The sequence below is a fragment of the Dipodomys spectabilis genome, unplaced genomic scaffold (assembly GCF_019054845.1).
Source record: "Dipodomys spectabilis isolate Male_0828 unplaced genomic scaffold, ASM1905484v1 ptg000105l, whole genome shotgun sequence".
Lineage (NCBI taxonomy): Eukaryota > Metazoa > Chordata > Mammalia > Rodentia > Heteromyidae > Dipodomys > Dipodomys spectabilis.
The window spans coordinates 634,979-707,067 of record NW_024870782.1 but is presented as its reverse complement, the minus strand read 5'-3'; positions in this window follow the sequence as shown (position 1 = coordinate 707,067).

The window sequence follows — 72,089 nt, the reverse complement described above, 5'->3', positions numbered from 1 at the left end:
CTGTTCCTTGTCAGTTCTTCCTGGTGTTGAGTAGAATACGCACACTGTGTCTGGCATCTTTTTGACTGGACTCTCTCTGTAGGCATGGTGCCTCCGGCCGCTGATGCTCAGATATGTTTCCTTGCCTGGATATTCCATCTCTGGCCAAACTCTCTGTTCTGTGATGGCACACTGGGTGTGATTCTCTAGCCTAGGACTGTTAACTGGAACACTAAATCTGTTGTCTAGTCGAAAGCTTGTTAAGCCTAGACCTTCTGCCATCTTCCACAGAACTCTAGATTATGACTTTTTATTCTCTAACTTGGGACAATGATCTGCTGTCAGTTATTTTCTTCTCTTCTCCTTCTTTTGCCCTTCCACTTACATAATTTTTATTTAAAGAAACATATTTGAACTTGTATTTCTAAATTCTTCAAAATGATCTGAATTTCTTCATACTCCTATCTCAAGGGAATATTTTGTCACTACCATTTTTATCCTATATGATATTGGATATCTTCCTGCCTAATTCAGTGCAAGATATAAATTTCACTCATCCAGATATTTCAACACTTGTACCACCATAAAATCCTTTCTTACGTAGAAATCATGATTTCAGTATTTCTGGGGAGGTGTCATCTGTCATTTTTGAATGACCCTAAGTGATACTTACATGCAAGCATGTTTTAAACCAATATGCCATTCAGTAGATGAACGAATATATATATATATATATATATATATATATATATATATATATATATGTATGTATTCTCTCTCTCTCTCTCTCTATATATATATATATAGATATATATTTCACATTTTGTATATGGTTGAATTCTATGCTTCCAATTCAAAAGGAAATGGAAAGATTTTTTAAAATCCTGCGAAATAAAATAAGCAAGACTCAAAGAAACTATGGAATCTTCCATAGTTTCCCTCATTTGTAATAATAGGAAATGCATAGAATAACACTAGCAGATGAGCAGAATGGTTCAAAAGCTTTGTATATAGACCATACAAGATCATGTTGAGCAAAATGAACAACTAGATATGGAAATAGAGATTTTTCTTTGTGGTTGTTTTTTTTTTTAATGTACTATGTGATTTCTTTTTTCTTTTATGCTTTCCCCTACAGTTTATCCCCTGCTGTATTTGATTTCAGTACTGTGTGTATTGCACATGCATTTATCTTAATTTGACAAGGCAAGATGAACAACATATTGGGGAGAAACGGACAAAGGGAAAACCAATGCAATATCAATACTCACAAGACAACATGTTGGAAATTTACATTCCAACTTGTGAGGGGTTTGGGGGGAAAGGAAAAGTGTGAGAAAAATGAGGTAGTGTGTAAAATTTCGACATGTTATGTATTCACTACCTTACAATTAATCCAACCCCTGTATATATTTCCTTAAAAATAAAATTAAACTAAAAATAAGTTACATAAGGTATAATTTCACTGTATTGCTACAGTAAATATTATTCTATGTGCATTAATTTTTAAAAATGAACACTATTTGGCATCTAATTTGAATTAATTATACCTTTCTTTATCAGAGGTTCATCAACTTGAATGTTATCCAAATATGCAATATTTCCACAATATACCTGCCATAATTTTCAAAAAATTATAAGTTTAGTATTGTCTCATAGTAAAACAGAAAACAGTTTAATTCTCTGGAAACTCCTAACTTTTAAAACTGAATAATTGTTAAAAGGACAGAATATATGTGTTCTTCAAAGTTCTTACAAATACTAACTACTCATTTTCAAATTCTGAACATTCCATATCAGAGCAATTCAAAACAGTACCTATTTGCATGTTATTTAATTCTGCAATAGCTGCAGATTCTAATGGGGTGTTACATAATGAGAAATCAACAGAAAAAAATAGTCACATTCTGCTGGAGGGTATAACTACGAAGTATGTGATGTGTATTAATTAATTCCTCGAGAGTAAACATTTGTCCATCAGAGTAAGCTATTATTTCTGTGACCATCAATCCCAAGCTTTTATGCCATAAAGTCTTCCTAGCCCAACAGTTTCCAATTTGTAAGGTGCACCTTAAAAATCCCGTAATTCACATCATGAATAGCTTATCACTATTGTGAAAAAATACTACACTTGTGCTAATATGATGCCCTTCCTATTGTGGAAAGTACACTACACTAAACTTTGCTGCAACATTTTTCTGATTTCTAGAAATCAGAACAATTGCAAATATTATTTATATTTTTTATCTATCATAGATATTCAGGAAACTAAGATCAGAATATTATGGTTCATGGTTTCCCTTATTTGCAATATCTAGTATAGGTATGAGTCAAGCGGAAAAAGTCAGATAATGTGATGTTAGGAAAACGAAACCTCAAGTATGTATTTTAATGTTTTTGTTTCTTTCATGCATGTGTTTCTAACGCATTTATAAGATTATTTCTTTGTTGCTTTGTATGTCCCTCCCCCACAGTGTAACCCCCGCTTTCACTATATTTGATGTCAGTATAACATGTGGAGGAGATGGGGACAAACAAGTCGTTTAAGGATTCAGGTGGACCTGTTGCAACAATGAGAAGTACAAAATGTCATGTCAAAATCAGCATTACAATGTCGATGGGGGGGGTGGGGGGGTATGATTGGGTGGGAGGGAGGGGGGAGGCTGGGAAGGGAGGTGAAGGGTAAACAAAGGAGGAGGCTGCAATGCTTGGTAAGAAATGTATGCATTATCCTGCCCATGTAATTGTAACCCCTCTGTACAGTATGTTCTCAAATAAAATAAAATAAAATTAAAAAAAAAAAAAGAATATTATGGTTCAGGAAGATTCCTTAGATTCTTATCTCCAATAAACTTCTCAGGAAAAGCCAGACTCAAGTGGCACTGAGGTTGAAGTGGTAGGGCATGAGCCTTGAGCACAAACTGGCTCAAAAAGAGTGGCCAGGCCCAGAGTTCAAACCTGAGGACAAACCAAAAAATAAAAACCAACTCCAACCCTAGCATTTTTCTCATTGTATACAGAAGCATGTAATTAAGGAAATTTCTTCTGGTATTACAAGTAGATAGAAGAACCAAGACCTCACACAATTACTCTCTTCATACCAGGATACACCAAAGCCTCAAAAAATTGCTTGTTCTAAATTTATAAATTAATATCATCCATTTGTTGACAACTCTGTCTAGATTATTCACACATCATTTTATATATGAACTGTTGGAATTATCAATTAACTAAGTTCTAGTTATACCTCACTTGAAAGAATATTTTAGGCAAATAAAATGCCAGATTCATTTGTGAATTTGTCAATTAAAACCTCTATTTAAAAAGAATTTTGTAGTATCCTATAGAATATGAATTTACAAACAAAACCAAAATATTTATTTTAAATCTAAATTCTAATTTAGCAAGGTCTACAAAGTCCTACATTAGATGAACTTTGTATTTTTCCAGGCTTAAACTTTTGTAATCCTTCATTATTTCTTTGAAATCCAACAGAATGGTGCTTACTTTTTCAAATTTCTGATTGGGAATCATGAGCCATTTTGCATCTAGGAATGTTGTGTAATAAAGAGAGCATTTAAAACACAACTGAGGATTATATGTGAGTTGCATTTCAATAGGAAACTTGCCTTCTCAAAACATAATGACAAAATTAGCCCAAACTTCCAACTGTGTATTCCTTTCTTGTTGTTTGGCTTGTTTCATTAGACAAAATTATACTACCTGGTCCAGGGAAGGTATCACTATGTAATCCCCCTCTCTAATCTCCTGTCTTAGTCTGAGTGCTAGAATTTCAGGCTTGTATCAAATTGTCCTGCCATAGTTTGGTGGTTTATTTAATCTAGATACCGACTAGCAATTCTGAACTTCTCCTATGATCTTATCCATTAGACTGATTTTTCACTCTTTATGTACTATTTTCAAAGTGGTTCTATCATTTGACACAGGACATGAACATTTTCAGATGCACCTGCAGGGGTCTTTGATTCATTCTTCCGTGGATCCAATCACTTTAATAATGATTACTTGACTTTCTTATTATCTTTGGTCCCTAGGTAGGTAATATTCTCAAACTTCTTTGAAGAAATTTCACTTGAGGACTTTCTAATATTAATATTTATCACTTGATCTAGTCTTACTCAGGATATATTTTCTATTGTTTTCTAACATTTCTCCATATTCTGAGAGTTGTTTCATTTGTGCAGGTGTGTTTGCACATATATGTGCCTCTGTGTATATGTGTATGTTTGTATGTGTGTATGCAAAACCCTCAGCAACTTTATTCAGCAATCTTGCTCATGACTAGTATTCCATCACTTGAGCTCATGCCTATAATTCTCAGGAGGCTGAGATCTGAGATTTGCAGTTCAAATCCAGTACGAGTAGGAAAGAAAGGTTCTGAGACACTTATCTCCAATAAACCACCAGAAAACTGGAAGTGGGGCTGTGGCTCAAGAGGTAGAGCACTAGTCTTGAGCTTAAGAGTGGAGAGATACTGCCCAGGCCGATTTCAAACCCTGCCACAACCATCAAAAAAAAGATGAAAAGATAAAAGAAAGAAAAAGAAATGAGATCTTGGCCACTAGTTCATTGCTAGTATAATTCCTGCTTTCTCACCATGGACTTTTTTCCAGTTAAGTCCATGCTCTTATATCTAACTTGCTTTGGAACCAGAATAATTCTTCCATTATGCATTTTACAAATTTGCGTGATTAGCAACCATGATTTAGAGACGGAAGTTGAAAGAGAGTGGCCTCATCGTTCATGTTCCTCTTAGTATTAATTATTTCTCTATGTCACTCCCAATAAAGGCCTTGCCTTTATTGGTTCAATGTTGTCTTATTTTCAGAGTATTCTATAGTATATTGAACCATTATACTTAAACACAGAGCTTTTCTTTCTCTTATTATTCCTATTGTTTCTTCTACTGTAAACTTGTGTACACATAGGAAATAATGCACAACACACACACACACAAATAAACTTTTCTGAGAATCTTCTCCCAGTTTAATTTAAGAGCACTTATGAAATTTGAACTTAATGTACTCCTGGATAATGATTTCTTTTATGTTTTTATAGTAAAAATAGTGTACAGAGGGCTTAGAGTTACATAAGTAAGGTAATGAGTACATTTCCTATTGTTACATCCTCTTTTTTTTACTGTGTTATCCGTTCCCTCCCTATCTACCCAATTCCCCCGCCCCTCCCCAAGTTGTAAAGTTTGTTTTCTACATAGTGTCTTGTTTATATCATTGTTACAATAGGTCATCCTGAATCTTTGTTTCCCCACACTAGAAAAATGTATTTGCAAGATGTAGGGCATCAACATCATATCCAGTGAAAACAGGAATTATATCATGGGGGAAGAACATGGAGGAGAAACGAAAAAATCATATAGTACATTTTAGATACATTTTAAAACCATTTCAATAAAGAAAAAAAACAAGTTGTGTCCCTATCTTGGGGTTCATTTTACTTAACATTGTCTTATATGGTCATATGTACATTAATAATGTTTTTATAAGCCATTTAAATTTTATATTTTGTATTTACTAAGTTGTCTCTGAAAGGCGTGTTACCTCATGTCCAAAAATGTCTTTGTGCTAGTTCAATGAAGCCTGAAAACATTCATTTTACCTTGAGCAGTGCCATAGATTGTTATTGGAAATAAGTGGAAGGAACTGTTACTGCAGGTGGAAACTGATCCCAAAAGAGGAATTGAACATAGAGAAATGACAAAGTGGAAGTTAATTCGTGTGTTCCTTTTTGCTATATAAGAAAAGAATCCATTGTCCAAATTCAGAAACATTGAAGTTATACCTTGCATTCTCTCAGACCACAAGGGAATAAAATTAGAATTCAACAAAAAAGCCACCACAGAAATACCTGTATCACATGGAGGTTGAAGAATACACTGCTGAATCACGAGTGGGTTATGGAAGAGATTAGAAAGGAAATTCAAATGTTCATAATATTCAACAAAAATGAACACAGAGATTATCAGCTCCTCTGGGACACAGCAAAGTCAGTACTCAGAGGCAAGTTTATAGCTCTGAGTTCCTTCATCAACAAATTGGAGGGATCTGAAACCAACAATTTAATTAGACATCTGAGCCTCCTTGAAAAATACCAGCAAGATAAACCTCAATACAGTAGATGGAAAGAAATAATTAAAATTAAATCAGACTTACATGAATTAGAATCCAAAAAACCATAGAAAGAATCACAAAACAAAGAATTGGTTCTTCGAAAAAATTAACAAAATTGACAAACCCTTAGCAAATCATAATAGAAAAAGAAAAGAACACACCCAAATAAATAAACTCAGAGAGGAGAAAGGACACAACACCACAGAAACAACCAAGATTCAGAACATTATAAGGGAATACTTCTCAAAATTTTATGCTAATAAATTTGAGAACTTGGCAAAAATAGACCTTTTCCTAGGAAATACTCAGATGCCGAAACTAAACCAAGATGAGTTAAAACATATTAAGGGGCCTGTATCAAGCATTGAAATAGAAACAGAAATAAGATACCTCCCTCCTAAGAAAAGGCCAGGCCCAAATGTTTTAACAACGGAATTCTATAAGGCCTTCAAAGCAGAGCTCACATCAATACTCCTCCAACTCTTCAATGAAATGGAAAGAGAAAGTTCACAACTGAACTCATTCTTTGAAGCCATCAAAACCCTCATCCCAAAACCAGGAAGGGACTCATCAAAGAAAGAGAACTATAGACCAATTTCTTTGATGAATATTGATGCAAAACTTCTCAACAAAATTTTGGCCAATCAACTTCAACAATTCATCCAAAAAATCATACACCACGATCAAACAGGATTCATTTCAGGGATGCAAAACTGGTTCAATATACACAAATCAATTACTATAATTCATCACATCAACAGGAACAAGGATAAGAACCACAAGGTTATCTCCACAGATGCAATAAAAGCATTTGACAAGATCCAACACCCCTTTATGTGAAGGTTCTGGAAAAAACTAGGAATCCATGGAACATTCCTCAACACAATCAAGGCTATATAGGACAAACCTACAGCCAACATTATACTTAATGGTGAAAAACTAAAGCCATTTCCACTTAATTCAGGAAGCAGACAAGGATGTCCACTCTCTCCATTTATCTTCAAACTTGTATTGGAATGCCTAGCTACAGCAATAAGACAAGATGCAAGTATTAGATGGATGCAAACAGGGAAAGAAGAAGTAAAACTCTCCCTCTTTGCAGATGACACGATCTTGTATTTAAAGAATCCCACAGAATCCACTCCAAAATTATTCAAGCTGATTCAAAATTTTAGCAAAGTAGCAGGGTATAAATTTAACCCCGCAAAATCAATGGCTTTTCTGTATGCCAACAATGAGAAAAGTTTGGCTGAAATTAGGAAAGCAACTCCATTCAGAATAGCCCCACAAAAAAAAATACCTAGGAATTAACTTAACCAAAGAAGTGAAGGACCTCTATGATGAAAACTTTAAAAACTTGAAAAAGGAAATCAAAATAGAACTTAGAAAGTGGCAAAAACTCCCATGCTCCTGTATTGGAAAGATCAACATCGTGAAAATGGCAATACTTTCCAAGGCTATCTACAAATTCAATGTGATACCTATCAATATTCCAACCTCATTCTTCAAGGAAACAGAAAAGGCAATCCAAAAATTCATATGGAACAATAAAAGACCCTGAATGTCTAAAACGATCCTTAACAGAAAGAACAGTGCTGGAGGAATATGAATACCAAATTTGAATTCAACTACAAAGCCATAGTAATCGAAACAGCTTGGTACTGGCACAAGAACAGACCTCAGGACCAATGGAATAGAATTGAAATCCCAGAAATGAACCTGCAGAACTATAGCCATCTAAACTTCGATAAGGGAGCTAAAAAATAGAATAGAAGAAAGACATCCTCTTCAGTAAATGGTGCTGTCAAAATTGGTTAAATACTTGTAGAAAATTAAGCTAGATCCTTATATATCACCCTGTACTAAAATCAACTCCAAATGGATCAAAGACCTCAGAGTCAAAGCAGACACCCTGAAAACATTACAAGATGGAATAGGAGAAACACTAGGTCTCCTTGGCCCAGGCCGAAATTTTCTTAATAGAGACCTAGAAACACAACAAATCAAAGAAAGGTTGGACAAATGGGATTTCATGAAATTGCAGAGCTTCTGCCTGGCAAAGGACATAGCTAGCAAGATCAATTGAAAGCCCACAGACTGGGAGAGGATCATTACTAGCCACACAACAGACAATGGTCTCATATCTAAAATATAACTGGAACTCAAAAAATTAAATCCCCAAAAAACAAATCTTCAAAGAAACAACTGCCCAATAAATAAGTTGGCTAAATACTTAAAGAGGAACTTCTCTGAAGAGGAAAGAAGGATTTCCAAAGACATATGAAGAAATGCTCAACCTCCCTAAACATAAAAGAAATTCAAATCAAAACAACATTGAGATATCATCTCACCCCAGTTAGAATGGCTATAATCAAGAACTCTAATAACAACAGATGCTGGAGGGGAGGTGGACAGAGGAAACATTACTGCATTGTTGGTGTGAGTGTAAACTTGTTCAACCACTTTGGAAAGTAGTATGGAGGTTCCTCAAAAGACTCCACATAGAGCTCCCCTATGACCCACCAATCCCACTTTTGGGCATTTACCCAAATGTTCAGAAACAAGGCCACACTAGCGTTACCAGCACGACTATGTTTATTGCAGCCTTATTTACCATAGCTAAGGTATGGAACCAACCCAGATGCCCCTCAGTAGATGAATGGATCAAGAAAATGTGGTATATATACACAATGGAATCCTATGCCTCCATCAGAAAGAGTGACATTGCTCCATTTGTTAGGAAATGGAAAGACTTGGAAAAAATTATATTAAATGAAGTAAGCCATGCCCAAAGAAACATAGGTCCCATGGTTTTCCTTATTTGCAATATCTAGTATATGTCTGAGTCAAACAGAAAAGGTCAGATAAGTAGATGTTAAGGAAATGAACCCTAAGATATGTATTTGAATGTTTTTCTTCTTTCATGTGATTGTTTCTAACACATTTATAAGATGATATCCTTGTTGCTTTGTATGTCCCTTCCCCACGGCATAACGATAACCCCTGCTTTCACTGTATTTGATGTCATTACGATTTGTGGAGGGGAATGGAAAAAAACAAATCATTTAAATATGGATACAGGTTGACCCATTGCAACAATGAGATGTACAAGTCCTTATGTCGAAAACGAACTTTACAACTTTGTTGGTGGGGGGAGGGGGATTGAATGAGTGGGAGAGGGGAGGATGAGAAGGTATGGGAAGGGGAAACCAAGGAGTAGGTTACAATGCTTGATAAAAAATGTACTCATTATCTTGCCCATGTAATTGTAACCCATCTGTACATTATTTTCACTATAAAAATATATATTCATTGTTAGAAAAAAAAGAATCCAAGGCTTGAAGGAAACTCTGTCCCTGAATTTTTTCGAGTATGTTCTTTATTCATATAAAAATTGTCTGTAAACTTCTTGAAAGTATTACAAAAGGAAACATTGGGCTATTTGAAGGCCAGCATAGAACAAAAGGAAATAACGTTCTTTTAAAAGTGTTCTATTGCAAGGAAACAACGACTTGGAGGTTTTAAATTGTCTTATGCATGGATATTTCACTACTGAGATGATTCTGTTGTTGCAGGAGTCACTTATTAATTCCTTTAATCTTGTCCTGAATTCTGGAGTGCAATTAGTATTCCAAAAAAGCAGAATCGAGTGAGTATGATCAGCAAAAGGAGCCTGTTCTCAAACCAGTGCTTTAAAGATGGTCCCTAAGAAATACGTGCGTTTTTTTTTTTTTTTTTTGCTTGTTTGTATGTTTAGTTTGTTCTAGTTCTGGAGCTTGAACTCAGACGCTGGACCATGTCCCTGAACAAATGTCTTCCCTGGCCAACTTCCCCCAAAGCTAGTACTCTACTGCTTGAGCCAAAACTCCACTTCTGGCGTTTTAGGTGTTTAGTTACAGATAAGAATGTGACAGACTTTCCTGCTTGGGTTGGCTTTGAACTGAGAAAGTAAGAAAGCCAAGTGACATCAACTGTATCAAGATTTCTGTTTTGAACCAAGAAATACTAGACAAAATTTATTATAAAGCTAATATTTGACAATTTTTAAAGAAAAGAATATGTCTAACAAAGAAGCCATAACTTAAATAACTCCACAAATGTAGGTGCACTGAATTATTTTGGAAGCATTTTTTCAACTGCTTGGGAAGATAACTACTGACTTCATCAATCCTTTTGGGGAAGCTTAGTGATATTTTCCTGTTGTCACTGGCTTTGTACACATGTATGCTGTACTTCTAAGGGCCTTACATAAAGGAAGTCTTGAAATTCTCAACAATATTTAAATAAGATGCTCCCTATATTTATTTTCACATTTGGGGATCACTAAGTACCAAAGTTTTGTAGAAGGCTAGGGTTAGAAGATGGACATGAAATCTGTCTCCTAATATTATAAAGATAATTTATGCCATTTTGAGTTACAGTTTCTAAAGTAATAAAAAAAATAAGGTAAAACAGTAACAGAAACACAATTTTCTATCTTTCCTAACTTTCCAACAGAAATTAGGGAATCCAGTAAAGTTACAGCAATCCCAGGATTGTATAGGATTTTATAGGATCATTAGATGGTGAAAAAGAAGTTAAAAAAATGGTTCCCCTGGAACAATGGGAAACAAAATCTATACCTACAGATTTTGATATAGCTGTAAAATAGTTTCCACTATGCTATGTCTTTGATATTTTAGGTTTGTTTACACAGCAACTTTCCTCTCTCAGGAAACGACTCTATTCCTACTTAAGGTATTGCAGCTTATAATCCAGCAACAAATAATGCTTCTAAATATAAACAAGCATGATACTAAGAGTAACCAAGGCTACTTCTGTTGCCATAGGTGATAAATAAGAATGCTCTTGGGGAATAGTCAAACAATTTTGAACTTTTTCATAACTTTCCTCTTCTCCAACATGAGAAGTCCTAGTCATTATATGTAAAACATTAATAAAGGATTTTTATATTTTTCATTGTTCACACTAAAGCAAATACACTTTTCCTCCTATCAATCCTGACTTTGAAAGAGTCAGACACTCACAATTATTTTATAGACAAAAGTTTACTGCTTTGGCTTAGTTGTTTTCCTGCCTTTGGGTGTTGCTCTCTATTATTTTGGCAACTATATAGAAAAACAAGAAAAATCCATTATGCTTTTGTTGAATTTTTCAAAGGCAAGCTGTCTTCAAACACCGTTTTCTGTTCCCTTCTTCACTGCTAAATAAAGTTTAATTATTGCTCTTTAAATAACAAAAACATACTTTATTGTATATTCTCATTGAAACCGATGAATACAGGCCATTGCTTTTTAAATTGTTTCCAAGTATTTTCCTTGGCTATTTTCATTATTGCCTTTGTTCCATTCTTCTAGTCAGGAAAACAGTGTTACACAAAAAGATCTTCCTAATATATAGGATGTTAGGCAGAAAAAAATAGATATATAATTAAAGATTTTCATCTCTTAAGAGACTGAAAAGCTCAGAAGACATTTTGCTATTACTGGCATGGTTCTTAAACTAAGTGAAATGCATGTAAATGTGACAGTTATTCCAAACAATAATTATGGCTTATACTTTTCTGCTCCAATGAGATGAGTAATTTTACTGTCAATGAAATCTCTGACAAGGTTGGAGGGCATATTGATTTTAGGGTAGGAAGGTTAATGTTAGAAAGCCAAGGGAGATTCCTAAAACAGCACTGCCTATCAATTATCAGTTAATTATACTTATGGCATATAAGTATATAAATACATAAATATGAGTTGATTGAGAAATTTGTGACTTACACAATTGACTCAATGGTTACCAAAACCAGAAAACGCTTCTCATTTATATAAACTATTATATCTAGTGAGGATTTAAAAATTTTTAGAATTATATTTTAACATTTATGCCAAAATATTTCTTTATTTTTAACAGTTTATTTTTAAATTTTGTCGGTCTTGGGGCTTGAAATCTGGGCCTGGACGTTGTCCCTCAGTTCTTGACCTCACAGCTAGTGTTCTACCACTTGAGCCACTGCCAGTTTTCTGGTGGCTCATTGAAGATAGTCTCAAGAAACCTGCGCCAGTGGCTCACGGCTGTAATCCTAGCTACTCAGGAGGCTGAGATCTGAGGATTGCGGTTCAAAGCCAGCTGGGGCAGGAAAGTCTGTGAAACTCTTGTCTCCGATAAAACCACCAGAAATCCGAAGTGGTGCTGTGGCTCAAGTGGTAGAATGCTCACCTTGAGCTGTAGAGCGTAGGGACAGTGCCCAGGCCCAGAGTTCAAGCCCGACGATCGACAAAAATTAAACAAACAAGTCTCGCAGACTTTCCTGCCTAGGCTGGCTTTGAACCATGATTCTCAGCCCTCAGACTCTTAGTAACTAGGATTACAAGCATCAACCACTTGCCCCTAGCTACAAAATTATTTTTTCCACATTTATGAAGTATGGAGTTGTAATCCCATTCATTTATATGTTGTGTAATGATCAAGCTATATCATATCCATTAGTTTCTATATGTAACATTTCTTTTTAGTGAGACTGCTCGAAAAGTTATCTTTTGGCTGTGATGAAATATCTATTCTTAACTATAATCACTTTGCTCCTTATGGTATAAAATTAATATATTTACTTTTAGGATTGGAAGTCTGCTAATTAAACTCATAGAAAACATGAATTGTTAGGTGAGAGAAGTTCATGGTTCCATTACTTGTTTTAGGAAAACAATTACACCTTTTGTTTTCAATTATATTTCTGTGGGAATGTGAGCTATTCATTGATTTAACTGTTAAATTTGATAACTGTTACATTATATCAAGTTGATTCCAACTTGTATTTGAAAATTGCACATTTAACACAAATATGTTTCCACTTTCTTCTACCACATAACTAAAATAACAGTAAAGCAAAGCTTGGTGTTAGTGGCTCATGTGTAGAATCCTAGAAACTCAGGAGGCTAAAACCTGAAGATTTTGGTTTAATGTCAGTCTAAACAGACAAAAATGTGAAAACTTATCTCCAATTGTCCAGCAAGAAGGAGAATATGAGGATGTGGGTCAAAGGATAGAGTGTGATCAGCCATGAGCAAAAAGTACAAGGAAGACAATTAAACATTGAGTTCAAGCCCTAAAAATGGCATAGACACACAAGACAACAATAAAAACTACTATGAACATCAATAATGAAGACAAAGTAGTAGAAAAGATCATGAGAAATATTGCATAAACAGCTGGAAGACAGAAATCATTTGACAGAATTTTGATTCAGGAGAGGGAAAAATCACAGTCTCATTTGTACAATCTCATTGTACTCATTTGTGTTGAAACCTGGCTACTGGGTAACATGAAAGAGTAGATTGGATTACCTGACATAGCAGACATTGCCTGTGACTGACTATGTACCATCCCATTGTGCAAAAATCTAAAATTGTGCTTGCTATTTTAAATAAAACCTTATATTAGATGCTGTCTGGTCCACACAGACTTGGGTCCTTATTTTGAGGCTTCAGACATATGTGAGCCTTTTGTTAATAACCGGTCCTGTTGTACCCTTTCCTTTGTGCACCTATACCTTACAAATCTGGCAACAACCCAAGGCTTTGAACTAGACACCACAACCTTAATCTCTCCCTTTGTCCATCTACAAATCTTTTCACATGCTATCTCTGTCTTAGTATTAGTTGTTTTCTTACTAATCCCCACCAGAAAACTCTTATATTCATGTAAACTCACTATAAATATACTAGTTCAAAAAGGGATTAACGGTTTACCATTGGCTGAGGCTCTCATCTGTAGGTTTGCTCTCTAATAAATGTGCTACAATATCTCTTTATTTTTCATCTCTTTTGAGTCTGACAAATGATTGATTCGGTTTGATGTAATCCCATTTATCCAGCCTTACTTTGGAAGTTTTGACCTGTCCCAAGGAGCCCTCGTGTTTCCCCTAACTCTTCCTGTAAAATTCTAAGGTATCTGGACTTACATTTAGGGCTTCAATCCATTTGGAATCGATTCTGGTGCAGGAGGATATATAAGGATCTAACTTCAGTTTTCTGTGTACAGACAATTCCATCAGCACAAGTTTTTGAAGAATTTGTCTTTCTTCCATCCTGTGGTTCTGGCTCCCTTATCAAAGATTATGTGTCTATAGGAGTGGATTCATTTCTGGGTCTTCACTTCTGTTCTATTGAGGAAATCTGTGCTTCTGTTGGAAAGAATGGCATTACCACATTCCTGAGGAAATTGAGTTCTCTGTAAATGGAAAAGCAAAATTCTAAGTTTAGAAGATAAAATTGAGGAAAGTTTTGAACACATAAACTATAATATATAGAGGAAAATGTGGCAGAGAAAAGATAAGATGAAAAGTAGAGTAGCTATCAATTGAAGAACTTATAAACAATTACCAAAACTATACAAAAGAGAGCTGGGGTAAAGCTCAGTTGGAGGACTAGACTAATATATACAAAGCCATGGGTTCAATCTCCAAGAAGATCTAATAATAAGTTAATAAATAGTAATAATAAAATAATTACTTGAAATAAATGCTTTCATATTAGAGAGGCCTGAATCTGAAAACAGTAAACAAAATACCCTCAATTCTTGAATCCAATGATGTGAAACTACAAGAATGAAGAGGAAATAGTTTTCCTTTTCTCTCATTTCTTTTCCTTTCATGTTTTCTTCTTTTCTTTTTTCCTTTGCCACTACTGGTGCTTGAAGTTTCTAAGGCTCTGATCACTTCATATTATTTTTCAGATGAGGTATTACTTTTTGGCCAAGCCTTGCTTGAGCAATAATCTCTTACCTATGGCTTCTACAAACGAGAGATAACAGGGAAATTACCCTATATCTTGCTTTCTTTTTTGTACTTTGTCACGAATTTTTTTGGTTAGAACCGGCCCTCGATATCAGTCTTCTAAATCTCTGCCGTCTAATTGGCATGGCATAGTTCATCTAAAGCTTGGATCCATAATATTTTTCATTGTAAACATTCAATATTGATTTCTGTTTTCTAGATATAATTAAATTCTATTGAGGTTAGTATGGATCTTTATGATGTTATAAGAAGAACATAGAGAAATCCCTTGAATAGTTTTTCAGTTTCTTAAAATATTTATAGTATGACATTAAAAGTAGGACATTAATATTTCACAAGTACCTTATGCAGACTTCAATCTTTTTATTTTGTGCACGCAATAAGTTCAATATAATTTTATCAATTCTATATGAATAGTTACAGACACGTTTCTTTACACATTTCTTTACCAAAAATAAGTCTGTCTCATGCTTCCCTTCTATAATTAAACCCACTATTTCTCTTGGTCCCATCCCAAACCTGTTTCATCCTGGAAACCAAAACACTTTTTTTCTCCGACTTCTAGATCATGCAATAAATAAGCTTTTAGGATTGCCTTCAAATCTATGGTAGATTATTCAATGTTTTTGTGTGCCTTAATATTGTATTGTATTCACTCGATTAGCCTTTTGGTTCTGTTATTACAGAATGTAGCACAATTTGTTTCCCATTCACCTGAAGAAAGCCTGAATTGATTTCCATTTCTTTAACTAGAGGAAATAATGCTGCTATAATCCTCTGTGTTTTGGCCTTTGGGTTAATGTAACGGTTTATTTCTATGAGACAAAGCTTGAAGAGCTCAATTCCTGTGATATACTCTAGGTGGTTTGCATATTTCATATTCTAGGAACCTGTCAACATGTTTTCAGAAGTGGCTTTACCATTTGAGATTCCTGCCAGCATCCAGTTTCTCTGTTTCTTGATAGCAGTTAGTATGGTCAATATTGTATTATGTGCAGTAATTCTCATACATGTTTTATGATGTCCTTTTTGTTTTAATGTGCGTTTATTTGATGACTGATGATGCCTTTCTTGGGCTTATTTTTCACAAGATGTAATTTGCTAGTTTCTAATTGATGTTCTTCTTAACAAATTTTTTGAGAATTCTATGTAGAGTCTAATTTGAGGCATTCTTCAGGTATAGGATTTGCAAATATTTTATCCTTGAATATGGGTACACTTCATCAACATTATCTTCATCATCATTATCATCATCATTATCATCATCTGGTGGGTCTTCGTCCATCCCACGAAACACAGAAGGGGTCCGAGGAAAGGTAAGTGTGGCCGCTCGCCTGTTACCCAGCCTCCCTCAGCCCGGGAAACAATCAGATCCAGGAGGGAGTGAAGTCAAGCAGGAAGAAACTCCTTTATTAACACAGAGGAGCCCTTTTTAAAGCAAAAAAGAGCAGGTGGCATGGCAAGGGAGGAAGAGGAACCAATCACTGTCAAGGTCACACCCTATCATGAACCTAAGCTTCCACGGGCTGGTTACCCACTGAACGTAAAGCAAATTTGGCTCTTACCAGTCAACTCCCTCTCAGTACCATCTTTGCTGCCCATGTGCCCTACAATCATCATCATCATCATCATCATCATCATCATCATCATCATAATCATCATCACCATCATCATCATCACTACTATTATTACTACTGTTAGTTTTGTACATGTAGGTATGGTCCTGGGACATGAACACAGAGTCTGTAAGATTAGTTGCAATTCGTTAACAATTTACCATTTCAGTCATGCCTCACTTCTGGCTTTTTTGCTGATTAATCAGAGATAAGGTTTTCAGGGACTTTATTTTGTGGGCTGCCATCAAACAGCAATACTCACATCACAGCTTACCAAGTAGTTAGGTTGAGATACATGAGTCCCATGCTCTCAACTTCTATTCACTAGTTGCATATGAGTTTTCACAGACTAAATTATGTTATACTTTTTTGAATTCTACTATATTAAGTTTTCCTTTCCTATAATTTTAATGCCAAATTTAAGTACGCTTCATCTCCAAAATTGTCAAGGCATCTTCTCTTATACATTTACATCACTCTTTTTGTTTTATATGCCACCTTCAAAGAATGCTTGAAGTGAATATTTGAATAAATTGTTAAGTCAATGTTCACTTTTTAATTCTCCCCAATATTGTCTAACCTATCACCACTTATTTAAAAGAATGTCACTCCACAAGTGTTTGGTTTTACACTCTTATTAAATATTCCTTGATAGTAATTATGTGGCTCTAATCTGGTGCCCTACAGACACATTGAGCTATATAATCTTTCCTCTACAAATATAACAATTTTACAGTAACAGCTTTAATATTGGACAGAGAAATATATTCCAGTTTATTTTCCTTTGTCAATGAGTCAAAGAGTGATGGTCAGGTGTTTTTAGGAATTTTCATATACTTATAACTAAAGCTGTGAAGCTAGGCACTGTTAGCTCACACTTATTGCATTAGCTGGATAGGAGGCTGAGATCTGAGGTTTTTGCGGTTCAAGGCAGCTGGAACATGAATGTCTGTGAGACTCTTATCCCCAATTAACCACCAGAAAACCAGAAGTGGCACAGTCGCTCAAAGGGTAGAGCACTCACTTTGAGCTGAAGAGCTGAGGAACAGTGCCCAGGCCCAGATTTCAAACCCCATGTATAAGCCCCAAAAAGGGGGGGGGTGAGGACAATTAATATCTTTGCTCAATTTTATCCTCCAATCCATAAAAAGTATATGTCTCCATTTACTTAGATTTTTGCTTTTATATTCAGCATTGCATAATGTTCAATGAGGGTGAGTCAACAACACTTTAATACATTTTGACGATGTGTGAAGATGGCACAAAGAAATTCACAGAGAACAGTTGAAAAATAAGGGGTAATGGGAACGGAGAAAGACAGAAATGGGTTAAACAGGCCCTTGATCAATATGTGAGTGTGTAAAATATTTTAATAAGATTTCTTTGTACAACTAATATACACCAATTAATAAATATCTTCCAAAGGCATTGATATTCGAGTATGTCATAAAGGATAAATACAGATGTTGTGGTGAATTGAAAGATAGATGAGAAAATACATACTTATAGTAATTGTGTAAATTAAGAAATTTGGTCAACATTCTGAGGGCTCATGGCTCATTATAATAGAAGGCCCTTGGTATCTAAGATAAGACTAAAATGTTAAACTTGAGCCTATCTTTAAGACTGCTTAATGCTATTGCCTTTTTAGTAAGTATTCTCTTTATTGTTGTTGTTGTTGCTGGTGGTGGTTGTGGGTCTTGAACTCTGGGCCTGGGCGCTGTCCCTCATCTATTCGGCTCAAGGCTAGATCTCTACCACTTAAGCCATAGCGCCACTTCGTTTTTCTGGTGGTTTATTGGAGATACGAGTCTCATGGACTTTTTCTGCTCAAGCTGGCTACAATTATAAAATGAGCCACCTGCACTGGGCTTGAATCAGTATTCTTAGAACAAAGAAAAATACAAGTGATTTGGAACCAAGCTGTAGAAGACTGCCTTTTTGGCTTCAGAAGAGATCTGGCTGGTATCTTATGAGTAGATAGATTTAGGAAAAATTGAACATATAAGTCCACATGGAAGGCTACAAAACATTTTAGTGAAGTTCCAAAAATGATAAGGACATGAATTACAATAACTAGCTTGGTAATAAGGGACATGTTTGGGAGTTCTGTCTCTATTGTTACTGTTGTAAATGTACAATATCATTTTATTCATTTTTGTTGTTGTTGTGTCCTTAGTATGTTCTTTCCCCTATGGAATATCCCCTGTTGTCACTGTACTCAATTTTGATACCTTCCATCTTGTATATGCATGTCTAATCTGGGGAGGGTAAAGGGAATTACAAAATGCTGAAATAAGGACACAGGATGACCCATTGCAACACAGATACCAATAAGACTATATTGGAAATGAACCTTACCACTTCATGCTGCGAAGAGTGGGGAGAAAGGAATGTGAGAGCTGGGGGAGGGAAGGGATAGTGGTACTACAACAAGAAAGGAAAGTGGTAATAATGATCAACAAATAATGTACTCATTGCCTTACTCATGTAACTGTAACCCTTCGGTACAACATTTTAACAATAAAATAAAATAAAGTATAGTCAATAAAGGACAAGTTTGGCAAATAAAGTACAATGCTAACTTACAGACAAATGAAAATAATAATAACCATTTATGTCTATATACATGTATATACACATCCATATATTCATATATATGTATACATATATAGGTATTTGTGTATGTACACATATAAGTATGAATATATGCATATGTACATAGTGTGTATACATATACATTTATTTAAAGAGACTTGAATAAGAAATATATTAATGCCTATGAAAAACTTTAACCATCCTGTCTATGAAAAGCTTTAACTATCCTGAATATGTTATCAAAAATCCAAATACATATTTTTATAATAATATACCAAAATCCAAAGAATATATGGAAAAATCATACCATACCTATACATTGCATACATATAGAGATTAGTGGAAATAGAAAAACAATAGAATATCAGTGCAAACCAATATGTAGAAATTGGAATCCTTATATATTGGTGCTTGGCACTTAAAGTGACAGAGTCAGTTTGTTAAACATATTGGCAATCTAAGATACTACACATAGAGTTACCTCTATGATCCAGCATTTTGAATCATAATTTTATATACAAAATATATTTCAACATATGTCTAATGAAACACATGTACAATTATATACATAAGAAAACCTTTTATAATAACATATAATAAAATATTGAAATGCCCATTGAGGGCATTATAGAATTATACACACACATACAAATCAATATGGTATATCCCTGGGAAAAATTTATATGGACTTGGTTTGGAAACAAATTTTACTTGGGAGGAATGGATAAAATAGAATTCAATTTCTAATTACATGAGCTTTTTAAAATGGACACAGCCGTGGTGGTAGACTATGAAGTAATGGTTGGTCAAGTGAAGGGTAGGTTGAAATGATGACAGGAAGTGATTAATAATAGATATTGGAGTATTTTGAGAGGGTAGTGATGATAAAATATTCTAGAACTGAAGGTGATATTCATACTCCAAATCTTTAATCATTGTACTTTATCGAAGAATTACATATTGCATTTGCATTAACCTTAAGAAAAATTTTAGAATTGTAATGGGTGAATATGAGTGATAATTTAAAATTTAAAAATCACAGAATTCTATAATGCACACGTATAATATATTGATGAATAAGACTATCAATAAAATATGATCTGTGATATATCCTCTGAGTGACTGTATATGACATTGCAAGTCAGTGAATACAAAATTATGTAAATTGAGGAATGAGATAGGACTGAAAAGAATGAGGGATAATGATCATCAAGATGCATTGTATTGAAACTTCTCTGAAGAAGAAAGAAGGATGCCCAATAGACACATGAAGAAATGCTCAACCTCCCTAGCCATAAAAGAAATGAAAATCAAAACAACATTGAGATACCACTTCACACCAGTTAGAATGGCTATAATCAAGAACTCTAACAACAACAGATGCTGGAGGGGATGTGGACAGAAGGGAACCTTACTTCATTGTTGGTGGGAGTGTAAACTTGTTCAACCACTTTGGAAAACAGTATGGAGGTTCTTGAAAAGACTTCACGTAGACCTCCCCTATGACCCAGCAATCCCACTTTGGGGCATTTGCCCAAATGTTTACAAACAAGACCACACTAAAGCTAACAGCACAACTATGTTTATTGCAACATTATTTACAATAGCTAAGATATGGAACCAACCCAGATGCCCCTCAGTAAATGAATGGATCAAGAAAATGTGGTATATATACACAATGGAATTCTATGCCTCCATCAGAAAGAATGACATTTCTCCATTTGTTAGGAAATGGAAAAGCTTGGAAAAAGTTATATTAAGTGAAGTAAGCCAAGCCCAAAGAAACATAGGTCCCATGGTTTCCCTAATTTTCAATATCTAGTATATGTGTGAGTCAAGCAGGAAAGGTCAGATAATGTGATGTTAGGAAAATGATCCCTTAGATATGTATTTAAATGTTTTTTTTTCTTTCATGCATTTGTTTCTAACTCATTTATAAGATTATTTCTTTGTAGCTTTGTATCCCTTCCCCACAGTATAACCCCTGCTTTCACTATATTTGATGTTGGTATAATTTGTGGAGGAGATGGGGAAAACCAAGTCGCTTAAGGATACAAGTAGACTCGATGCAACTATGAGAAGTACAAGTTGTCATGTCAAAAACGAACTTTACAACTTTGATGGGGGGCGGGGATTAGGTGGGGGGACGGGGGGAGGCTGGGAAGGGATGTGAAGGGTAAACAAAGGAGGAGGCTGCAATGCTTGATAAGAAATGTACTCATAATCTTGCCCATGTAATTGTAACCCCTCTGTAGAGTTTGTTAACAAAAAATAAAAATTAAAAAACAGATGCATTGTATTGAGCTGGCAATGTGGCTTAGTGGTAGTCTTAGGGGAATAATGTGAAGCCCTGTGTTTGATTCCTCAGTTCTACATTAACGGAAAAAGCTGGAATTGGCACTGTGACAGAAGTCGTAAAGTGCCAGTGTGAGGAAAAGAAGTTCTTGGACATTGCCAAGGCCCTGAGTTCAAGCCCCAGGACTGGTCAAAAAGAAAAAGATGCATTTTATTAAGATAGGCACTAACGGCTCATTCCTGTAATCCTAGATATTCAAGAGGCTGAGGAATGAGGTTTGAAGCCAGCCCAGGTAGGAAAGTCTGTGAGATTCTTATCCCCAATTAAATGTCAGAAAAATCTGAAAGTCCTGCTGTGCCTCAAGTGATAGAGTTCTAGTGTGCATCGAAAGGAGGTCATGCACAGCGCCCAGACCCAGAGTTCAAACCTCAGGAGAGAAGAAAGAAAACAAAATAATTCACTAAAAACTGTTCATAAACTGCATGGTCAAACAGCAACTCCCATGCTACTACTTAAAGTCAATGAAAAATATGACTAAAATAGAATACAAGTCATTTCGTAGACCAAACATAGATAGAATACAAAGGTTGTTTACAGGGACAAAGTAAATTTTATCTCTTAGGTAGAGTTGAAATTTGTTCTTCAGTCTTCTTAAATCATTTATGAAATTGACAATACTGCCAATTATAGGTCAATTTCCTTGAGGAACAGATTGAATTCTGTTGTCTTTTCATAGCAAACCATAGAGGTGAATTTTTTGCCTCTTGTTGAAATATATCTGATATTTTAAAGTAGATTTGTCCTAATATAATATTAATTTGATCAATCATTTCATTAGGGTGATGTTAGTCAGATTGTTTTCCAGTAAATCCTATCCCTTATAATAAATGAGAGCATGCTGTGTCAGTCTCCTATTAATATGACAAAATATTTTATAAAATTAATTAATAAGGGGGAAAGATTAATCTTGGCATCTGATTTTACACATTTCAGTTTATGTTTCTTATCCTCATTGCTTGGGTTTGGTGGTGGCACAGAACCCAATGTCAGGAACATGTGATTGAGCATGTGTATTCATGGAAGACAGAAAGTAAAGAAGAGGAGGAATAAGAGTGGGAGAGAGAGAAAGAGGAGGAGGGGAAGAGGGAGAGGGAGAAGGAAAAGGAGAAGGAGACAGAGAAGGAAAAGAAGGAAGAGGAGGAAAGGACTTTGATCTTAACATCTTCTTTGATCACAAGTTCTCAGTGACCATACCTCTACAACTGAGCCCACTTGAAAAGGTTCACCACCTATTTATGGCAACATAATGAAAGCTAATTATTAATCCCAATCCTATATGATTTCAGATTTAATTTCTAGAATGGTGGGTAAATATGTCTATACAAGTGTGATAACTTCTGTTCCTAAATATTTGCTTGAATTAATCAGATAAACTATTTGGCATGGAGTTGGTTTGGTTATACCACTGTAGGAGAGATGAATGAAATATTTTAAACGCAAATACATTTTATTTAACAGATAAAGAAGCTTCAAGAGATTTCATTTTGTGACCTTCAAAAATAACTATTTCATTCAACTTATAGTGACTTGAACTTTTCATAATTTTATGGCATATCCATTGACGTATTTTGTCGCCTATAGCAAGGTTCATTTTTTCTAGTGAAGGAAAAATGAATGCTATCACGGTCATTTATTTCTTAATTATTCTATAGAGAGTTGGTATAATATGAATTTCCTGCCATTCAATAATAAGTTATATTCAAGTCTATAGGAATAATTGGAAAAGTCATGGAATATCTTGCTTGAGTTAGCTCATATTAAGATTGATTCAATTTCTCAAAATCACTGTTGACATAAAATACATGAAATTCAATTTTTCTCTGAAATGACTTGGTACTCCAACCTGAGAAATACATGACCATTAACTATGATTTCTGTATACTCAAAAATGTATGAATCTGCATTTTCATGTCAAAAAATTAGGGTAAAATGTAGAGAAAATCATGTAACTCCTGTAGATAATAATCAAAGTTAATGACAAATTGCTTCATTCATCCTGACAGAGCCTATTGATTTTATCTTACATTAGAAATTTGATTAATAATCCCTTTGTCGCTTTTGAATAATAGAGTATTTCAATTTGCCCAGATTCTGTCATTTAAACCTTCAAGTGTATATTTTTTTCATAAAAATGAAAAGTATTTTTCCACAGTGCAGGTTCAGATTTAACAACTAAATAAATATCTAAATGTTAATTTATTAAATTGAGCCTCTAGAATTCAAATCATAAATTTATTTTATTCTTAGATATATTATATCTATGCTGAATATGAGTGTCTCAAGCTTGTAATCCTTACTACTCAGGAAGCTGGGGTCCAAAACCAGCTTTGGCAAGAAAGTTTGTGAGACACATCTCAATCACACACACACACACACACACACACACACACACACACACACACACACACACACACAGCTAGAAGTGGAGTTGTGGATCAAACGTTAGGACACTATCCTTGAGTGAAAAAAACTAAGGCATAGACCTTGAGTTCAAATCACAAGAATAACACCCACCCACATGCACACACATGCACATTATGTCTAAATTCTTATTTTAGTTTGAAGAAATAAACAATATCATGAATAGTAATATTTGTTTCATATCCTGCAACTTTTGTGAAGTGGTTTTGAGTACAATTTGCTTTAAGATATAACATGTCATTAAAATTAATATTAATCTAGTTAATATTTATAATTGCATATAAAACATTGGTATTTTATGTATACACTTAAGAAATATTATGAGTAAAAGAAAGAAAGGAAGAATAGAAGAAAAGAAAGAAAGAAAGAGAAAGAAAGAAAGAAAGGAGGAAAGAAGGAAAGAAAAAAGAAGAGAGTAAAAGAGAGAGGTAGGGATGGAGGGAAGGAGGAAGGAAGGAAAGACGGAAGGAAGGAAGGAAGGAAGGAAGGAAGGAAGGAAGTGACAAAAACACTTTAATTTATAAAATCTGTTATTTAGCCCAACATAAACTTCATGTAAGTTAACCCTTTTGTAAACAAGGTTCCAATTGTCACTTCTCTGCATGTTCTCCATGCATGAATGAAACCAACAAAGGAAGGATCAGATATAACCAGACGAATCTGTTTGCATCTCTAGTAAATATGTAAACAAATCTTTTTCTCATTTTCTATACATCATCAAATAAGTATTTGCAAACTATTTACATTGTTATAAATATTCTGAAAATTGATGTAACCAAAGGATGTCAATATATTATATAATGTGAACACTAGAATTTATGATATTAATGTTACAGTCTTCATATTATATTAATTATAAAAATTATATGTTTTACCAGAGAAATTAGCATCCTCTAATTTTGGTGTCTGTGGGAGTCTTAATAGCAGACAGCAATTAAAATCTAAGGAGATATGTATTTCTGAAAGCAGTTAACTCATTGGAGATTGTTCAAATATATCAGAAGGGCCTTAGAAAGGCTGAACATGTTTACATGATTACCTATGATGTGATTCAACAACGTTAAAACAATCATACTTCACTTTGTCATCACTACAATTATTCCCATTGTAAGTAGAATCATTCACATAATTTACACGATATATGTTTGTCCTTAAGTTATTATTTTCTATGACATAATATCCAAATGATACACTTCACTGAGTTAAAGAAAAAGTTGCAAAATGTATTGGACACTCTAACTTCTTCCAATTACACATATTGAAATTCTATTCCACTTTCTGGTGACATTAGAATCAGCCTTTCAGAGATGACCCTGCAATAATGATCCTGATAAAAGAAGCCCAATATAACTAGTCTGCCATGTGAATGTCCAGCAAACAGATTATAATTAACCAGAAAGTAGACCGCCATAAGACAAAGATTTGCTTTGAATAACCATTTTTATAATCAATGTTCAAGCTTCTAGAGTACGGGTAATATAGTCCTGATGTTTTTAATGCACTTATTTGAAATATTTTCTTAGAACAGCCCAATAGCGGACAAAAAGCAAAGTGGAATTGATTTAAATTTCAAATTTTTGAAAAAAAACTATTCATAATGTTTTATTATTTGACCTTTATTCTCCAAACATCCAGGTTGCAAATATTATTAAATGAGAATTGAATTGAGGTTCAATGCTCTATTCAACTACCATAATTAACCTTTTGAATGTTTTTATTATCTTTACGTATTTGTACAAAGGAGTTGCCATTCACTGAAACAGTGTATGGATACAGTGCATCTTGATTAATGTCACCCCTTCCCACATTCTCATCCACCCCTCCCATTCAACCCAGTCCTTACTTAACTCAATATTATGTTATGTATCGAATTACTTGCCATGTAACAAAACATTTTATGTATACAATACACCTGGAATTGTATTACCACTTCAACATCTTCACCCCCATTTCACACTACACATTGCTTTGTATATATCAATTCTGGGAAGTATACAATGGATTCTTGCCTGTATTCTATAGTTTTCAATTTCCTACCCCTCTCACCTTACCCCGCACTGTCCTCTCTTGTAGTACACATTGACTGGTATTTATTTTGTTGGGTTTTGACTTAATCTTTTAAGAGAAATATATTATTTTCACTTTCCATGGACTCTGACACTTCAGATAATTAATTTACCTCCTTGCATATCATCCAGTGTATTTACTTTTACATTAATAGGCACCTTCTGTCTACCAAACATAAAGAAAATCATACAACCTAACTTTCTCTGGGTCCAGTTAATTTTACTTAATATGACTATTTCTAAGTCTTTCATTTTCCTTAAGAATGGTGCAATAGGGCCTGGGAAGGTGGCTCAGTGGTAGAGCGCTTGCCTTGCATGCATGAGGCCCTGGGTTCGATTTCTCAGCACAACCTAAGCAAAAAGAAAGAATCCGGAAGTGGCACTGTGGCTCTAGTGGTAGAGAACTAGCATTGCATGCATGAGGCCCTGGGTTCGATTTCTCAGCACCACCTAAGCAAAAAGAAAGAATCCGGAAGTGGCACTGTGGCTCTAGTGGTAGAGCACTAGCCTTGAGGTGAAGAGCTGAGGGACAGCACTAGAGCCCCAGAGCTCAGGCCCCACGACTGGATCCCCCGCCCCCCAAAAAAGAATGGTGCAATATGATTCTTTCTGATTGATTAATAAAATTTGATTATGTATGTATATATACATACATACTTGTAAATAGAGATCAATGAAATTATATATATATAATTCATATACACGAGCACACAATTCTTGATCGCTTTTGTCAGTGAGAGGCATCTGGGCTGATTCCATATGTTGGCTACAGAAAATAATGCAACAATGAACATGATTGTGCTGGCAGCTTCAGTGTGGCCTTGTTTCTGCTCTGTTGGATAAATGCCCATAAGTGGAATTGCTGGATCACAGGGAGCTCTCTATTCAGTTTTGTGAGCAACCTCCATCGTGTTTTCCATAGTCGTTGAACAAGATTACATTTCCACCAACAATGAAATAGAGTTTCCTTTGGACCACATCCCTATCAGTATCTGTGATTGTTCGTTTTTTCATAATGACATTGTAACAGGGGTGAAAAGAATCTCAGTGTTGTTTGGAATTGCATTTCTTTCATGGAGACAGGTATGTCTATTTGTCATTGTTACTTTTCTTCTAAGAAGTTCTCTTTAAGTCATTATCCCATATATTAATTGGGCTCTTGTTTATTTGAGGGTTTATTTGATCTGTAAATATGGGTTAGTTATGTAAATCCTTGTCTAATGCTTAGTTAGTAAAAATCTTCTTCCTTTCTGTTCTCTTTCTATATACCCTGCTAACTTTTTCCTTTGCCATGAAGAAACTCTTTAGTATAATGCAACTCTATTCACCCAGAAAAAAAATGATATTACACCATTCATAAGGAAATGGAAAGACTTGGAACAAACCTATATTAAGGGAAGAAAGTAATACTCAAAGAAATATAGGTTGCCCGATTTCCCTCAATTCTTGTATTAGAATGTGCCTCTAATTCTACACCTTGACACACTTGGATGATAAAAGAGAAAATATTACATTTGGATATGATAAATTACATGGGATTCTAAACATTTATACAGTGAGATCAAAGGAGGATGCACTTTGGAGAGGATCACAAAGGCTCAATAGCTATATGAATATTATCATATAATATAATGTTCATCAAATTGATCTCCAAGAAATGATAATGAGAGTTTTTTTATTATTTTGCTTTTTCCATCTGAATTCGGATGCTGTAATTTTGTTTTAATTTCTGCACCTTTGGTCTTATATGTAAGTTTAGAAAGGACAAGGGGAAACACAGAAATGTTGGGAAAGGGTGAACAAATGTGGCAGTTCCACACAATAGACATTACCTTGTAAATGAACTATACAATTTATGGGGGAGGGAGGTTGAAAGAGAAAAACTGGGAGAACATGAGGGAAGAGGTGACACTGTTGAAAAAGAAATGTGCTCTTCATCTGACATGTAATTGGATTCCTTCTGTACATCATCTTTACAAATTAAAAATGGACCTCATAAACAGGCGAGAATAGTTATATTAATATTAGATAAGATTGGCTTTAAATTAAAATTGGTATAAAAGTAAAAAGAGACTAAAAAGAACATTAAATGTTGGTAAAGGAAAGTCTGAATCAGGTGGATATAACAATGCTAAATATCAATGCCCTGAATCCTAGATCTCTCAAGTTCATCAGACAAATACTACTTGCCATAAAAATATGCATACATCCAATCACATTGTTGGTTGCTTGAACACATCATTCTTACCTCTGGACAGGCCATCCAGGTCAAAATCTCGAAAAAAAATCACAACCAAATACCTAGTTTGATAAGCTATACCTAACAGCCCATGGAACGTTTTCCAAAATAGATCATATCTTAGATCAGAAAGAAAATCTGTGAAAATTCAAAAATAAAAATGAAATTACCGGGGCTGGGAAGGTGGCTCAGTGGTAGAGCACTTGCCTTGCATGCTCGAGGCTCTGGGTTCAATTCCTCAGCACCACATAAGCAGAAAGAAAAAAGCCGGAAGTGGCGCTGTGGCTCAAGTGGTATAGCGCTAGCCGTGAGCTGAAGAGCTGATGGACAGCACCCAGGCCCAGAGTTCAGGCCCCACGACCGGACCAAAAAAAAAAAAAAAATGAAATTACCTCTTGTATCCTGTCAGACCACAATGGGACCAAATTAGATCTCAACATCAAAAGGCATCACAAAAAGTTCTGAAACACAGAGACTGAATAACACATTGCTAAATCATCAGTGAGTCACTGAAGACATATGGAGGGAAGTTCCAAAGTTTATGGAATTCAGTGGAAGTGAACAGACAAAATACTACCTCCTCTGGGACACAAGAACACAGGCAATACTCAGGAAAATTTATAGCTTTGAGTATGTACATCAACAAATTAGAACAATTTTAAATCAGCACTAATAATGCACCACTATGTCCTTGAAAAACAGGAACAAGCCAATTCAAAAACTGGTAGATAGAAATTATACAAATTAGATTAAAGAAATAAATGAATCAGAGCCTCAGAAAAACATACAATCATAATTGACTTTTATCTACTAGTACCTCAAAAATTCGCACAATAAATGTAAATGTAGCTATTTTCAGAGATAGACTCAACCAGCTCAAACCAGTGAACAAAACATACTTGTAAGATTCTAAGGAACAATGTTTTGTTTGCCTTTTTAAAATAAATTTACTCTGTTATTAAGTTGATTTATAGAGTTATTACAATTACATGAGTAAGGTAATGAGTACATTTCCTTTTATGAAATGTCTTCAATTCCCTCATATTTTCCCATTCCCTCCCTTCTTTCCCCACCCATGTGTTAAACAGTCCACTTCTATCAATGTTCAAGGAAATCCACTGCTTCATTTTTTCACCCTTTCCCTAAAGCTCTTTGCCCACCCACACCTTCCTGAAGACGTAGAATGAATATACCATGCATAAGGTAAAGAAGACAGAAACATCACAAACTATAAATTAACAACAACATACACTAACCAAAAAATGGAGTATTCTGTTTCCATACCTCATAGTTTGTTTCAGGATGTTTATCATGTTATATAAATGTAATTGTTTTTATCATAAAGTCAATTCAGGGATTAAGGTGTGATAAACTTATAATTTTCTTTCTATTTAGTAATGCTTTTATTTTACATTAATGTTGTAAGTAACACAATTCAAATCCTAGTGAAACTTGAAGGTTCAGATTTAAAGTTAAATATTCAAAAGGTCTAATAATTCCATTTTGGCAACCAAATTGAAAAACAGGCATGGTTTATCCTCAGGAATGTCATTATTTCATATGCAAAAAGTAATTTTACCTACATTTTCTCTTATATGATAACATATTATCTGTTATTCAGAGAGATACAAAAAGATTTTTAATTATGATATGAAAAATGCATCGAAATGTATGAATGAAATCAGGGAGTAGATGGCTCAGAGCAGGGTGATTCTGTTAAATATTCTCATTATTTTGAATGATGTGGTGTTTTTGTATGTGTGGAATAATGAATGTTTTTAATGTCTGGACAAGAAAATTTGATTAATAGATCATTATCTAATACCCAATGTCTAGAACCTAACCTGAGTCAGAGTGGTAAGTGTGTGTGTGTGTGTGTGTGTGTGTGTGTGTGTGTGTGTGTGTGTGTGTGTGTGAGTGTGTGGTTGTGTGTATGTGTGTGGGTGTGGGTGTCTGTCTGTCTGCTTGCAAGTCTGGACTTAGAAGGAAGTATCTCATTTCCCTGAAGGTATGTACTTAATTCTATTAGGTGTACTCCATTAATGACAGCAGATAAAGTTAATTAACATTTTGTGCCATATATTTATGGACCTATGACTGCATGGACAAAATAAAAATTATGTTTGTGGTATGAGTTTTGTAAAAGATCAGCTGAAATTATAAACATTTGGAATCTTGAGAAAGATATCAATGGCAATCATTTCAGTGTAGATAAATTATGACAACACTTGCAGTGATAGGTAATCTTATATCAAAATTTAATATTTATTGATTTTCCATAGCTACACTATTCTATAAATTTGTAGGAAAACAAGTTAAATTAAGGAATCATAAAAGTAATGTGATTATTTATTGCGAAGAGTTCTACAGTTAGACCCTGATTGTAAGTGCTAGGATCAATAGAAAAAAAAACACAATATACAACATGGAGTTAGGTATTTTATAATGAAGCACATTTTAATATACTCTACATTGTTAGAAAGACTAGAACTTTGGGTTAGCTTTATAACCTACCATAAGAAGTGATATTGCCATTTATTAAGCAAAAAGGCTTACTCAGATTTACAAGATTGAATGGTTCAGTGTATGTTCAGCTAGTTTTATTGCTTTGGGGGCCAGTGACAAGACAATGTCAAGGAGGGGAGTATGTCAAAGACAAATGATTTTTACCTAGAATGATTAAAAGATAAAAGAAGAAAGAAGATGGGAGTCTATTTTCTAATGGGTTTCACTCTGAAGAACTTAATATCCAGAAGAACTATTCAGGTATGCTCCACAGTCTGGGAGGAATTGGAATGTCATTTTTCTTTAACACATAGGTCTTTCTGGGGCATTCTAAAATCAACTGGCAACATCTTCACCAATGATAATAACTTGTCCAGGGGTGGAAGCCACTAGATATTTCTATAAATTCTAATCAGATCTCAACAGACTAAATATTTTATGGAATTCCTATTAAAATATTTTCTTGCAGACTGACTGGGTCTTCATAATGTGTATCTGTGTGTTTATATGTGTGTTTGAATAAACTAATAAAACAATGTGGCATATAAAAGTATTAGTATGGCCTTTGGTTTTTCTTCTCATATTATGAAAGCCTGTCACAATTCCCAATCAAATCCCATCCAAGATTCAAACATTAATGCTGTCCCAAAATTTCTGTCCCAAAATTTCTTTATGCTAACCTAAGTATATGCATCTCATTTCAGATGACCATGGTATAGGAAAATTTTAAGTCTTCCAATTACGTTATCACCAAGGAAACAACGTACAATATTTCTTTTAAAAATACGTAGATTGTAGAACATGTTAACCAGAAAATTGAAGGAGTATACATTATAGGATTTAATTTAAATATTTAGTCACATAAATGGATATTCTTTATCCCCAACTCAGAGCCTTTTTAAACTACATAATTGCTCAACTCATCTATTACCATCTTCCATGAAGTCAGTCCTTGCTGTAAACAAACCAGATGTGGTGAACAAATTAACATATGCACCATTGTAACATGCTGCTCTTCTAAAGCATGGAAGTGAAAGTGCATTTAATGCCTGTGAAGAGCTGGTTCTAAGGATTATGAAAAGTGATTACTTTGCACCATAAATAAAAAAATCCACAGATGTTTCCAGTTGTGTTTTGTTGTTGGCATTTATGAGATATATTTTGGAAAGCACATTGAATGAAAGCAGGCTATTTTGTAAAACTTTGCTGGCTGACTCTTTTATTGAAATGTTTCAAATGAGAAGACAGACAATAGGGTGGGTAAGATGTAGTATGCAGCTTTAAATACAGACAAGAAAAACAAAGAATGGGAATTTTTTTTTCCTTAACAAATGCTTTCTGGTTATATTGTGCTATACACTATAATGATGAAATAATCATTTCTATGGAAAAGTAAGGAGAAAACACTGTCACCTGTTGAATTTCTTTTTAAAGTGAATCTAAAATGTCAAGGTCAAAGAAATTTAAATGCCATAATAAAATATTATCAAGTATTACTTTTTTTTGATAAAAAGTTAAAACAAACTGACAGACTGTTAGTCCATTTACATTTATAAGTTTCCTGCTCTATATTTCCTATTGTTCCTCTTTTTTGGGTGGTGATATATATATTTTTTAGAATGGCAACCTGGTCTTAACCATTACCTACATTATGCTGTCATATAATCAGAGAGTTTTTGGTTTTTTTTTGTTGTCTTGTTTTTTTGGTCGGTCATGGGGCTTGACTGGGCTTCGGCGCTTGTCCTACACTCTACAGCTCAAGGTGAGCACTCTACCGCGGCAGCTGCTGGCAAGTGCTCAGAGCTGTCTCCTTGCCTGTATTTTCTCTGTATGGCCTAACTCTGTGTCCTGTGAAGGCACACTTGGTGTCATTCTCTGTCTTAGGACTGTTCACTGGAACTCTAAAAATGCTTTCGATGTGAGAGCTTGTTTAGCCTCTAGCTTCTCCTCTGCCATCTTCCTGGAACTCTCGGGGATTTAATTTTTTGAGTTCCAAGTATATTTTAGGTATGAGACCCTTGTCCATTGTATGGTTAGTGAAGATCTTCTCCTAATCCGTGGGCTTTCTATTGATCTTGCTAGCTATGTCCTTTGCCATGCAGAAGTTCTGCAACTTCATGCAATCCCATTTGTCCAACCTTTCTTTGATTTGTTATGTTTCTGGGTCTCTATTAAGGAAATTTCAGCCTGGGTCAAAGAGACTTAGGGTTTCTCCTATTCCATCCTGCAATGTTTTCAGAGTGTCTGCTTTGACTCCGAGGTCTATGATGTATTTGGAGTTGATTCTAGTGCAGGGTGATATATAAGGATCTAGCTTTAGTTTTCTACTTGGAAAAAATTATATTAAGTGAAGTAAGCCAAGCCCAAAGTAACATTTGTCCCATGGTTTCCCTTATTTGCAATATTTAGTATATGTCTGAGTCAAGCAGAAAGGGTCAGATAAGGTGATGTTAGGGAAATGAACTCAAAGATATGTATTTAAGGTTTTTTTTCTTTCATGCTATTGTTTCTAATGCATTTCTAAGGTTATTTCTTTGTTGCTTTGTATGTTCCTTACCCACAGTATAACCCCTGCTTTCACTGTATTTGATGTTGGTATAATTTGTGGAGGGGAAGGGGAAAAACAAGTCGTTTAAATAAGGATACAGGTGGACCCATTGCAACAGAGAAGTACAAGTTGTCATGTCAAAAACGAACTTTATAACTTTGGTGGGGGGTGGAGTATTGGGTGGGGGCCCCGGGGGAGTCTGGGAAGGGATGGGAAGGGGAAACAAAGGAGGAGGCTACAATTCTTGATAAGAAATATACTCATTATCTTGCCCATGTAATTGTAACCCCTCTGTACAGTATTTTCACAATAAAAAGTAAATAAAAATTAAAAAAAAGAATAAATAAACTACAACTGCTGAAGTTTTCAATAGTCAATGTATTACATTTTATGTGCTTAATATTTTCCTGAAATTATTACCTTTGGATTATATATCCCTAACAAACTCTTTTTTATGATTTTTATATGATTTATATAGATTCCTTATGTGATTCTTATGTGACTTCTTAGAGATCCATAAATAAAACAGCTCAGAACAGGAAAAAAGTAGGTAAGAAGTCATAAATAATACTATTATGGTGCTCTTAATGGCTAAGTGTAAAGAATATGTAACAAAACTGTTGGAAGATTCATTTGTTGTTGTTTTTTTTTTTTTTTTTTGCTATTCTCTCCCATTTCTTTGTAGAAAGGTTCTCACTATAAAGTGCCAAGTGGTCTGGACCCTTCAAGGCTTGTCTCAGTGACATAAATGATGGGATTAGGGATGTGTGCTCCCATGGCTGGCTTTTAGGAAGTTCACAATATAGCAATAAATATACACATAAAGAAACTTTTGTGAGTGATGTGTATTCACTTCCTCAATACCCTCAATGTCAAAACGTCAAGTTACTATCAACTGGCATCACTAACACCTCCATAAATCAAATGCAAACTAAAAGCTCTACTTCAAAAACCAACATCTAAGGCAGTGTTGGAAATAAAGAAGATACATAATACATCTAAAGGAGTGAGTTCTTTAACACTGGGTATGAGCAGTGATAGTTGAATTTTTAACTAGGCTTGAAAAGTTCGGGTGTCCACTAACTATGTCACTAGAGTTGCAGAGTTGACCTTGGTATCAAGATTGGAGGTAAAATTCAAAGGCAGCTAAATTGCTGGAGTACTGTAGCTCGATACAGTGTGACCCTTCCTGATAATGGTAAACAGAGAGTAGAAGGTAAGTCAGTAAAATGTATAGGAAGGATTCTCCACTGAGAATAATTTCAGGGGGTGATCATTACTCTTGCGTTGTAAATGAATAGCCCATCATTCTACTTTAAGCTGTAGCATATTTCTGATTGGAGGACAATTATAACATACCACTGTGCCATGAGTGCTGAGCAGTGTAGGTGTATATTACTCTAATATATGTAAAACTCCTTACAGGTATGGAATGGCCTGACCTTAACACTTCATTCTGTGTTGCTGAGTTTCATGGAGAAATCTTCATAATTAGGCAATTCACACTCATCTAAGTCTGAATCAGGCAACTGAGATAAGAAATTAGGGTCATCACTTCAGTGACATGGTCTGTGACCTGTGAAATAAATAACATTATTTCACAATGCATGTGTTTCTGAAAATGCATGTAATACCAAATACCAAATATACAAAAGGGACAATTATCCATCTCATATTATCAGAAGTAAAGATACTCCTGAATTGTACTTACTTGCTAGAGGATCACAGGGTCACTGCTAACGTTTGGTACCTTTCCAGGTGCTCAATCTTCTTCAATCTTTTTTGAAGAAGTGTTTTTCCATATTTTTTTTGAGATGTTTAGAAAATCAGTACTGTCACTAACCGCAACCATGGGACAGGAAAGATGATGGGATACCTGGCCATAGAACTGAGAAATCACAGGAAGTGATAGGAAAGAAGACACCAGAGGACCCAAAGCCTCATTGCCAGCTTCTGGATCACCAAATCCTGCTTAACATGTTTATATTCCTTCTATTACAAGGGGGGCGGGTGAGTGGTCAGTGTGTCCACAAACTAAGGCATTAATCTAGCTTTGGTTACAACTATTAACATGAGGTATTGTTTGTATACATAGTGATAATTGAATCCCTTATTGTTAGGGAGCAGAAGGGAGCAATAGTCATTAAATCCATAACACAGACATCCATTTTGTCTCCAAAGTCTTAATCTTTTAGTGTACAACAGCTCAAATTTAAATACTCTTGAGGTAATAGCTCATACCCCTGTCTTCCCTTGACTAACCTTTGAGAGCAGAGCTCTCAGCCTTTTGATTGCTGTTTTTGAGACAATATTGTCCATTATGACCAAGTGAGATATTTTAAACTTTTTATTTGTGGTCCTTAATGGTGGTGCTGGGGAATCAACTTCTTGGCTTCATGTGTCTTAGTCTACTGTGTGCTTCTGAGCCTGATATGACCTATGGTTTTATTTTCAATCAACTGGAATAAAGAAAAATTTCCCTAGGAAGGAATTAACACTTGGTTACTTTCTCCAGTATCTCTCACACACATAAAAGTTGTATAATTCTACACTGACAGAAAACGGTGTTCTTATATTATTAGTAGTAACTTCTTATTTTTAGTAGCTCCACTCTTCACAAACTCTTGCTCATTTGCTATCCCTCCTTCCCATAAAACTTGACTAGATCAACTGGAAACCCCCTACTAGTCAGCCTCTTCCTTAAAAAGCTCAACCTTAACTAACCTATCCCCTGGTAGCCCTGCTAAAAATTTTCAAAGGCCTGACTGCAACCATACTCCTTCCTGAAAGCCCTCCTCTGCCTTATGGAAATCCCTCTTCCACTCCACCCCATCCTGGAATCCCTGCTCTGCAGCACCAGAAACCAGGCCACATCCATATCTCCTTCTATTTCCCACCTTGTTGCAATAGAACCCCGCCTACACCAGGCTTCTCCCTCAAATCCCCACCTCATCCACCAGATGAGGTCCGCCCCTACCTACTCTAGTCCCTCATAGTCGCACTGTTCCCATATCCTAGTACCTCCAAACTTCTCCCTTCCCTTTTATACCCCACCCCCAACCAGCCTTCTCACTCCAGCCCCCCAGGTTTCATCAGAAACTCTGCCCATAACTAGCCTACTTGTAAGAGGCTTAACCTCTCAAACACAGCACTGAACCTACCTCTTCCCACAAAGCCCATCATGCTATACCAAAAACCCTTCACCTTCCTATAACGGCCCTTGAAGCCCTGCCTTCCTTGGCCAGGAGCTTTTCACATAGCCCATCTCCTGCCTGGAAAGACATCCCTGCTCCACCACAAGTCTCCCTACCTCCCATATCTACTCTTTCAATGCCCTGCCTTGCTCTCCAGATAAACCCGCCCCCTATGGCTCCTCCCTCAGTTCCACATCCTACTCCACCAGATACTCTGCCCACAATTATTCTACACTATTATAGCTCTTCCACTCCTTCTCAAAGCCCCTCCTCCAACTAGCCCCATGGCTCTAAACCCTGCCTTGCTCCTGAAAAATCCCACTAGAAAACCCCCAACACACTATGCCATTTCTGGACACCCACATTGCTCCACTGGAAGCCACTGTTCCAGTTGGCCTCCTTCTGGAAGCCTAGAAAACCTCAACCACACTCTCCCATCTCTCGACACCCACATTGCTTCACTGGAAACCACTGCACCAGTTAGCCTCCCTCTGGAAGCCTCACTATACGCAAATGTAAATCCCAGTCCCTCCATAGTCCTTTTTGGAAGGTTGTTTTCCCCTGCTGGAAATCCTGTCCATAGTCCTTGTCCTGCATTACAACACTGAAATACCCATCCAACCTTACTCCTCATTTCCAAGTGGTGACTGGATACACCAGAAACCCCATCCTAACTAGTCTAGTGCACTGGATCTTATCACTGCTCTCACAAAGCCCTGGTCCTGAAAAACGCATCCATACATTGTGACTACATCCTGCTCTGCTGGAAACCCCACCTTCACCCTAACACACTTGCCAAAGGCCTGCCATTCTCCGTGAGAAACCCCGCCCCTTACTAGCCTATGTCTTTCTAGTACCACCCTGCCCTCTCAAAACCACACCCTGAAAAGCCGCTCCCTCATAGCTCCGCATTCCTGCTCCAGAATCCCTACCTTCTGTCAACCTCTTGCCTCCATTCCCTGCCCTGCCTTAGGGGAAACCTCACCCAATATATCCCACAAGGGCTCACAGTGTTCCACCAGATCTCCTCCTCTAAGTAACCTCTTCCTTTGTAGCCTTGTTCTTCCTTCTCAAAGCCCTGCCCCAAACAGCCTCCTTCCTAGTGACCCCACTTTTTTCCACTGAAAACCTGTCTGCCTGCCAGCCTCCATCCTAAATCCCACCTACTCCACGAGACCCCTCCCCTAACAAGTCAAGTCCTTCCTGTTTCCTCCTTGATGTCTCAAAGCCCTACACAGCCTGGCCTTCACCCTCAAAGCCCTGTCCTGTTCCACCATACAGGTTGTGCGAATACCAACTCCTCCCTTAAACCATACAGATCTCCACCAGAAACCCCATACTACCTCATCCATGAAGGTCTCATCTAGCAACTTTTATTACAAATGTGATTTTGAACATATCTGGGGAAATAAAAGTTCCAGCCTCCAGCTGGGCTCAGTCACAGAGAAGGATTTGTGCCTGGTTTTGACTTTTCAGCTAGTCCTGACAATGTAAAGTGCTCTTGACTAAAACTGGATAAAAATCAGGCCAGTTTAATTTCAGGTGACTTCCCCCTCCCCCCCAGCCTTCCTCCAAGAGAAGGGATTCAAAAGACCAAATTTTGAAATGCCTTGCTAAATAAGCAAGCCCTGGGAAAATGAAGTTCAACCAAGTTACTTAGATTAAAATAAATACTGTCTTAAATTTTTCTTTCAAAACTTTAAAATGTACATATAACTGATTTTGGTTTTTGGGTGCTTAAAAATCTGAGTGTGTTTTGTATGTATTTGTGAACATGTTCATGATAGAAATTGTCAGCATGCTGTAACAATTGGCTGAGTTTAAAGTTCAAAAGGTTATAAGATTTGATCATTACCAAAAAATTTTTAAAGCATTTTCACATTGTTTGAAATGGCTTAACGATTCTTTAAGTTAAACATTAGAAAATCTGGTACTTTAGAATGCATAAGGCTTTTTACACTGTAATCAATATATCTGGCTTAGCAAAAAGGAGAAATTTTGAAGCCAACAGAAGACCTATCTTTTGGAGGGAAGGGTGAACAGGCAGAAGTGCAGTTCAGCTGGTCATGCATGGTGGAACAGGCCATGGGAGGAGTCCACTCATGGTGAAAGAGGGCAAACTGGCACAAACGCAGTTCAACTAACCCTAAAGAGTAGGATTGGGTGTGTACCCATTCCACTGGAAGGGCCAAGTGGCCCATATTTATTCTGCCCCTTTTCCCTGCAGATAGACACTGGAAACCTAATGGTAAAAATGAGTGATGTGAAGATCTGATTAACATTGCTAAAACTGCCCCATGGATGTGTTAAAATTCATGTGTATCTGTTTTAAAACAAGCAGCTAAAGGTGAGTTTAAGAGGTTTTTCAAAATGCAACTAAAAACTAAAGTATAGAATATTAAAACAGAGATGAATGGGAGGCTTACAAATTAAGAATCGATTTCTGTATATAAAGTTTAAAAGTATAATTGTTCTATACATTTGCCTCAAAGTACAAAAAGGGAAAATTAGGATTACCAAAGTTATTGCTTAATTCCTATTTCAGTTTGGTCTCATAGGTTTTTTGTTGTTGCTGTTGTTTTGTTTTTTTTTTTTTTTTGTTTTTGTTTTTGCTTTTTTTGTAACCGTTCCCAGCAGATCCACAAAAAGGAGTGAGGATTCTTGTAAGTTTGTCAGATGTAACTTTGGCTCTTAATAAGTTTCAGGTAAGAATATGCTTAAAAGCTACTTCTATGTTGACTGCCTTGTTGCTTTTTTTTTAATGTGAAAAACATTTTTTTTAATTTATTTTTTGTGAACACACTGTACAGAGGGGTTACAATTACATGGGCAGGTTAATGCGTACATTTCTTATCAAGCATTGCAGCCTCCTCCTTTGTTTACCCTTCACATCCCTTCCCAGCTTCCCCTCCACCCCCCCACCCAATCCTCCCCTGCCTTGTTGCTTTTAATTGGAGTAAAATGGCCTTTTATGAGACTCATTGATCTGAAAACTGGTTCGAATCCAGCCTGGGCAGATAAATGTCCCTGTGAGAATGTCACCTCTACTCAGCCAGCAGAAGGCAGAAAGAGCAAGCAGAACTGCTTTTGGATTCAGTGTGGCAGAGTGCTAGCCTTGAGCTGTAGAGCTGAGGGACAGCACCCAGGCCCCAAGTTCAAGTCTAGCAACAAACTAAGGGAATTGCCAATGAGGCATTGTTCCCAGTGTGGAGAAGACACTCTTTGGACGAAAGTAATGGAGGAGCATCCAGAGACCATAAGCCACTGCTTAGATGGCAGAAATAATGTCAGATCCTTGCATCATTTCTGCATGGCCCTTCAAAAATTGGTCAGAGCCAGGAGGTCATGGGAAGATAGTTTGTAAGCATGCCTAATGTCTATGACTGTAAGGGACAGGAACTTGTCAGTCATCTGTGATAGTAGTAAAAAGCTAAGGTTTTAAAATGTGGAGGATAGTTTAAATCCCAACCCCTGTATGTGCCAAAAGCTCTAATTGGCGGTAAATTTTTGAGCTGACACCAGCTACATGAAATTCATCTGCTCAGGAAAAGTTTGTAAACCTGAGAGTGTGTGTCTATTGATATCTGTCTGAAGGCCTGCATAGGTATCTCAGATATTGCTAGGATTACTATAGATCAGGTTCTTAAGCCATCCATAAAGATCCTTTTGCAAACCAGAAGGATAAATAAGCTCCACTGCTGTAGCCAGAAAAAAGGTCTGTGCATTTTGTCAAAAGTAAAAATATTATTCTTAATGACATTTAACCCTGGTAAACTCTTTGTAAAATAGGCTAAGTTTATAGGTTCCTGGCTAGGTAGGATCAACACTCCTGAGTCAGCTTGAAGAAGTGATAGAAGATGAATCTTTGCCCATCATCCCCTTTTAAGAACAAGGGAAAATATTCACTTTTTAAAAAAATGTGGCAAAATAGACAGAAGGAAAGGCATGGGAAATAATAGTACAGGTCTGAGCCCTCTATATCTGCTTAGAAAATTCTAGCCTTATTAAAAGAACTATTTGTTTAAAAAGTTATCATCTTGGTAAATTGTCCTGGGCTATTGTATAAATTGTCTTAAAAACTAGTGGGTTCACAGCCTGCCAAGTGTATGCAATGTATCCTTACCAGTCAATGTAGGAATTTGCAGTCCAACATTAGGTGTGACAATCCCTTGGAGCCACTGAGAGACACTGCTACTGCTACTGCTGCTACTGCTGCACACCCTAATGGGTAAAGTTCAACAACAGCCTGACACTTACCTGGAGGAAATCTACATCAAGACCCAGACCACCTCCACCATGGTAAAAGTAGACTGCACTCCTGACTGATTCCATCACCTGAAAATGCTTCCCGGTTGAAAGCTGCTACAACTAAGATCGTGTGGGACATTCTCTTGGTAATATGCAGTAACCCTTTATACTCCCACAGTAGATATTGGGAACGAGAATATCACTGGCTTGCCTTAGGCACTACAGGGTCACAGCCTAGTTTGGTTCTGGTATGGTAATAACCTGCTTCCTCCTGGGTGTGTTTTAAAGATAAACGAGAGATTTTTTTAATCAATGGAGTTAGTAGGAGGAATGAGTCCCAGTCCTAATCTTAGCCTTAAAATCTAGTAAGCTTGGGCTGGGAAGGTGGCTCAGTGGTAGAGTGCTTGCCTTGCATGCCTCAAGTCCTTGGACTGATTCCTCAGCACCACATAAGCAAAAAGAAAAAAGCCAAAACTGGCACTGTGACTCAAGTGGTAGAGCACTAGTCTTGAGCCTTGAACTGAGGGACAGTGCCCAGGCCCAGAGTTGAGGCCCTATGAACGGACCCCCCCCCCCAAAAAAAAATCTAGCAAACTTTTCATCCTACTGTGCCTTGAGGCTTTCTGAGATAACTTGGTTCCACAAGTCAAAGGAAAAATGGGCGGTTTTAAACTCTCACCACAAAAAAGCTCAAGGAATTGTAAAGAAGAGGAGGGTAGTACAGTAAGCCTTAGGAAAGGAACTGGGGGAAAATTGGTATCCTCAGGATGAGAAAGGATTTAAAAAGTACGGATTGTCTTAAAATATTTGTAAAGAAGACAAACCTCAGAAAGTTTAAGTATGTAACAAATGGTATGAGTATGTCTTAAAATTGGAGCTTATGAGTATAGCTGGTATAAAATTAAGTTAGCTGTTATATACAGAGTCAAGATTGTTAGAAGAAAATGTCAGAGCCTTTGGTACTGTTAATTTTGTTACTCACAATCGGACCTTGTAGACTGGTGTCCTTTGTAAAAGAGAGGATCAGCACAGTCCATCTATTAGTTCTGAGATCCAAATACCAAACTGTAAATATAGAACACTGTGCCAATTAGGGGAACATGATTGGTCCCTGATGCTCTAGAAGAGGAGGGAATGAAGAGCCAAAGTAACTCCAACTTGAGATTAACCCCACCATCTTTTGCTAGGCTGCCCTCAGAGTAAGCCCAAGAGAGAGGAAAAAAACACAGGTTGCCACCAACCCTGCCCACCCTTAAGAAAGCAGAACAGTTGCCCAAGTGTTCCAGGAACAGAACATACCAACAGTTCAGAAAAAAGGCAGTATGTTTAGGGTGGGCTCAAACCAATCATGTAACTGCTTGTGTGGAAATTCCCTAAACTTATTTGTTCAATATTATAAAAGTTGTGTTGATTCTGTGCTTGGGGACTCTTACTGTCACGGGTTACCAGTGCGTGGAGGACCAAGCTTGAGCTTGCAAATAAATGACTTTTGCTGTTTGCATTGGTCGTAGTATCTGATGGTCTTTTGGGAGTCCCAAGTCCGTACAACAAGCTTGATATAAAATGTCTCTGCCCAGAGATTTGAATGATGGCATTTATAGTTTAAATGATTTAGGGTAATTATTAACATCTAACACATGCTGAGGTTTTTATTTATACCTCACTTTCACCCTTTCTTTCTTCCTCCCTTTCTTTCTTTTCTTTTCCTTTCTCTTTCTTTCTTTTCTTTTCTTTCTTTCTTTCTTTCTTCCTTCCTTCCTTTCTCTCTTTTTTTCTTTGTTTCTTTCTTTCCTTCTTTCTTTGTTTCTTTCTTTCCCTTCCTTCCTTCATTTTGTCCTTCTTTCCTTATTTCCTTCCTTCTGTCCTTCCTTCTTTTCTTCCTTATCTCCTTCCTTGCTTGATACCTTGCTTCCTTGCTTCCTTCCTTGCTTCTTTCCTTCCTTCCTTCCTTCCTTCCTTCCTTCCTTCCTTCCTTCCTTCCTTCCTTCCTTCCTTTCTTCCTTTCTTCATTCCCTTCTCTCCTCCTTCTCTCCTTCTCCTTCTCTGCTTTCTTTTCTTTCTCTTTCTTTTTCTTTCTTTCTTTCTTTCTTCCCTTTTCTTTTCTCTTTTATGAAATGAGTATGAATTTAGATATTTTGTTTGTTGAACAAGTATTATACCATTAGAACAATCCTTTTTTAATTTAGTTACTTTGCTCATAGGTTATCAATTTTGGTGAAGGCTGAACAGAGGCTAAGTTGCTCAACTATTTCTGCCAAGTAACTGGGATCACAAATGCATTCCAACTTGCCAGGCTTTAAGATAATATGAGAATCATATTACTTTCCTGGCACACTGGTTCTGAAGTGTGATCATCTCAAATTCTACCCCTTTAGTTCGTGATGTGAGCTCCAATAGCTTGCCCTCAGTATAGATTATCTAAATGAATGATTGAAGTAATTTCACTTTAATCTTTTTTTTTGCCAGTTCAGGGACTGTTATAATTTTATTTCTATACAATTTTTGTGTATATGTGCACATTACTATTAAAATGTTGCTTTCCCTCACTTTTTTCCTTTTTTATTTTTGTTGGTCATGGGGCTTGAACTCCAGGCCTGAGTGCTCTCCCTAAGTTCTTTAGATCAATGCTAGCACTTTACCACTTGAGCCACAGTGCCACTTCCAGTTTTCTGGTGTTTAATTGGAGGCAAGAGTGTCACAGATTTCCTGCAAGGGCTAGCTTTGAACTACCATCTTCAGATCTCAGCTCTTGCATAGCTAGGATTACCGGCATGAACCACTGGCTCCCAGCTAAAATGTAACTTATTTTAAGTTCTATGATTTAGTTGAGGGAGTAGCATGAGTGTGTAGAAAGGAAACTTTCAAGTCATTTCTCTAAATAATTTCAGAGTTTCATTTTCATAATATTTATTGGAGTGATTAATAACAGAAGCTCCCAAATAACAGAATGATCCTTCATTTTCTCCTTCTCATAGGTATTATTGAAAGATGAGTGAAATCTAAGTGTAAGGCCATATGTACGTGAAATTATAAAATATATATATATATATATATATTTATGTATATATCAGCAATATCTGTCCAGTGAACTGTATGGTTATGTAATTTCATCATGTCAAGTTCATCAAAAGGATGGACTTCCATAAACCTTAACTACCTTGCAACACCACTGCACATGCAAACTTAAGTGTTCACAATTGTAAGCCAGACCTGTGTTTTACCAAAACTTTGTATATAGTGTGTTATTTTTTTCATTTAGGCTTGACACAAAATGTGATTGCCCTAGAAATAAATGATGGCATTATAACTACAATAAGTTAGTGTAAATCTTTACATTGAACACATGTTCAGTATGAGTTGCACTTTCTTTCCTTTTCTTATTTTATCTTTAGGAAATTGATTTCAGTTTTGATGTAGTGCTTGCCAGACAGGTACTCCACCACTGGAGTCACTCCACCAATCCTTTCTTGTTTAAGTTACATCACTCATAGAGTAGCAATTTTTGCACCCAGCCCCAAAAGCAGGGACCATGATTTCTTTCCAATATACCTACCTAGTAGGTTGATATGGGTGATACTTTCCTTCCTAGACTGATTCAGAACTGTGATCCTCTCAAATTTCTACCCCTTTAGTTAATAGTGTGTGCTCCAGTTCTGCCTACCTTTAGAGGATATGAGAGAAATAAATGATTACAGGTAATTTGAGTGAATCATTGGCTTATAGGTGATTTGATATTAAAATGTAGGGTAAGTTTGAAAGTATAATCAAGTAGTCAGATATTTTGCTAAGAAAATTTTGCTTCACATTAAAAAATATCTCGACCAGAATTCAGGACTTAGTTTGCTGTCTGTCAACTTGTATGTCATTTGGTAAAATAAACTTAATGTATTCCATGCATGGTAAAGATCTTTGAATGGTCTGATGTGCTGGTTCACATCTATAATCATGGTTAGCAATCAGAAATAAATAGATCACAATTTGAATATAGCCTAACCAAAAAGTTAGGAAGTCTCAATCTCAACAAACTAGTGGATCATGTTGAATCATGCCATTAATCTCAACACCACAAGAGGCTAAGTCTCTGCCCAGTACCTGTGTCACTTAGGTAACTGGCTTACTTGGAGGCAGTCACCTGTCCTGATGCAGAAACTAGGCTGAGATTTAACCAAGAGGGGGAGGAGTCTCCTCCACATTCCCAGGTTGGACCTCCAGAATGCAGTGAATGTGCAGGCTTTCCTCCTCCAAATGGCTTCAGATGCCATGATGCTGAGTGCTCATTATTTGATTCCAGTGACCTGTGGTAGAGGTGTAAGGTAACAGTAAATTAAATTTCACATTTGCCAATTGAGCTGTTCTTCACAGCCTGTGAGTTCAACTCACCAAGTGTCCATTTTTTGAGAGTTGAGAATACTGAGGTAGGGGAGAGAGGGAGGGTGAGTGAAAGAGAGGAGTGATAGATAGAGGGAGAGAGAACAGAAAGGAAGGAAGGAAGGTAGGCAGGAAGAAAGAAAGAAGGAAAGAAAGAAAGAAAAGAAGGAAGGAAGGAAGGAAGGAAGGTAAGAAGGAAGGAAGGAAAGACAGACAGAGAGAAAGATAGAAAGAAAGAAAGTAAAAAAGAAAAAAGAAAGAAAGGAAGGAAGGAAGGAAGAATAAAGGAAAGAACGATAAGTGATTGAGAATGAACGGTTTAGAGTCAGGAGTTACATGGCAGAGGTGCTACCTGTATTTGGTATTAGGTCTGCCCAAGCCATGCAGACCCTATGCAGACCCTTCCACTCTTCTTGGCTAAGTTTCCATCCTTTATGTGTTACCTAGGTATCTGGCATGCCTGGAGGCAGACACCTCCCCCTCCTACTAAGTCACAACCTGGTCAGCCTCTGGTCACACTTTCCATTTGACCAGAGGAGATTCCCAGGCCCTGAGCTCACATCCAGTGTGGCCAGAATTTTCCCCGACCAGGCCATATCTCAACCAGGTCCTTGGCCTAGATATGTCCTGGCCCAAGGTTGGGTCAACCCCCTTATTTCACATGCCTCTCCATCATATATGGCATGGGCAGCAGTTCAGTAAATAAACTACTTTACCTGACTGAATAACATGTGGTGATCTCTTCATTGGCTACCTCATGAAACTTACCTAATTAATACACCTTACACTTCAGAGTTTCTAGTTATGAATTCATGGATATTTTTCTGACACATGTGAGATCATTATCTACAAAACATATGTACTAACTATCATTTGACAGTATAATTCTGCCTGGAATCTTTTTATTCAATTTTTTAATTTTGAAAATAATATACAGAGGAGTTGCAATTACTTTTGCAAGATAAAGAGTACATGTCTTATTAAGCAGTGGTGCCTCCTCCTTTTTTCTCCTTTTCATCCCTTCCCATCTCCCACTTCCTCCTCCAAAGGTGTAAAGTTCGTTTTTTGACATAATGTGTTGTACATCTCATTGTTGCTATGGATCCACCTGTATCCTTATTTACATAATTTGTTTTTTCCCTTCCACTCCACAAACACTACCAACATCTGAATTTTTAATAGCAGCCTAATTAACCTTAAAGTCTATTTTGTTTTCTTTGCTTTGTTTTGTTTTTAGCATAAAGTAATCAAAGATTTGGTGGGACACTCTGAAAAGATCTCTGCCTTCATATTTTCTTTCTTTTTTTCTTTTAATCAAGTTGTTTATTATTGAATTGCAGCAGTTCTTTGTATGTTCTAGATGTTAATATATATAACAAATAGTAGTTAATCTAATACATAAATGGATTAACTATTATATACAACAGTTACCCTGGCTGAAACAAATCCTACTTTTTTTGTCAGTTGTGGGGCTTGAACTCTAGGCCTGTGCACTATCCCTCAGCTCTTCAGCTCAAGGCGAACACTCTACCACTTGAGCCACAGCACCACTTCCAGTTTTCTGAATGGTTTATTGGAGATAAGAGTCTCATGGAGTTTCTTTCTTGGGCTGGCTTTGACCGTGATCCTCAGATCTCAGCCACCTGAGTAGCTAGGATTACAGGTGTGAGCCACTGACGCCAGGCACAAATCCCACTTTTAACAGGTGAAATTTTTGTTACTGTCTTATAGAGGACATTTTAGATTAATAATAATCAAGAACCTTTATTGATCTTTATTTTTATTTTTGTTGTGTGTTTGACTTCACCATAAAGATAATGCTGACATCTTACAGTAGATTAAGAAGAGTTTTCTACTTTGCAACACTGGGAGAGTTTGTGGAGTTAGGTGCTAATTCTTTTTTGCATGTTTGGTAGATTTTACCATATGGTCCATGGTTTTTCCTTATTGAGAGGTGCTTGGTTACTAAGCCCACCATACTAGTGAAAGCACCATTCACATTTTCTCTATCTTCCTGATTCAGTCTTGGCAAAGAGTACTACTGCTCTAATAGTATTCCTTGAAAATGATGATTACAGTCATAATTGCCACTCATTGAGCACCATTAATAGACAAGCCATAGTGTTTAGTACTTTCCTTGAATTGTTTTATTCAATCTTTAAATCTTCTTATGATTTTGATCCCTGATAATATCTTCTCCTGCTTAAAAAATCTCCAGTGGCTCCCCATTTCTCTCAGAGTAACCCAGGTTTTCACAGTGGTCCATGGGTCCTATGTATAGCATCCGCAATGACTTATCCGGACTTGCCTCCTACTTTTTCCTGATGGATATAGTAGAATCAGTGGGATTAAGCATGTGTTCCATATCTACTCTTTTTTTTTTTTATTGTAAAGCTACTATACAGAGGGTTACAGTTACATGAGTGAGGTTATGAGTACACTTCCTCTTGAACATTGTTACCCCCCTCCATTGTTTTCCCCCTACCATCCCCTCCCTCCCTCCCTTCCCCGAGGTTCTTTTTTTTTTTTTGATTGTGATTAAATGATTACATAATTTCAAAGTCACAAGTTCATTCTAACTTCCCTGGAGCAAATTGTCTACCACAGTCTGTAATATATAACAGTGTTCACATGTTATATACCATATTTGTGATCAGCAGCATGGGGATATTTAGTAGTGGTTCAACCAGATGAGCGGGAGTTCTTTGTTTCTTAAGTCCTGTTAGTTTTATCGTATCACCTAACCTTTTGGATTTAGCATCCACTTATCAGGGAGACCATGTACCGTTTGTCTCTTCGTTCTTGGCTTACCTCGCTCAACATGATTCCTTCTAGCTCCATCCATTTCCCTGCAAATGCCATTATTTTGTCATTTCTAATGGCTGCATAATATTCCATTGTGTATAGATACCACAATTTTTGGATCCATTCATCTGTGGTGAGGCATCTAGGTTGTTTCCATATCCTGGCTATTGCGAACAGTGCTGCAATAAACATGGAGGTGCATGTGTCCTTGTATATTGGTTCCTGTTGTTCAGGGTAGATGCCTAGAAGTGGTATGACTGGGTCGTAAGGGAGGTCAATCTTTAGCTTTCTAAGGACCCTCCAGACTGCTTTCCAAAGTGGTTGTATAAGTGTACATTCCCACCAGCAGTGTAACAGGGTTCCTCTTTCTCCACATCCCCTCCAGCATTTGTCGTTGGCTGATTTGTGGATGTGGGACATTCTGACTGGGGTAAGGTGGTATCTCAGGGTTGTCTTTATTTGCATTTCCTTCACCACCAGGGATGATGAACATTTCCTCATGTGTTTCTTTGCCATTTTTATTTCTTCATTTGAGAAGTCCCTCTTTAGTTCCCTTGCCCATTTAGTAATTGGTTTGTTAGGTTTGGGAGGGATTAGTTTCTTGAGTTCCCTGTATATACAGGATGTTAACCCCTTGTCTGATATATTGCTGGTAAATATTTTTTCCCAATTAGTTGGTTGTCTTTCTAGCTTAGTTGCGATAGATTTAGCTGTGCAGAAGCTTTTTATTTTAAGGTAGTCCCATTTGTCGAGTCTCTCTCCAACTTTCCTGTGCCTATTAGTTCAAGTGTCTCTCCTACTCTGTCCTGTAGTAGTTTCAGAGATTCAGGTTTAATGTTAAGGTCTTTAATCCATTTTGAGTTGATGTTGGTGCATGGTGATAGGCTGGGGTCCACTTTTAGTTTTCTGCATGTGGCAGCCCAGTTTTCCCAGCACCAGCAGTTGAAGAGGCTGTGTTTCTTCCATTGTATGTCTTTGGCTCCTTTGGCGAATATCAGCTGGCTGTAGGCCTGTGGATTTATATCTGGATCTTCTATTCTGTTCCATTGGTCTTCGGGTCTGTTTTTGTGCCAGTACCATGCTGTCTTTGTGATTATAGCTCTGTAGTAGAGTTTGAAGTTCGGCATGGATAGCCCTCCCATATTGTCTTTATCCCCTAGAATTGTTTTGGCTATTCTAGGTCTTTTGTTGTTCCATATAAATTTTTGGACTGTTTTCTGTATTTCAGTGATGTACGTCATTGGGATTTTAATAGGAATTGCATTGAATTTGTATATTAGTTTTGGAAGTATCACCATCTTTACTATATTAAGTCGGCCTATCCAGGAGCATGGGAGGTCTTTCCATTTCCTAGTGTCTTCTGCAATTTCTTTCTTTAACTTTTTATAGTTCTCATTAAATAGTTCTTTTACATCTCTGGTTAGGTTAATTCCTAAATATTTTATTTTTTGGGAGGTTATTGTGAATGGGGTTGCTCCCTTTATTTCCCTCTCTTCCTGTGCATTATCAGTGTATAGGAAGGCAACTGATTTTTGTGGGTTTATTTTGTATCCTGCTATTTTGCCGAAGTGACTTATGATTTCTAAAAGTTTGGGGATGGAGTTTTTGGGATCGTGGAGGTTCATGTCGTCTGCAAAAAGGGATAGTTTAACTTCTTCTTTCCCTATGCGGATCCCTTTAATGTCTTTTTCTTGCCTTATTGCCCTGGCTAAGGGTTCTAGGACTATGTTGAAGAGGAGTGGAGACAGTGGACATCCTTGCCTTGTTCCTGTTTTTAGGAGGATTGGTTGTAGCTTTTCCCCATTAAGTATAATATTGGCTATCGGTCTGTCATAAATGGCTTTTATTGTTTTTAGAAATGTTCCTTCTATTCCTATTTTCTCCAGAGCTTTTAGCATGAATGAATGTTGAATTTTATCAAAGGCCTTTTCTGCATCTGTGGTGATAATCATGTGATTCTTGACCTTCGCTCTGTTGATATGCTGGATTACATTTATTGACTTACGTATGTTAAACCATCCCTGTGTCTCTGGGATGAAGCCTACCTGATCATAGTGTATTATTTTTTTAATGTGTTTCTGGATTCTGTTAGCTAGAATCTTGTTAAGGATCTTTGCATCTGTGTTCATCAAGGAGATTGGCCTGTAATTCTCCTTTTTGGTTGGGTCTTTGCCTGGTTTGGGGATGAGTGTGATATTGGCTTCGTAGAATGAGTTTGGGATAGCTCCCTCCTTCTCTGTTTCTCTGAAGAACATGAGGAGTATGGGTATTAGTTCTTCTTTAAAGGTCTTATAGAATTCTGCTGTGAATCCATCTGGTCCTGGGCTTTTTTTTGTTGGAAGACTTTTGATAGCTTCCTGTATCTCATTATAGGATATTGGCTTATTTAATTGGTTAACTTCTTCTTTGCTCAGTTTGGGTAACTTGTATTTCTCTAAAAATGCATCCATTTCCGCCAGATTTTCTTCCTTTAGAGAGTATAGCTTTTGAAAGTAGTCTGTTAGAATTGTTTGGATATCTTGGGTACGTGTTGTGATGTTTCCCCTGGCATCCCTAATCCTATTAATATGGGTTTCCTCTCTTCTTTTTTTAATTAATCTTGCCAACGGGCCATCAATTTTGTTTATTTTTTCAAAGAACCAGCTTTTTATTTGGTTTATTTTGGTTATGGTTTTCTGATTTTCTAATTGGTTAATCTCTGCTCTCAATTTGGTTATCTCGCTTCGTCTAGTAGCTTTAGGTCCCATTTTTTCTTGTTTTTTCTAGCTGTTTTAGTTGCAACATGAGATTATTTACTTGGTCTGTCTCCATTCTCTTGATGTGGGCACTGAGGGCAATAAATTTGCCCCTCAGGACTGCTTTTGCTGTGTCCCACAAGTTTCTTTGTGAGGTGTTTTCATTTTCATTGAGTTGTAGGAAATGCTTTATTTCTTCTCTGATCTCTTCTGTTACCCAGGCCTTGTTAAGGAGTGTGCTGTTCAATTTCCATGTATTAGAGAAATTTCTGCGGTATGGTTTGTTATTGAGAGCTAGCTTGATTCCACTGTGATCAGATAGGATACAGGGGATTATGTCGATCCCTTTGTATTTGCTTAAGTTCCTTGCATGAACTATGATATGGTCTATTTTGGAGAAAGTTCCATGAGCTGCTGAGAAGAATGTGTACTGTGTTGTTTTAGGGTGAAATACTCGGTAGATGTCAGTTAATTCCGCTTGAAGTATGGCCTCACTTAATTCGGTAGCTTCTTTGCCAATCCTCTGGTTGGTAGACCTGTCCTTTGGTGAGAGTGGCGTGTTAAAGTCTCCTAGTATTATCGTATTGGGATCTATTTTATTCTGTAAGTTTGAGAGCATTTGTTTAACATATCTGGGTGCACCGATATTTGGGGCATATAAGTTGATGATGGTTATATCCTCCTCTTGGATTGTTCCCTTTATTAATATGTAGTGTCCGTCCTTGTCTTTCTGTACTGATTTTAATGAAAAGTTTATTTTGTCAGATATCAGGATAGCTACACCTGCTTTCTTATTGGGGGCATTTGATTGGTAGATCCTTTTCCACCCCTTCACTCTGAGTTTGTTTGTATGTTTGGCTGAGAGGTGGGTCTCCTGAAGGCAACAGATGGATGGGTCTTGTTTTCTGATCCAGTCCTCAGTTCGTTTTCTTTTAATTGGCGAATTCAGCCCATTTATATTAAGAGAAAGTATAGAGAGATGCATTGTTGTCCCTGCCATTCTGTTTTCCTAAGTTTTTCTTTTTTCCTTTCCTCCTGTGCTTGCTCAGTTAGACTTTGAGTAATGCCTGTTTGGGGCAGGTCACAGTTCCTGGTTGCTTTCTTCAGGTTGTGTCCCCCCTCTTAGAATTCTTTGTAATGCTGGCTTAATGTTTATGTATTCATTTAGTTTTTCTTTGCTATTAAAAGTTTTCAGTTCTCCATCGAATGTGAATGCTAGCTTTGCCGGGTATATCAGTCTGGGTTGGCAGTTATTGGCTCTCAGGGCTCGTATGGTGCTTTCCCAGGCTTTTCTTGCATTCATTGTTTGTGTGGAGAGATCTGCAGTGATTCTAATTTTTTTCCCGTTGTAGTATAGCTCCTTCTTCATTTTTGCTGCATGCAGGATTGTTTCCTTATTATTCAGATCCATCATTGTTACTATAATGCTCCTAGAAGTGTTTCTCCTGGGATCTTGCTTGTTGGGTGTTCGATAAGCTTTTGTGATGTAGTTAAGATGGTCGTTTTTGAGGTGGGGAAAATTTTCATTGACTATCTTGTTAAATAGGTGTTGCATTCCCTTGCTCTGGAATTCCTCACCTTCGTCCACTCCGATTATGCGAAGGTTAAATTTTTTAGCATTATCTGCTTGCTCTTGAATTTCCCTTTGGTTTAATTTGAGTGATTTTTCCATATCTGTCACTTTTTGGTCCAGTTGGTGTATTCTGTCTTCTGTATCTGACACTCTACCTTCCATTTCATTCACTCTGTTGACCATGGCTTCTATTGTGGTTTGCATGATGGAAATGGATCCCTTTATGGATTCAATGTTGGTTCTCAGAGTACTGATCTCACCTATCAATGAGGTGAGATCAGTATGCATTACCTCTAATTTGGCGTTTATCTCACTTCTTACTGAGGTTTGTGCAGCTTCTATTTTTGCATCCAACTTTTGTTTGATGTCCTGTATATCTTTTGATAGTTCATCCTTGTGCTCTTTCAATTTCTGATCCATTTCTCACTTTATTTCTTGAGTCATTGCCTCCAGCAACCCTTGGATGTAGTTTTTGTCTTCCATTCCTGCTTTGCTCCCACTGGGGCTCTCCCCTGCGTGGCTGCTGGCTTTTGAGGTGAGCTTGCTGTCCTGGGTAGTGGTAAACCTTGTGATTTTTCTCTGTGATTTTCGCATCGGGGTTCAGGAGACTGCTCTTCAATCTTGTTTTGGTGTGTCTGTCTTTGCTTGGTTCTGATTCTGTATTGGTAGAGAGAGTCTGTGCCTGATCTGGATTCTGTTGGGAGCCTATTTCCAGCTGCTATTCTGACTTACTTAGGATTCTCAGCTCTCTGCTGTAGCAATTCCCGCCTTTGGAAGGGTTGAGCAGCCTAGACTGCTTGTGTTTGCTCCTGCGGGTGCTCTTGGGAAGATCAGATGCTCTGGATGCACTCTCCCAAATACTGGAGTCTGCTATGGGCTCTTGATGTGTTTTTGTTTGTTTGTTTTGGGCTGGTTGTGGGCTTGAACTCTAGGTTTGGGTGCTGTCCCTCAGCTCTTCAGCTCAAGGCTGGCACCCTACCATTTGAGTCACAGCCCCACTTCTGACCCTTTTTGCTTTGTTCAGGTGCCGGTCCCCAGGCCTGGTTCTGGCCCCAGCCTGGAGCGCGCTCGTTAGGCCTGTGCTAATGTGTATACCACCCAGGTTATGCAGCCTGGAGGACACAGTTCAAATTTCTTCTACTGTTGGTAGTCTTGACCCAGGGCGCTGTTCCTGGCTTGGGCATTTAAGCTCCCTTCCAGGGGCGCTCTTGCTCTGGCCTGGCCAGCAGAGTGTGCTCCACCGGCTGGTGGAGCTCTCGAACAGTTCCCAGTTTTAGTGGGTCCTGTGGTCCGGGTGTTGGGGTAGGGAGTCTAGGTCAGGGTCTGGGGATTCCCTCCAGCTCTGGTCTCCCTTGAGGGATTCACTGTCCCCTGTTGGGTACTCACCCTGTAGGTCGTCAGTTGTTGTTGCAATCCAAGTTCAGTTGGGGTGGTTGCGGGCTGGGTTGGGCGGCCCCCCGCCGGGTTGCTGCGATGGCGATTGGGCGGGTGGTCTGCCGACAGGTCCCTTTGTCGCGCTGCTGGTGCCTGGCGGCTTTGGCGGGATGGAGCCTCTCTGCTCCGATGGAGAGTGATGGGTGGGGGTGGGATCCTCGTGGAGACTCCCGGCTGTTAGGTTTCTCTGTTCCTGGCGATCCGCTGTTCTGCAATCCGGTACCTGGTGATCTGCAAGCCGCCCCCTGTGTCTCTGTGGCTCCGGCAGCCCCCGCCGGGCCGGCTGGCCGGCGGCTTGGCGCACTGCTGCGGCCAGTAAAGGTTGGGGGAGGGGTCTTCGCTCTTCTCTGTTCTGAAATTCTTCTTTTCCTCTCTTTCTTTTTTTGTTATTTTCCACCTCTGGTTTTTCTCTGAGTGTTCGTCTTTTTGTTGTTGTCGGTCTCTTGGGGAGATTAAACGTTGGAACTCGAACTCTCTTTTTGGTTGGAGAGAGCTGTGGCGTTTCCCTACTGCCCCGTCGCCATCTTCGATCAGCATCTGCCTTCATATTTTCTAATCACCCTGGGCTACAACCTGTGTGCTACCAGGTCAGATGATGGGACTTTGAAATACTAGAAAGCAGATGCACATCAAAAGGTCCATAGCTTTGGGATTTCTCAGATTTTTTTTTTAAATGTAATTGTTACTCAGGTGTGTAGAGTGTGTTTACAATATCACAATTCATGTAATGTGTACATTTGCTTTGTAGATAATGCCATCCTTTCCTGAGCTTTCTCCCAGTTTCTGTTTGTTTTGTTGCTGTTGTTTGTTTTTGTTTTTGTGCCTAACCTTCAGCTTCAACTCAGGATTGGTTGCTGCACCTGAGTTTTTGTAATCAAGGCTACTCTACCTCTGGAGTCCCAGCTTCCTTTATGACTTTTTGGTTGTTAATTGGAGAGAAGAGTCACAGATTTTCTCACTCCTGCTGTCTTTGAACTGTGATCATTAGCCTCCTGAGTAGCTGGGTTTAGAGGCCTGAGTCCCCTGTGTCCAGCTACTAACATGTTGGTTTCATGCTTCCCTAGTTGTGTTACAATTTTCCTCTACTTTTGGCACTAATACTACATATTGCCTGGCTCAAATCTGAATTGGTGGAACATGCTTGTATTTTGAGGAAGGCAGGAATAGGAAACTATAGGCCATAGGGACGTATAAGCTAAACAAATCATTTGGAACATGGCATAAAGACAAGTAATTTATTGCCAGTTGACTGCGTCCTGTCAGGGCTGGGAAGGTGGCTCAGTGTTAGAGCGCTTGCCTTGCATGCCTGAGGCCCTGGGTTCGATTCCCCAGCACCACATAAGCAAAAAAAAGCTGGAAGTGACGCTGTGGCTCAAGTGGTAGAGCACTAGCCTTGAGCTGAAGAGCTGAGAGACATCGCCCAGGCCCAGAGTTCAGGCCTCACAAAAAAACAAAACAAAGACTGCGTCCTGTCTTTACTGTTTAATTTTGCATGGCCTGGAATGATGTTAGACACATCCAAATAGCCATTGGTAGAAATAAGGTTTCTCATCGTGTTCTAAAAACAAAACAAAAAGCCACCAAAAAATATTATGTATGAGTCCAATTTCCTCGAATTAGAGACCAATCTGCTCGAGTTTATGAAAAAATGTCCTTTATTCAACTGCTGCTACTTTTTCTAACTACAAATATAATGAAATCTGTAGTAGTCTGTGGAATTGTATACCACAGCTGTCATTTTAATTTACAAAAAATTCAGACTTTAAAATGTTTATTTATTCTTTGACAGTTGTGGGTCTTGGACTCAAGGCCTGGGCACTGTCCTTGAGACTCTGTGCTCAAGTTACTTAGAATTCCACCAATTGAGCCACAGAGTCACTTCTGTTTTTTGAGTTGTTAATTGGAGATAAGAGTCTTATGGGGACTTTTCTTCCTGGGCTGGCTTTGAACTGCGATCCTTAGAAATCAGCCTTATGACTAACTGGGATTACAAGCATGAGAGACTGGCACCTGGCTTCAAATAGTCATTTTTAAAATGAACTGCTTGGTGCCTCTGGCTCACATATATAATCCTAGCTATAGTTAGGATTATAGTTATGAGAAACAAACACTAGTTAAGTATTGTTCATGACGGTTTGTATTGCCATGTTTTAATATTTTTGTTACTTTTACTACAATGCTCTTATTTTTATTTTCACCTAGGTGGGTGTGATAAGTGCTAGCCCGTGTTGTACTTTCTTTGGTTGAGATGGAGCTATGTGGACGATCTTTCCTAGAATGGCATGGATTTGAAATCCTCCTGTTCTCAGCTCCCCATGGGCCAGGGATGATAGAAGTATTCCATCACGCATAGCCAGGGGTTGGGGAGCATTGCAGGTAACTCTACACTGGTCTGGAACTGATGTCCCAAATACCTACCTTTACAGGCAAAACAATGTTATATTCCATTTCACTTTGAATAGCTTATGTATATACTTAGAGAGTACAATGATTACACACTACATGTTAAATATCTAAAGTAGTCAATATAATTAGCAGGTTTATCTCCTAAAACATTCAAGCTAATGTATTTTGGTAACCTCCTGACTCTGCTAGCTATTTTGCAATGTTTCATAAACACAAACACAGTGACAATGTGTAGAATATTGGAAGTTGATAGGGTTAGAGACAAGTTAGACTATGTGTAGTACATATATATTTATCTATTGTTCCTCTGAAGAATATTTTCATATATTCACCATGACAATACCACCATATATTCACCATGACAATAATTTTCCTGCAGTGTAGAATTTCCCATTTCATAATCTGCCATCTTCATCTTTTTACATCTTTTTACATTATAAGTATGCATGTTTTCCTGTTTATTATAATGATTTGAAATTATTATATGATGGAATTAAAAATTTGTAGAGTCTACTGAAATTATCTCATTTTGTTTGGATTTGTGATGCTAAATCATTAAGACCATGGTTTTCTGAAATGTATGCTAACAGACTAGATCATTAAATTATATTCTAATTACATCTTTTTATTGTATTTTATATAGGGTTCTACTGTTGTTGTTTTATGATATAGAATGTTGTGAAGCTAGACTGAAACTTTGAACCCCATTTCTTCCATTAACACTGTTTTATAACCTGGTTATGGATGCTGATAAGTGTAATTCTAAATAATCAGGCGTTTGAGACCTGAGATTTAGTTCAGACAGCCTGAACATGAAATTTTATGAGTCTCTCCTCTCCAGTTCACTGCAGAATTCTTGCAGTGGAACTGTGGCACAATTGGTAGATCACTACAGTCACCAGAAAGATACTCAGGCTTGTCATATAGCCCCTGAATTCAAGACCTAAAACATAGATATGCACAACATAACCTCACATACACACACACACACACACACACACACACACACACACAAACACCAACACACATGTACACACACAGATGCTCTGGCAATGTTGTATCTTAAATACTTATCCAGAGATTGGGCAACAGCCCACTCATTTGTGAAGGTTTTTTTCCTGATTATTTTAAGGAGGAGGATAGTTTATGGGACAAAGATGACAAGATTTAGTGAGGAATTCTTTATAAACGACTAGCTTATTATAAAAAAAAACAGGAGCAACGTTTTGATATTTAAAGCTTACATTCGTTCAACTATAGTATTTTTCTATAATAATCACTGAATTATCAGAAGATAATGCAGCACCTCTTCCCTCCCCCCTTCCCTTCTGTCATAAAATATGAAAAAATTTTCAAAAATACTCTCTTATCTTACAAGCATGTACATCTCTAAAAATGTCTGACAATATGTGTAAGGTTTATTTTTCAATACTTGTATGATTTTCCCACCTCTAAGTACTTACCTTTTTTCCAGATGACAGCACACTGGGGATTCAAGGGTAAACAAGTTTAGGAAACAAACAACCAACAAAGTCCTAGGATGTAGATGTCAGAAATAGATGCAAGAAGTACATGGCAGTCTGAGAGGGCCCTGAGAGGCAAAATGATTTCTGCAGTATGAGAGGAAAAGTGACAAATAAGGCATGGATCTGATCTAGGAAGTGTTCCTTGAGGTTGAGAGCATGGTGATTCCCAGGCCTAGCTGAGGATGTCGGGATTTGAAAATGTTCACATGTGTATAGAATGATGTGGGAGGGGAGATTTCAGTCTCCAGTATGTCTATGGGACGATCTTATGTGAGCAAGCAGCTTAGATCATTGGGCTCTGAGAGATGACACTCTCTACCTCACAATGGAATAGAATATGGAACTCTGAGAGTCAGGCGACAGTAACTGACAGTCAGCTCATGCCAGCTCAAGTGGCCTGTGGCTCAGGATCAAGAAAGATGTTCCTGTGTTGTTTTCAAAGTTCAAGAGACTCAGGTCTTAGGCATGAGAGATGTGAGTGCCTCACACAATGCTGCAGACATTGGATCAGTGAAAAAATACGAATCCATATTCTCAGGCCTTTTTATAAGAAGAAACCAAGGAAATCAGAAGGCAACTTAGGCCAGGTATAACTATGACAGCCCACAGTACAACCTTCTTCTTGTATGCTTTTATATATGTATAATGAGAAAATATTTACTGTGTACTTTTCAGTCCACTCTATTACTCATTTTGAAGTATACTCCCAATTCCATGTGTCAAAAATCCATTCTTTTTACCACCTCAGTGTGACAATGAGTCAGCCCAAACCCTGAATGTGCCTTATAATATAGGGAGTTTGGACTCAGGCTTGTTGGAAATGCTGGTAATGGACCTCATCCCTGATTACAAGAAAGGTGATCTTTTCTATGTTAAAAACATCCTTCACCACTATAGAGTAGGAGACAATGGAGCAGTTGCTGGATATTGTTTAAAAATTGAGTGCTCCTCCCTCAAACAGAGCTGATGAAACACCCTGGCAGATGATTGGAATACTTGGTACCTCTCTGAGACTGTTTCACTGGGGTCTGATCACAGGAGCTTGTCTTGAGACAAAGAAGTTCACTCCATGGCTAACTCCTTAGGACTGGTCTGCCAGAACATTTCATTTGCCTCAGAAGCTAGGGGAGCCTTAGCAGTTTGTTTGCTGAGAGACTAGGATTAAAGGAATGAGCCAGTGGCACCCAACGTCCACCCTCACCTAGGAAACCACTATCTTGGAGGCTTTTGAATGAATATAGACAGAAGAAAGAATGCAACTTGAGCTTGAATTCGGGGCCTGAGTGCTGTCCTGTTTGTAGCACTCTGCTATTTGAGCCCCACGTCCAGGTCTGACCTTTGGCCGGTTAATTGAAGTATCTTTAGAATTTTACAAATTAGACTGTTTCAAACTGTGATCCTCAGATCTGACTCTCCTGGTTAGTAGGATTAGAGGCATGAGCCATTGTGCATTTATTTGGACAGATGCTTATAAGCAGTCTCACAGAATTTCCTTGAAATTGTGTAGACATATCTCCAGTTTTTTTCTGTCATGTTTACATTACTCTGTGGGATTTAACTAGGACCATGTGTGTCCTGTTAGTTCAGAACAAGGAGAAGCACAGAGTTGTTCTCCTTCTCTCCTCCCATTAGTACAGATCCTTCTACCGTAACTGGGAGGAAGATGAACAAGATGAAAAAGAAAGTGGACGTTGGGACAAAGAGAAGTTCTGTCCTTGAAAAATTGGTATCTTTGAGCTTTTTGATTCAAAGTCTACATTCTTCTTTGCACACCAGTTGTGGTTTTCACCAGGGGGTTGAGGCTTAGCATTTCAGTGGATAGCAGATTACACATGGATGTGGTTGCTGTTTTGGACTCTCATGGATGACAAAGAGGTCTGTGCATAACAAGTCAGATTCAGTGGGGAAACAAATTTCTCCCCTATCACAAGGAGAATTTTAGAGTATTGTTTTTCAGAAATTGTGAGGAGCAGCCTGCTTGCAAGAGTCTCTTCCCGTCTCCCAACATGCATATCCTGCCACAAAAACTATATAGGTCAGGATGTGGAGGGTGGGCTCTCATTTTCCTCGTCTGCTCACAGCATGGTTTGTTCCATCTTTCGTATGTGGATGGACTTCTACTATGATGATTTCTATGAGTACACGTACCATAACACCATGAAAGAATTTACACAGTATGTCAAGCTCAACATGCCCTCTTCAGACTTGCTCTTCTGCTCACATATTCTTCTGAAGCAGCTGAAGGAACGCATGATCCTTGAGACCAAGAAAAAGAGGAAGAAGTCCTTGTTTAGATGCCTCAGATCTAGTGAGTACGGTTAGAACCTGGGTCTCTAGGTCTGTGCCTGATTGACCAACAGCCCTTTGTACGCCCCAGCTTGACAAAATGTCCTTTTATTGATATTCTTTGCCAGGTAATATCTGTTCTCCTTTTGAAAGAACTTGGACGTAATCACTCATTAGAAACACCCTACCTACTTATCAGTGTTCAGTCCAAACTCAAGTTCTAAAGCTTCCCCCATTAGATCATCATGAAAGTTTAGTCACACCTTAACTTCTGTAGTTCTAAGTCTCCTGAACCTATTTCCATGCTCAGGTTTGCATCACCGTAGAAAAACTCCTGCAGAACTCCAGATAAAGAACCCATCAGTGATGTTATCTATGGTGACTGATAGACATAGGAAGCCATCACTAATCTCCAGAAAGCATGTGAATATAGAGGGCTTTTTTTTTTTTTAATTTGTAGAAAGGCCCAAGCAAGTTTTGAGTCTTGTGGACATCTCACTGGTTCTGAACACCACATGTGATGCAGGTGCACCTGCACATACAACCAAGGAAGAAGATGATCCAGAATGTCTCCCATTGATATTCACAATCCACCTAGATCGGCGCCAAACCAGTCAAAAAGACTCGTCTTGGTGTGCAGGGTAAATGTGTGCTAAAGGAAAATGACCCCAGTCTATGTTCAGGAAAACCAATAAGAGAGGTCCAAAATCTAGATTCAGTTGAGGAAAGAGAATCTTTCCTCACAGAATACCCAGACCAATCTATCCTCCTGCAGGGGATCCAAATTGCAATTAAGAAATTAGAATCTGCCCCTCCCTGGATTCAGGAAGAAAATCCTGTCTTTAATGAGGAAGTAAATTCCTTTGAGGACTCAGAGGCAGAATTTATGTCTGAAGGCAACTTAGAGGCCAAGCTAGATTTAGAGATTCCATTCCCCCTTGCTGGAAAAGTCTTTATTTTTGTTTTTGTTCTGATTGTTGTAAAGTGTTAATTCTATTTATTTTTCTAACTTTATTAAAATGTCAATGTTTTAGATATATTGTAGACTCATGAATCCTAAATATGTTTCTTTTTAAGCCTACAATCTGAAGCATCGTGCATACATGTGCTATTGGAGGGAAAACACAGAGTGACAGGGGGCTGAACAAAAGAGCCTACTGTGTATAAAGGGAACTGTTAAATGCTCAGGGAGCGGCAAGGAAGCCAGGCCATCCCTGGCTGTGTTGATAAGGGGGAGAGAAAAGGTCTTGGACAGCAGATAAAATGGCCTAGAAAGCTATTCTCTCAATTGGGACAAATGACACAATACTTATAGTGGTATGTGGGACACACTTCCAACAGTGAGTTCAAATGTGTATACATTTTCTTTTTGCTTTGGGTAAATATGGAAGAAAAATTTGGATCCAATAATATAAAAATCTACTTATGGTTAATATTTGACAAAATATATAGGAAATATATATACTAGAAAGTAAAAACCATCATCAATAGAAGAAAGAAGGCTTACATAGATGAACAAACACAAAATCCGGAAGGAAAATAACATAATTTAATTAGCTGTATGTAAATACATGTTATATTCTTGATGTTATATATAGTATATTATATAATACATAAAATTGAATATGATTTTTCAAACTATACAGGTATTTAAATTTTTATTCTTGAGTAATTATTTAACAAATTATTAGTGTAAAATATTTTTGGGTAAATACAGCTATAATTTGATTATAATTATATGATTATATGAATATATATTCGTGTGTTTCTATATCTAACACTTATTATAAATAGATGAATAAACATATACATATATTTGTATATATCTGTCTATGAAGTGAATATAATGAAACTGACTACGCTATGTATAAAAATGCAGCTATGAGTTGAGTCCATGAGACTCAAGCCTGTAATCCTAGAGATGTGGGAAGCTGGGTTATGAGGTTTAGGCCTTAAATTTTCAGAAGAGGCCTGGGCCCTTCAGTGTAGCAAAGAGACATATATGCAGTGGGATCACACTCCCCAAACTCAGAAGAAATTCAGTAGAAATCAGGACAAGCCTCTTATGACACTCTACTCAGTTTCGGTACCAAGATTCCATCTGTAGAACATCAGATAGAAAGTAGGCATTCCCTCCAAAAGGATCTAAAAAGAGCCTTCTGAACTATAATCTCTGACTATACTGAGTTAAACCTTATTTCCCTTCCCAAGCTGCAAACTCATAGAAATATGGCAAGGGCTCAAGAGAGATAGACAAAGACTTACAAATACATAAAATTACATACTCTGTTTCAGTAATTCAATTACAAATCACCAAAGCATGTTTTGAATTTTTTTTAAAGGAAATGGAAACATATTCTGAGTGTATCAAGAACTGGGTGAGAGTTTGGTTGTTGAATTGTTGAATGCACTCCTAGGCAAAGGAGACACATATTTGGAAGAAATTATGTGGGGGTGAATGTCCTCACACAGCTTCACAAAATAATGGCTATAATTTCTATGATGTCACAGCCACCTTTGCCATAACAACAAATAGGTGTCAGGCACTGGTTTTGACCTGAAGTAGACTCAACAACACCAACAGGCACAAATAATGAGAGGGAATGACTTACTAGCTATCAGACTTCAGCTTGAAGAGCTGTCCTGACCAGAAGCTAGAATAAATTGAACTGGAGAAGGCTGATCTCCATGTAAGACTCCTGAACACTAAGGATTAGACACTATTATAGGTATTGGAGAAACAGAAGTGAATGTGGCTCTGTCTTCACCAATTTCATGCTGAAACGAAAACCAGAAATCATAATGATAATTCCTATTATTCAGAGACATGATATTCGTGATTTTGTAGCAACAACTTCACAGTGAAGATGGGATGAGACAACCCTGAACAAGAGATAGCTGATATGTGAGCCATCATCCAGGCAATTATCTAGGAGCAGGTACTCCAGGCAGTAAGAACAGCAAGTACATCCCCCATTGATCGGAATGGACCTGACTTGCTTCAGAAAAGGAAAACTGCACTGACATGCTTGCTTGTGAAGTAAGAATGGAAATGTACAAAGAAGCAAAAAGAGGTCAGAAATGAAGATAGGAATAAAGTAGATACGGGATATGTGTATTACAAGAAGAAAGGTTTTGATTTTAGTATAAGACTGACATGACCCACTGGAACCAAAGTGCTAAAATAGCAGTCAGACACATCTGATTCACCGAAAGAATACTTCTAAAATGTGATTTTAGCTGGGCTCTGGTGGCTTACAATTGGAATCCTACTTACTCAGGAGGCTGATAACTGAGGATCAGTTTTAAGGAAGCCCAAAGACATGTCCAATTAAACACCAAAAATATGGATATGAACCTATGGTTAAAGTGGAAGATCACTAGCCTTGAGGAAAAAACTAAGAAACAGCACCCAGTCCTTAGGTCCAAATCCCAGGACGTCAAAAACCAAGAAGCCAACAAATAAAATTTGGTGCTCAGTCATTCATCACTTAGCATTCTAGTTCAATGTATTTGGTATGAGTCTTGGAAATTATATCCTTAGCAAATTCTCTCCCAGGATATTTTGCTTCATTACCAACTTTCAAACCCCTGGCAGCACCAATGTCTCCTCCCAATTAGCATAGCAGTCAACCATTGGAAATTTGAAGATATATTTTATTAATCATAAGAATTCTGATCATCTTTCCACATACAACTAATGAGTAGTAGACACATTCCACTATTCTGAATGTTTATAATCTTCCTTTGAGTTCATAAGGATTAAAGCTTAAAAATTCTAGAGTGGTTATCAAATTAATTCAATAGTCATCATTCTTCCATCCAATCTTGTAACATATGTTTATAAAAGGAAAGACTATTAGAAAGTGTGTACATGATACCTTCTATCTCTAATAATCTCAAGAAATAGGGTTTTACAGAAAAAACCTGATCGTTTTGCCAAAGGAAATGATAAGAGATTTAAATAAGCGACCTAACATCTCAGAAGGAAAATGCTATTGGCTTTAGAACAATTCCATTTGTCTAGAACTGTGGAAATCAGTTTCAGAAATGCCAGAGGCAAAGGGTGTTATTCAAATCACATTATCATGAGGTACAAGCAGTCTGTCTAGATCAACATTCCAGGAAAAAAAAAATCAATGAATGAAAAGCAATGCTTCTAAAACAAGCCAGTTGTTGGTGGTTCATGCTTGTTATCCTAGCTACTTAGAAATCTAAGATGAATGGATCCCAAGTCAAAGCCTGGCCAGGAAAAACCTTCCTGTCTGCAACCAGCAGACAGGAAACATTAGCTCTGTTCCTGAAGCCCAGATGGACAGCCTTTGACAACAGACATGAAGACACACAACAACACCCCTATTTGAAATATTATCAAATACATTCACATAATATCTCCTGTTTGGGAGATAATGTTTAAAAGATGTATCAAAGACAGTTCAAAAAGGCATTTAAAAAAGGCAGAGTGAAATTGGAAATATGTGCTCACTGACTGAAATGTAACTTACTACCAGAATGATGTTACTGGGGCTAGAGACCAATTTGGTAACTTATCCACTCAACCATCTTTCCTTACATCTTATCATCCTGAACAGTGAGACTTTTGAATGCAAGGAATGTGTGTGAGCAGATAGCTTGTAAAAGTAATAATGAAAAGCTAGGCTTTGCAACCTCAGGCCTGTAAAACTAGCTACTCTGAAACCTGAGCTATGAGGAACTCAGTTCAATGCCAACTGAGCAAAAAAGAATCTTACTTCCATTTAAACAGTAAATACAGAAAGCTGAGCTGTGCTTCAAATGGTAGTGTTAGCATTGCATATAAAAGCTAAGCAACAGTACATAGGTCCTGAATTCAACCCCAGTACTGCCTCTCATACACAAAATAATCATGATTACAACACAGTATAAAGTGCACATGTTAACAAGGGATGTAGATGAATGGGATGATGACATCAATTACCTCACCGTTAGTCTCAAGCATTCTGTACAGCGTAGCCCAGTCTGTGAAAACTCATAGTTGAAATCTTTCCTCAAAATCAGCAGATACATCCTCATTTCCCTCTGCACATTTATATAATGTATACACACATATAAGGGCTATATTTTCTAACTAATTTTCTTTTTTATTGTGAAAACACTGTACAGAGAAATGCATCTTACACACTTGCCCTTGTTTAGGTTTCATAGGGAGCACAATATATTCAGCCTCTGGATCATTGTTGTAATCTTAGCTGTTCACAACGATGGGATCTGAGGATCACAGTTTGATGCCAACCCAAGCTAATAAATCCTCAAATTCTTATCTTCAATTAAGTAGAAAAAGTCAGAAGTGGAGATGTGGTTCGAGGGGCACAGTGACAGCATTGAGCAAAGCAATCTAAGCAAGAGCTCCAGAACCTCAGTTCAAGCCTGAGTACTGGCCCCCTAGTACTTCAAAAGCCAACCTCCCCCAAACACCAAACCAAAATTATGTCAAAATATTTTGTAACTTGTGAAGCAAAATCAAATGAGGCAACGGAGTCAGAAGTAGTCCTAATAATCTTGTTTAGCCTTTTTGCTCAAAGCTGACACTCTCCCACGAGAGCAACATCTCCACTTCTGGATTTTGGTTTCTCAATTGGAGAAATATCTCAGATTTTTCTGCATAGGCTGCTTTAAACCAGGATCCTCCGATTTTTATCTCTAAATTATCCAGGTTTTAAAATTTGAGCCATAGTTGGACAGCACTACATTAATATTTTTGCATGTTTGAATGAATTTTAGAGTAAGACATATTTTACTTTTGAGAATGTAGGAAAATGTAATTAATATTCAAGAGATTTTAAAGCATACAAAGCTGAGAATAGAATTTAGCTGAGAATAGAATGGAGTAAATCATAATTACCTATGATAGTTTTCAGTCTGTGCACAGAAATGATTGCATTGTTGGAGCCCAAGGCCATCAGATAGCTGAGCTCCAGCTGGCTGCTATGCTCATGAGGCCAGCTATTGCTATTCACAAGAATGTGATATTATTGGGTGGCAGGGATCAGCTTCAAGTTCAGAACCTGAAATAGTTCTATTGATCTAGAAATGGAAACACACCAGTACAAGAGTGTGATTAAAATGCTGAATGCAAAAACCATAGAGTCCATGGAAGACAGAATAACTCTTTCTATATCTAAAAGAGTGTTTTCTCACAAAGAATCCTGAGCCGAATATGGTGGTCAATGTTTGTAATCTCTGAACTTGAGAGGAAGATTAAGAAGTTAGCTTGAGACCAGCCTATGTTTTGGCCAACAGAAGGACACATAGTAAAAGGCTATCTTAAAGCAACAACAATAACAAGTCCCAATAACTGGGAATGTGGTTAGTGGTAGAGTGCTGGGCTCCCATGCATGAAGCACTTGATGTGATTCCTCAGTATGACATAAGCAGAAAAATTGGAAGTGGTACTGTGGCTCAATTGGTAGATTGCAAGTCTGGATCAAAGAAGCTCAGGGAGAGGGCCCAGGCCCTGATTTCAAGCCCCAGCGCTGGCAATATTAAACAACAAAAACAAAATGCAAAATGCTGTTTGTTGAAATAAATATGTTGAAGATGTGTTGATGCTCACTAGAAAATTGTGATGTTGCCATTCATAATGAATTTTGTTAGAAAAAATTAAATAAATTAATGAAATATTATCTGGCATTAGACAGGACATAGTGAGATCTAAAAACGATTGCTGCCGATGGTGACTTGACACAACTAACATTACAGATACACTTTCTAGATTGTAATTTTTTTCTCTTTTTTTTATTGTGAACATACTGTACAGAGGGGTTACAATGACATGGGAAGATAATGAGTACATTTCTTATCAAGCATTGCAGCCTCCTCCTTTGTTTACCCTTCACATCCCTTCCCAGTCTCCCCCACCCCCACCCCCCACCAAAGTTGTAAACTTCGTTTTGGACATGACAACTTGTACTTCTCATTGTTGCAACGGGTCCCCCTGTATCTTTAAACGACTTGTTTTCCCCTTTCTCCTTCACAAATTATACACACACCAAATATGGTGAAAGCAGGGATTATACTGTGGGGGACGGACATACAAAGCTACAAAGAAATAATCTTATAAATGCATTAGAAACAAATGCATGAAAGAAAAAAGAACATTTAAATACATAACTAAGTGTTCATTTTCTTAACATCACATTATCTGACCTTTTCTGCTTGACTCACACATATACTAGATATTGCAAATAAGGGAAATCATGGAACCTATGTTTCTTTGGGCTTGGCTTACTTCAGTTAATATAATTTTTTCCAAGCCTTTCCATTTCCTAACAAATGGGGCAATGCCATTCATTCTGATGGAGGCTTAGAATTCCATTGTGTGATTATACCACATTTTCTTGATCCATTCATCTACTGAGGGGCATATCGGTTGGTTCCATATTTTAGCTATGGTAAATAATGCTTCAATAAACATAGTTGTCCTGGTAGCTTTAGTGTGGTCTTGTTTGTAAACATTTGGGTAAATGCCCAAAAGTGGGATTGCTGGGTCATAGGGGAACTCTATGTGAAGTCTTTTTAGGAACCTCCATACTGCTTTCCAAAGTGGTTGAACAAGTTTACACTCCCACCAGCAATGAAGTAAGATTCCCTTCTGTCCACATCCCCTCCAGCATCTTAGAGTTCTTGATTTTTGCCATTCTAACTGGTGTGAGGTGGTATCTCAATGTTGTTTTGATTTGCATTTCTTTTATGGCTAGGGAGGTTGAGCATTTCTTCATGTGTCTATTGGCCATCCTTCTTTCTTCTTCAGAGAAGTTTCTCTTTAAGTCTTTAACCCCCTTATTTATTCAGCAGTTGTTTGAGGATTTGTTGTTGTGGGATTTAATTTTTTGAGTTCCAAATATATTTTAGATATGAGACCCTTGTCCATTGTATAGCTAGTGAAGATATTCTCCCAATCCGTGGGCTTTCTATTGATCTTGCTGGCTATTTCCTTTGCCATTCAGAAACTCTGCAACTTCATGCAATCCCATTTGTCCAAACTTTCTTTGATTTGTTGTGTTTCCAGGTCTCTATTAAGAAAATTTAAGCCTGTGCCAAGGAGACCTAGGGTTTATCCTATTCCACCCTGCAATGTTTTCAGATTGTCTGCTTTAACTTCGAGGTCTTTGATCCATTTGGAGTTGATTCTGGTGCAGGATGATATCTAAGGATCTAGCTTTAGTTTTCTACAAGTAGTTAACCAATTTTGCCAGCACCATTTACTGAAGAGGCTGTATTTCTTCCATTGTATTTTTTTAGCTCCCATATGGAAGATTAGATGGCTATAGGTGTGTAGGTTCATTTCTGGGTTTTCAATTCTATTCCATTGGTCCTTTGGTCTGTTCTTGTGCCAGTAACAAGCTTTTTTGAATTCTATGGGTTTATAGTAGAGTTTGAAATTTGGTGTTGATATTCCTCAAGCAGTGTTCTTTCCGTTGAAGAGCTTTTTTGCTATTCGGTGTCTTTTATTGTTCCATATGAATTTTTGGATTGCCTCTTCTATTTCCCTGAAGAATGAGGTTGGAATTTTGATAGGTATCGCATTGAATTTGTAAATAGCCTTGGGAAATATTGCCATTTTCAGGATGTTAATCTTTCCAATTCCAGGAGCATGGGAGGTTTTGCCATTTTCTAAGTTCTCCTTTGATTTCCTTTTTCAAGTTTTTAATGTTTTCATCATAGAGGTCCTTCACTTCTTTGGTTCAGGTAATTCCTAGGTATTTTATTTTTGTGGGGCTATTACAAATGGAGTTGCTTTCCTAATTTCAGCCACACTTTTCTCATTGTTGGCATACAGAAAAGCCATTGATTTTGGGGGGTTAATTTTATACCCTGCTACTTTGCCAAAGTTTTGAATCAGCTTGAGTAATTTGGGAGTGTAGACTATGGGATTCTTTAAATACAAGATCATTTCATCTGCAAAGAGGGAGAGTTTTATTTATTCTCTCCCTATTTGGATCCCCTTTATGTTTGCATCTTGTCTTATTGCTGTAGCTAGGCATTCTAATATTAGATTGAAGAGAAGTGGCGAGTGTGGACATCCTTGTCTTGTTCCTGAGTTAAGAGGAAATGGCTTTAGTTTTTCACCATTAAGTACAATGCTGGCTGTAGGTTTGTCATATACAGCCTTCCATGGATTCCTAATTTTTCCAAAACCTTCATCATAAAGGGTATGTTGGATCTTGTCGAATGCTTTTTCTGCATCTATTGAGATAACCATATGGTTCTTATCCTTGCTCCTGTTGATGTGATGAATAATATTAATTGATTTGCATATATTAACCAGCTTTGCATCCCTGAATTGAATCCTGTTTGATCGTGGTGTATGATTTTTTGGATAAAGTGTTGAAGTCGATTGGCCAAAATTTTGTTGAGAAGTTTTGTATCAATGTTCATCAAAGAAATGGGTCTATAGTTCTCTTTCTTTGATCAGTCCCTGCGTGTTTTTGGGATGAGGGTTATGATGGCTTCATAGAATGTTTTCAGTAGTGAACTTTGTCTTTCAATTTCATTGAAGAGTTGGAGGAGTATTGGTGTGAACTATGCTTTGAAAGCCTTGTAGAATTCTGCTCTAAAACCATCTTGTCCTGGATTTTTCTTATCTTGGAGGTCTCTTATTGCTGTTTCTATTTCAATTCTTGATATGGGCCTGTTAAGATGGTTTCACTCGTCTTGGTTTATTTTTAGCATGTCAATATTTGCTAGGAAAAGGTCCATTTCTGCCAAGTTCTCAAACTTATTAGCATAAAGTTTTGAGAAGTATTCCCTTAAAATGTTCTGAATCTTGGTTGTTTCTGTGGTGATGTTTCCATTCTCATCTGTGAGTTTATTTATCTGGGTGTGTTCTCTTCTTTTTCTCATAAGATTTGTTAAGGGTCTGTCAATTTTGTTAATATTTTCGAAGAATCAACTCTGTTGATTCTTTCTATAGTTTTTTTGGATTCTAATTCATTTAATTCTGTTTTAATTTTAATCATTTCTTTCTGTCTACTGAATTGGAGTTTATCTTGCTGCTCTTTTTCAAGGAGGTTCAGATGTCTCATTAAATTGTTGGTTTCAGATCTCTCCAATATGTTGATGTAGGAGCTCAGAGCTATGAACTTGCCTCTGAGTATTGCTTTTGCTGTGACCCAGAGGAGCTGGTAATCTGTGTGCTCATTTTTGTTGAATAGCATGAACATTTGAATTTCCTTTCTAATCTCTTCCATGACCCACTCCTGATTCAGCAGTGTGTTGTTCAGCCTCCATGTGTTAACGGATTTCTTTGGTGGCGTTTGGTGTTCAGTTCTAATTTTATCCCCTTGTGGTCTGAGAGAATGTAAGGTTTAATTTCAATGTTTCTGAATTTGGACACATTTGCTTTGTGGCCTAAAATGTGGTCTATTTGAAAATGTTCCATGTGCTGCTGAGAAAAACGTGTATTGTGATGCTGCTGGGTTAGTTATTCGGTAGATGTTTGTTAAATCTAGTTGATCTATACAGCTGTTTAGGTCTGTGGTTTCTCTGTTGAGTTTTTGCCGAGTTGATCTATCTAGAGGGGAGAGTGGTGTGTTAAAATCCCAACAATTAATTTCTTTGGATCTATGTGGGATTTGAGGGAAAGTAGTGTTTCTTGGATAAATTTTGGGTGCTCCGTTGTTTGGCGAATAGATATTTAGAATTGTAATATCCTCCTGAAGGAGAGATTCTTTATTTCTTCTCACAAATTCTAATTTGAAGTCTATGTTATCTGATATTAGGCTTGCAACTCTCGTCTGTTTATGGGGGCCATTTGCTTGGTAGATTTTGTTCCAGCCTTTATCATTGAAAATGTGTTTGTTTTTATGGGCAAGATGTGACTCCTGAAGGCAGCAGTTGAACGATCTTGTTTTTTATTCCATCTAGACAGTCTATGTCGCTTAATTGAAGAGTTAAGTTAATGTTGATAGATAGGCCTGAGAGGTATTTGGGAGTTCATGCCATGTTATCCACCTTCTTTGGGGCTACGAAAACTGGGTTCTTCCTATGGTTCTTGGATTCTCAGTTTGGGTGCAGTTTCTTGGCCTTTATTTTATCTTGTTGGTTTTCTATATGTAGGACATCTTTAAGAATCTTTTGTAAGGTTGGTTTGGTGGAGATGTATTGTTTCAATTTTTCTTTGCTATGGAAGGTTTTGTTTTTGGCCTTCAGTTATTAAGGAGAGTTTAGCTGGGTACAGTATTCTTGGTTAATAGTTGTTTGTTTTTAGGGCATGGCATACATCATTCCAGGCTTTTCTTGCTTTGATTGTCTCTGCTGAGAAATCTGAGGTGATTCTAATTGGTTTCCCTTTATAGATGATTAATCTTTTTTCCTTGACAGCTTTATGGATCTTTTCCTTGGTCTGAATTGATCCTGTGTGGCTTATAATGTGACGATGAGATGTCCTATCCTGGTCTGGTCTATTTGGAGTTCTAAAAGCTTCTTGTATCTGAATAGGCCTATCTTTTTGTATGTTTGGGAAGTTATCTGCTAGGATCCTGTTAAATAAATTTCCTAGGCCATTAACTTCTGTTTCTAGGTGCTCCTCTACACCCATTATCATTAGATTAGGCCTTCTGATGGTGTCTTCCAAGTGTTGGATAAATCTATCATATTTCTTGGACTTGTCCTGGATGGTTGTATGTTCTTTCTCTATAATATCTAGGCTGTCTTCAATCCCCGAGATTCGATCTTCTGCATGGTCTAACCTGCTGTCAAGACTTTCTACTTTGTTTTTTATTTCTTTTCTTTCTGAATAGTCAGCTTTGATGGCTTCAAATTTTTTGTTGAAGCTTTGTTTTAGATCTTGTATGAACTTCTTTACCTCCTTAATTTGGTGTTCAGTGTTTATTCTCAAATCACTTAGTTGATTGGTTATGGTTTCCTTGGACTCCCATTTCTTCTGTTGGGTTCCATTCAGCATTCCCTTTGTGGTCTCCCTGACTTCCTTCAGCTCTTTGTTAATGGACCCCATGAATGCCTTTAGTGATCTTTGTGTATTCTCATCCTGCTTTCTCAATTCCTGTATTACTTTTTGCTTAGCTTCCTCCCGTTCATGTCATTCCTGTAGTTCTCTTTGAGTGTTCTCAGCCTGTTTACACCATTCCTGCCATTCTCTTTGAGTATTCTCAAGCTGCTCACCAAAATCCTGTATCAGTTCTTGAGTAGCTTCCTCACACTCAGAATATTCCTGTATAAACCTTTGGATTGCCTCCATTCTCTCCCGATCAC